This window comes from Bubalus kerabau, chromosome 5 (genome assembly GCF_029407905.1).
Source record: "Bubalus kerabau isolate K-KA32 ecotype Philippines breed swamp buffalo chromosome 5, PCC_UOA_SB_1v2, whole genome shotgun sequence".
Lineage (NCBI taxonomy): Eukaryota > Metazoa > Chordata > Mammalia > Artiodactyla > Bovidae > Bubalus > Bubalus kerabau.
The window spans coordinates 47,149,509-47,221,597 of record NC_073628.1 but is presented as its reverse complement, the minus strand read 5'-3'; the positions used below and the strand labels follow the sequence as shown (position 1 = coordinate 47,221,597).

The window sequence follows — 72,089 nt, the reverse complement described above, 5'->3', positions numbered from 1 at the left end:
CCTACTCTTGCCTTCCAGTCCCCTATGTTGAAAAGGACATCTTTTTTGGGTGTTATTTCTAGAAGGTCTTGTATGTCTTCATAGAACCGTTCAACTTCAGCTTCTTCAGCATTACTGGTCGGGGCATAGACTTGGATTATTATGATTATGAGTGGTTTGCTTTGGAAATGAACAGAAATCATTCTGTCATTTTTGACATTGTACCCAAGTACTGCATTTTGGACTCTTGTTGACTATGAGGGCTACTCCATTTCTTCTAAGGGATTCTTGCCCACAGCAGTAGATATAATGGTCATCTGAGTTAAGTTCACCCATTCCAGTCCATTTTAGTTCACTGATTCCTAAAATGTCACTGTTCACTCTTGCCATCTCCTGTTGACCACTTCCAATTTGCCTTGATTCATGGACCTAACATTACAGGTTCCTATGCAGTATTTCTCTTTCCAGCATCAGACTTTACTTCCATCACCAGTCACATACACAGCTGGGTGTTGTTTTTGCTTTGGCTCCATCTTCATTCTTTCTGGAGTTATTTCTCCACTGATCTCCAGTACCATATTGGGCACCTACTGACCTGGGGAGTTCATCTTTCAGTGTCCTGTCTTTTTGCCTTTTCACACTGTTCATGGGGTTCTCAAGGCAAGAATACTGAAGTGGTTTGCCATTCCTTCTCCAGTGGACCACGTTTTGTCAGAACTCTCCACCATGACCCATCTGTCTTGGGTTGCCTACACAGCATGGCTCATAATTTTATTGAGTTAGACAAGGCTCTGACCATGTGATCAGATTGGTTAGTTTTCTGTGATAATGGTTTTCATTCTGCTTGCCCTCTGATGGAGAAGGATAAGAGGCTTATGGAAGCTTCCTGATGGGAGAGACTGACTGAGGGGGAAACTGGGTCTTGTTCTCATGGGCAGGGCCGTGCTCAATAAATCTTAATCCAATTTTCTGTTAATGGACAGGGCTGTGTTCCCTCTCTGTTATTTGACCTGAGGCCAAACTATGGTGGAGGTAATGAAGATAATGGCAATCTCCTTCCAAAGATCCCATGCATGTACTGCTACACTCAGTGCCCCCAACTCTGCAGCAGGCCACCTCTGACCCACATCTCTGCCAGGGACTCCTGGACACTCAGAGGCAAGTTCGAGAGAGTCTTGTGGGGTCACTGCTCCTTTCTCTTGGGTCCTGGTGCACACAGGGTTCTGTTATGCCCTCTAAGAGTCTATTTCCCAGTCCAGTGTATGTTCTGAAGCTCTATGATGGGGTTAATGGTGACCTCCTCCTGAGGGCTTATGTCATACCCAGGTCTGCTGCACCCAGAGCTCCTGCCCCGCGGCAGTCCACTACTGACCCGTACCTCCACAGGAGATGCTCACACACAGTTCTGGCTCTGGCTTCATGGGGTTCCTGGGTCCTGGTCTGCACAAGGTTTGTTTGAGCCCTCTGAGCGTCTCTGGCAGGAATGGGGTTTGATTCTAAACATGAATTAGCCCCTCCTACCGCCTTGCTGGGGCTTCTCCTTTGCCCTTGAACATTGGGTATCTCCTCACAGCCGCTCTAGCACCACGCAGCCGCCGCTCCAGAGCCTACCGTCTCGCTGGGGCTTCTCTGCCCTTGGACGGTGGTAGTGGTAGATGGCAACTGCCAATTTGTAGTTGACAAAATCTAAAATTGGCACTGCCATTTCTCTATTACTGTTTAGTGTTTTCTTTCTTTGTATCGTGTATTCATTATTGTGAAAAGATAAATGTAGTTAATTGAGCTATGAACTTTCTTGATAAGGACCTCTGTAGAGCTGATGGGCTATTAATAAGAATCTGCAGAGCTAAATGAAAGTAAAAGCCCCTTGGCAATTAATTTGTACTTTGTTGGCCTTATTTGGAATCTAGAATCTGGCCCTATCATTTGGGAGTTTTCTAAATCTGTATTTTTAGGTATAAATCGTTGGAAAACAATGTTCATCAGCAAATAACATTACTGTAATGGGGTGTCCAGGAGCTTCCGGTGGAGGCGTGGGTCAGCGGTGGCCTGCTCCAGCATTGGGGGCGCTGAATGGAGCAGTGCATGCATGGGACCTTTGGAAGGAGACTGCCATTATCTTCATTACCTCCACCATAGTTTGTTGTCAGGTCAAACAACAGGGAGGGAACACAGCCCTGCCCATCAACAGAAAATTGGATTAAAGATTTACTGAGCATGGCCCCGCCCATGAGAACAAGACCGATTTTCCCCCTCACTCAGTCTCTTCCATCAGGAAGATTCTATAAGCCTCTTATCCTTCTCCATCAGACAGTAGACAGAATGAAAACCATTATCACAGAAAACTAACCAATCGATCACATGGACCACAACGTTGTCTAACTCAATGAAACTATGAGCCATCCCACGCAGGGCCACCCAAGATGGGACAGGTCATGGTGGAGAGTTCTGACAAAATGTGGTCCACTGGAGAAGGGAATGGCGAAAGTCAAGTGATACATGGAGTAGCAAGCAAATTTGTCCTCAGAGTACAGAATGAAGCAGGGCAAAGGCTAACAATTTTTCCCAAAAAATGCACTGGTCATAGCAAACAGCCTCTTCCTACAACACAAGAGAAGACTCTACCCATGGACATCACCAGATGGTCAAGACTAAAATCAGACTGATTATATTCTTTGCAGCCAAAGATGGAGAAGTTCTATACAATCAGCAAAAAGAAGACCAGGAGCTGACTGTGGCTCAGATCATGAACTCCTTATTGCCAAATTCAGGCTTAAGTTGAAGAAAGCAGGAAAAACCACTAGAGCATCTGGGTAATGACCTAAATCAAATCCCTTATGATTATACAGTGGAAGTAACAAATAGATACAAGGGATTAGATCTGACACAGTGCCTGAAGAACTATGGATGGAGGTTCATGACATTGTGTAGGAGGCAAGGATCAAGACCATCCTCAAGGAAAAAAAATGTAAAAAGGCCAAATGGTTGTCTGAGGAGGCTTTACAAATAGCTGAGAAAAGAAGAGAAGCTAAAGGCAAAGGAGAAGAGGAAAGATATACCTATTTGAATGCAGAGTTCCAAAGAAGAGCAAAGAGAGATAAGAAAGCCTTCCTCAGAGATCAGTGCAAAGAAACAGAGGAAAACAATAGAATGGGAAAGATTAGCGATCTCTTCAAGAAAATTAGGGATACCAACTGAACATTTCATGCAAAGATGGGCTCATTAAAGGACAAATGGTATGGACCTAACAAACAGAAGATATTAAGAAGAGGTGGCAAGAATACACAGAAGAACTATATGAAAAAGATCTTAATGACCCAAATCACACCCATGGTGTGATCACTCACCTAGAGCCAGACATCCTGGAATGTGAAGTCAAGTGGGCCTTAGGAAGCATCATGATGAACAAAGCTAGTGGAGGTGATAGAATTCCAGTTGAGCTAGTTCAAATCCTAAAGGATGATGCTGTGAAAGTGCTGCACTCAATATGCCAGCAAATTTGGAAAACTCAGCAGTGGCCAAAGGACTGGAAAAGGTCAGTTTTCATTCCAACCCCAAGGAAAGGCAATGCCAAAGAACACTCAAACTACTGCACAATTGCACTCATCTCACATGCTACCAAGGTAATGCTCAAAATCCTCCAAGCTAGGCGTCAACAGTACATGAACCATAAACTTCCAGGTGTTCAAGCTGGATTTAGAAAAGGCAGAGGAAGCAGAGATCAAATTGCCAACATCTGTTGGATCATGGAAAAAGCAAGCGAGTTCCAGAAAATCATCTGTTTCTGCTTCATTGACTATGCCAAAGCCTTTGACTGTGTGGATCACAATAAACTGTGGAAAATTCTTCAAGAGGTAGAATACCAGACTACCTTACCTCTCTCTTGAGAAAAGTGTATGCAGGTCAAGAAGCAACAGTTAGAACTGGACATGGGAGAACAGACTGGTTCCAAATTGGGAAAGTACTACGTCAAGGCTGTATATTGTCATCCTGCTTATTTAACTTAAATGCAGAATGTATCATGCGAGATGCCAGGCTGGATGAAACACAAGCTGGAATCAAGATTGCCAGTAGCAATATCAATAACCTCATATATGCAGATAATACCACCATTATGGCAGAAAGTGAAGAACTAAAGAGACTCTTAACGAAAGTGAAAAAGGAGAGTGAAAAAGTTGGCTTAAAACTCAACATTTAGAAAACTAAGATCATGGCATCTTGTCCCATCACTTCATGGCTAGTGGATGGGGAAACAGTGGAAACAGTTAGAGACATTATTTTGGGGGGCTCCAAAATCACTGCAGATGGTGACTGTAGCCATGAAATTTTTAAAAGACGCTTGCTCCTTGGAAGAAAAGTTATGACCAAACTAGAGAGCACACTAAAAAGCAGAGACATTATTTTGCCAAGAAAGGTCCGTCTAGTCAAAACTATGGTTTTTCCAGTAGTCACATATGGATGTCAGAGTTGGACTATAAAGAAAGCTGAAGAATTTATTCTTTTGAACTGTGGTGTTGGAGAAGACTCCTGAGAGTCCCTTGGACTGCAAGGAGATCTAACCAGTCCATCCTAAAGGAAATTAGTCCTTTTTGTTCATTGGAAGGACTGATTCTGAAGCTGAAACTTCTTTGGAAAATACTTTGAAACTTCTTTGAAAATACTTTGTCCACCTGATGCAAAGAAGTGACTCATTGGAAAAGACCCTGATGCTGGGAAAGATTGAAGGTGGGAGGAGAAGAGGGCGACAGAGGATAAGATGGTTGCATGGCATCACCAACTCGATGGACATGAGTTTGAGAAAGCTCCAGGAGTTAGTGATGGACAGAGAGGCCTGGCGTGCTGCAGTCCATGGGGTCACAAAGAGTCAGACCTGACTGAGTGACTAAACTGTAACGGGATGAAAGAAACCATAAGTTAAAAATAATTATTAGTGCATTAGGCAAATAAATTCACTCATTTCAGTCATGTAAAGCTAAGATTCTTTGTGAAAAGAGCGCCTGTCTCATCAAATTACAGGGAGAAACACTTAAACCTGAGCTTTAGTGTTTTAATGAATCAAGGACCACATGTAAAATTATTGTGTTATAAATTATAGGTCGCTTCTTCCAAACAGAGATCTGTAGCCATGCATGCGTGGCCTTTTGTATATTACTATGCTTTGTCAGGTCATCTTAAGGCTAGGTGTCTTAATATTTCTTTCTCCCAAGGAATTGTTCTGTGTTGGTAGTTAATGAAATTTGTAGATTTTATTAAAATTTTTGATAAGATACAAAAGTTTGTGACCACCTTTAAGTATTTTAGCCATTCCTTTGCTTATTTTATTTCATTTAAGGAGACTTTTTTTAGCCACTTCTTATGTGCTGGGGATAATTGACCAAACACATGGGCCTCTGCTTCCAGAGAAATTTCCATCAAGGAAAGCAAAAGGTCATCAAATAAAAACTATGCTAAAGATAATACTGTAAAGAGTGGCTGTGAGAGCGTATTTGGTAGATTTTATACATAGATTTTTGGTGGGGCAGACACCAACGTCCCGAAAAAATGGGCAGGATTTAACCAAATAGAAGAGGGAGGAGAGAGATGAAAAGACCTGGAATTGAGGGATAACGATGGTCTCAAGAAAACTCTTGTTAGTCTGCTGAGCCCTCAAGTTTTCTGTCTTGTCCTCGCCCCTGAGCAAACATCCCAGCCTTTGGTTTTAGGTTACTCTAGATTCTAGTACATTGTGGTGGTACTAGAATACGACCATTAGAAGCTCTGCTGATGTTCCCTTGTAGAGTGCTTTAATCTAGGCCAAATCTGATCATTAGCTCATAACTAGAATTGGCAAATGCCCCCAGGGAAGTAATCAACAGTTGTCAGCAGTACTTGGAGAGTTTTAGTATTGAATACATTTAGTCTTCACTGCTTCCACAGCTTTTTGATATTTCTAAAAACGTGCATTCAATGAATTTTTTTCTAGTTGTTCGAACTGCAGTGATTGCCTACCAATACCTACTATATCATTCCTGGGAGTGTGGAAGTCCGTATTGAAAGGTTTGCAGAGTGCAGCATCATCACATTTAGGAAGTTCATTCGGGCTGAAGTTACTATAATTGTAGTACAATAGGGGAAAGGAAGTGGGTGATTTGAAAGGAAGTTGTTACATCATTTAAGTGAAAGATATTGTTGGCCTGAATTTAGAATAACTGCCCTTGGTATTGACAGAAGTGGGTGAATATAGGAGTTACTGAAATGAGAGGAAACAGAGCAGATGACGCACTCACATTAAAAAGCAACGACAGCACAAAGATTAAAATCTATTAAGTACTGTAATTATTTCTGACGTTATTGTTTTACCAAACCCATTTCTATACTTTGAAAGTCGACTAAAGGGGAAATAATTGTTTTCTTGTATCTCATTTCCATGTATAAACTTGAAAGTTTGAAAGTCAATTGATAGTTTTAAAATTCATAAACACCAAAATAGCCCATGTATGCTTTTGTAAATGAGTGTTATTTATGTCCTCAGAATAGAAAAAGTAGTAAATTCCAAAGATACAAAAAAAGTTTCTATCTTTGAACTTCATTGCATCCTGAACGTTACGGACTTTTCTTCAAAATGAGAACAGCATTACTGTAGTTATTATTATAAGAAATTCTTAAAGCAATACAGAAAGGTGCAAAGAGTAAAAGCCCAGAACCCCAGTGTGAGCTCTGTGGATATTCAGTGTGGTGTCTTAACCTTTAGTTTTCTCAAGATTTTATTTCCTAACTCAAAAATAACTCATGGACAACTTACAGTAAAAAGGAAAACTGTTTCAGTCTTATGGTTATTATACTGGAAGTTAACCAGTTTCCCATTGATGAATATTTAGTTTACATTTTTACTATGATGAAATGTTGCAGTACGTATCCTGGTCACATATATTGGCATTCTTTCCAATTTTCCCTAGAATACATTTTTAGAATTTCTAAATTAAACTATATCCCTAACTTTTACATGCTTTTTATTGGTTTACTTCTATGTCATTCAACATAAAAACATGTTTAAATGATGAAATTATTGTAATAGAAATTCATGGCTTTTCTAAATTTGAATTTAAAAGTCAATAATAGGGTTTGCAAATGATGTGACTCATATGGGATTAGTCTGCACAATTTATGAGCAGCTATGTCACTTATTAGCATCAAAACAAACAACACTCTCAAAAAATGGGCAGAAGACCTGAATAGACATTTCTCTAAAGAAGAGACATGAAAAGGCACATAAAAAAAATGATCAAAATTGCTAGTTATTAGAGAAATGGAAATCAAATGAGACAGTGACCTCATACCACTCAGAATGGCTATCACCAAAAAATCCACAAACGACAAATGCTGAAGAGGGTGTGGAGACAAGGGAACCCTCCTTCACTGTTCGTGGGAATATAGATTGGTGCAGCCACTGTGGGAGAGCAGCATGGAGGTTCCTTAAAATACTAAAAATAGAGCTACCCTATGGCCCTGTAATCCCACTCCTGGGCATGTATCCAGAGAAAAACATGGCCCCGAAAGATACTACACCCCAATGTTCATTGCAGCACTGTTTACAATAGCCAACACATGGAAACAACCTAAATGTTCATCAACAGAGGAATGATTTAAGAAGATGTGGTGTATACACACATAGGCACACACACTGAAATATCACACAGCCGTTAAAAAGAATGAAATAAGGCCATTTGCAACAACATGGATGGACCTAGAGGGGGTCAAACTGAGTGAAGTCAGACAGAAGAGAAATAGCCTATGACATCCCTTAACTGTGGAATCTAAGAAGAAATACAAATGAACTTACAAAACAGAAAGAGACTCACAGACTTAGAAAACGAATTTGGTGGATGCTGGGGGGGGAGGGACAGTTAAGGGCTCTGGGAAGGTCATGTACACACTGCTATATTTAAAATGGATAACCAAGAAAAACATATTGGATAGCACAGGGAACTCTGCTCAGGGTCACGTGCCAGCCTGGATGGGAGGGGGTTTGGGGGAGAATGGATACATGTGTACGTGTGGCTGAGTCACTTCACTGTGCACCTGAAACTATCACAGTATTGCTAATTGGCTACATCCCAATGCAAGATGTTTTTGGTGTTGAAAAAATAATAAAAACCAAAAATTTTTAAGTCAGTAATAGGAGATTCCCTGGCAGTTCAATGGTTTGAATTCAGCACTTTCACTGTCAGGGCTCAGTCTTGATCCCTGGTCCTGGTTGGGGGAACTTAGATCCCACTACCCCCACAGCAAGGCCTTAAAAATATATATAATAATAAAACAGGCAAAATCCCTGCAGATGGTGACGGCAGCCATGAAAGTAAAAGACGCTTACTCCTTGGAAGAAAATTTATGACCAACCTAGATAGACAGAATATTAAAAAGCAGAGACATTACTTTGCCAACATAGGTCCATCTAGTCAAACCTATGGTTTTTCCAGGAGTCAGGTATGGATGTGAGAGTTGGACTACAAAGAAAGTTGAGCGCCGAAAAATTGATGCTTTTGAACTGTGGTGTTGGAGAAGACTCTTGAGAGTCCCTTGGACTGCAAGCAGATCCAACCAGTCCATTCTAAAGGAGATCAGTCCTTTTTGTTCATTGGAAGGACTGATGCTGAAGCTGAAACTCCAATACTTCAGCCACCTGATATGAAGAGCTGACTCATTGGAAAAGACTTTGATGCTGGGAAAGATTGAAGGCAGGAGGAGAAGGGGACGACAGAGGATGAGATGGTTGGATGGCATCACCGAGTCAATAGACATGAGTTTGAGTAAACTCCAGGAGTTGGTGATGGACAGGGAGGCCTGGTGTGCTGCAGTCCATGGGGTCACAAAGAGTCGGACACAACTGAGTGACTGAACTGAACTGAATAAAACAGACAAAACATTTGTAACTAGCAAAATATTTCCTTGCTATTTCAAAAGTATCCTTATGAGAATCTCTTACTCAGCATGTGGACCATTGAATAGGATATGCTTAGGGAAAAAACTTTTTTTTTTCTTTTTGCAGGGGGATGATTCTTTGAGCTGGGAGATAGATAAATGGGAGTTTATTGTATGTTCTTTATGATGGTGTAAGTCTGACTTAAGGAAGAGCTGTTCTGGGTGTAAAGTACTCAAATCAGGCACCATCCTCTTCTAGAGTGTTTTGTTGTTGTTGTTTTGCTTTTGTTTTTTTAAAACATATCTGAAATGTAACATGTAAATTTAAAGTGTAAAATGTCAATTTGATACATATTGACATTCTAACATGATTGCCATTGTAGTGATAGTTAACACCTCTATCACCTTAGTATCCTTTTTTTTGGAAGTTGGAATAAATTCTCTAACAATTTTGATGATTGTATTATACTGTCAGTTCAGCTGAATCGCTCAGTCATGTCTGACTCTTTATGACCCATGGACTGCACCATGCCAGGCTTCCTTGTCCACCACTAACTTGCAGAGTTTACTCAAAGTCATGACCATGGAGTCGATGATACCATCCAACCTCTCATCCTCTGTCATCCCCTTCTCCTCCCGCCTTCAATCTTTCCCAGCATCAGGGTCTTTTCAAATGAGTCAGCTCTTCGCATCAGGTGGCCAAAGTATTGGAGTTTCCACTTCAGCATCAGTCCTTCCAATGAATATTCAGGACTGATTTCCTTTAGGATGGACTGGTTGGATCTCCTTGCAGCCTAACAGACTCTCAAGAGTCTTCTCCAACACCACAGTTCAAAACCATCAATTCTTTGACGCTCAGCTTTCCTTATAGTCCAACTCTCACATCCATTCATGACTACTGGAAAAACCATAGCCTTGACTAGATAGAGCTTTGTTGGCAAAGTAATGTCTCTGCTTTTGAATATGCTATCTAAGTTGGCCATAACTTTCCTTCGAAAGAGTAAGCGTCTTTTAATTTCATGGCTGAAATCACCATCTGCAGTGATTTTGGAGCCCAAAAAATAAAGGCTGTCACTGTTGCTCCATCTATTTGCCATGAAGTGATGGGACCAGATGCCATGATCTTAGTTTTCTGAATGTTGAGCTTTAAGCCAACTTTTTCACTCTCCTCTTTCACTTTCATCAAGAGGCTCTTTAGTTCTTCCTCACTTTCTGCCATAAAAGTCGTGTCATCTACATATCTGAGGTTATTGATATCTCTCCCGGCAATCTTTATTCCAGCTTGTGTTTCCTCCAGCCCAGCATTTCTCATGATGTACTCTGCATATAAGTTAAATAAGCAGAGTGACAATATACAGCCTTGATGTACTCCTTTTTCTATTTGGAACCGGTCTGTTGTTCCATGTCCAGTTCTAACTGTTGCTTCCTGACCTGCATATAGGTTTCTCAAGAGGCAGGTGAAGTGGTCTGGTATTCCCATCTCTTTCAGAATGTTTCACAATTTATTGTAATCATCACAATTTTGATGACGTATTGTAATATACTGTAGCATGCATTATATCTCGAGATTTTTGACTATTTATTGTAAATTTGTACCCTAAGCAACAGTTTTGTCCATTGCTTTAACTTCTTGAGTTAATCACCATTTTATTGTGTTTCTGCAAGTTTGACTTTTAAACTTACAAACATGAGTGATAACATATAGTACTCATCTTTTTCTGTCTGACGTCTCAGCATAATGTACCTAGGCCATCCATGTTTTCACAAATAGCAGTATGCCCTCCTCTTTTGCGGCTGAATAATATTCCATTATATGTGTATTAAGTAGCATGTTTTCTTTATTCATCCATTGATGGACACTAAGTTTTTTCCATATCTTGGCTGTTATAATCCGGCCATAACCTTTGGAGTACACATATCTTTTCAAGTTATTGGTTTCACTTTCTTCCCAGAAGTTGAACTGCTGAGTCATGTTAGTCCTTCCTTTAATTTTGGGGGGGAACCTCTATACTGTATAGGGGCTTCCTTGGTGGCTCAGAGACCCAGGTTCAATCCCTGGGTTGGGAAGATCCCCTGGAGAAGGAAATGGCAACCCACTCCAATAATCTTGCCTGGAGAATCCCATGGACGGAGGAGCCTGCTAGGCAACAGTCCACAGGGTCGCAAAGAGTCAGACACGACTGAGCGACTTCACTTTCACTTTTCCATACTGTATACCAAGGATTCCCTTTTCTCCACATTCTCACCAGCACTTGTTATCTCTTGTTTTTTTAATAATAGCCATTTTAACAGATATGAGATGATACCTCACTGTCGTTTAATTTGCATTTCCCTGATGATTATTGATATTGAGCGTCTTTTCATGTATGTGTTGGCCATCTGTATGTCTTTGGGAAAATGTCTATGTAGGTCTTCAGCCCACTTTTATTTATTTTTTTTAGTTTATTAATTTTTTAATTGGTGGATAGTTGCTTTACAAATTTGTGTTGGTTTCTTCTCTACAATAACACAAATCAGTCATAATTATATAAATAAATATATATATATATATACACACACACACATAAATACACACATATATCCCTTCCTTCCTGAACCTCCCTTCCCTCCCCCCATCCCACCCCTGTAGGTCATCACAGAGTACTAGGCTGGGCTCCCGTGTTATTTAGCAACTTCCCACTAGTTGTTTATACATGATAGTGTATATATGTGCTTTTTCATGGGATCCTGCCCATTTTTAAGTCATATTATTAGCATTTTTGTTCCTTAGTTATGTGAGGTCTCTCTATATTTTGGATATTAATCCCTTATCATAAATTGATTTGCAAAAAGTTTCCCTCATTCTGTAGGTTGCCTTTTCATTTGGTTGTTTTTATTATTCTTTTCTGTGTAAAATCTTTTAAATTTGATGGAATCCTATTTATTGATTGTTGTTTTTGTTGTCACATCCAAAAAAATCATTGTTAACACCAGTGTTGAGGAGTTTCCTCCCTATGTTTTCTTCTAAGAATTTTAAATTATCAGAACTTATGTTTAGATCTTTGACATATTTCAAGTTACAAGTGGTATAAGATAATGGCTCATTCTCATCATCTTTTCATTTTATGGTTTCCATTGCTGTGCAGTAGCTTTTAAGTTTAATCCATGTCTTTATTTTAGTTTTTATTTTCATCACTCTAGGTCGTGGACTGATAAAGATCTTGCTGTGATTTATGTCAGTGTTCTGCCTGTATTTTCCTAAGAATCTTATGTATCTAGCCTTACATTTGGGTCTTTAATGCAAAGAGTTTGAGTTTATTCTTGAGTAAATTTGAGTTTATTTTTATGTATGACATTGCTGCTGCTGCTAAGTCGCTTCAGTTGTGTCCAACTCTGTGCAACCCCATAGACGGCAGCCCATCAGGCTCCCCCATCCCTGGGATTCTCCAGGCAAGAATACTGGAGTGGGTTGCCATTTCCTTCTCCAATGCATGAAAGGGAAAAGTGAAAGTCAAGTCGCTCAGTCGTGTCCAACTCTTAGCGACCTCAAGGACTGTAGCCTACTAGGCTCTTCTGTCCATGGGATTTTCCAGGCAAGAGTACTGGAGTGGGGAGCCATTGCCTTCTCTGATGTATGACATTAGAGTGTTCTAATTGCATTCTTTTACATGTAGCTGTCCAATTTTTCCAGCACCATTTATTGAAGAGACTATCTTTTCTCCATTGTATATGCTTGCCTCCCTTGTCATAGATTAATTGACCATAAGAACATGGGTTTATTTCTGGGGTTTCTATGCTGTTCCACTGACCTATGTGTTTTGTCTGTTTTTCTGATACTACCATACTATTTTGGTTACTGTAGCTTTGTAATATAGCCTGAAGTCAGGGGATGTGATTGTTCCTGCTCTGTTCTTCTTTCTCAGATTGTTTTGACTATTCAGGTTCTTATGTGTCCATACAAACTTTCAAATGATCTGTTCTAGCCAGAGCAGGAAACCCCGGGTTATAGAAACAGGATGGTGAAAGTGGGCCTCCTTGCCTTGTTTCCCTGTTCTTAGAGGAATGGCTTTCAGCTTTTCTTCACTGAGTATCTGTTAACTGTGGGTTTGTTGTCTGTTGCCTTTATTATGTTGAGGTATGTACCTCTATACCCAGTCTGCCTAGGGAGTTTTAATCATTAAAGGATATTGTATTTTATCACATGCTTTTCTGCATCTACTGAAATAATAATGCAGTTTTTATCTTTTATTAATGTTATGTATTACATTTATTGATTTGCATGTTGAACCATCCTTGGATACAAGGAATAAATCCCATCTGATCATGATGTGTAACCCCTTTGTGTCTTCTTGAAATTTGCTAAGATTTTGTTGAATGTTTTTGTAGCTAAACTCCTTAGGGATATTGCTCTATTGTTTTCTTTAAGTGTTCTTATCTAGCTTTAGAATCAGGGTAATTAGAGGCCTCAAAACATGAATTTGGAAGTGTTTCCTCCTCTTCACTTTTTGAAAGACTTTGAGAAGGACTGGTATTAATTTTCTTTTGAATGTTTGGTAGAATCTGCTAATGGAGCCATCCAGTCCCAGGGTTGTGTTGGGAGGCTTTTGATCACTGATTTAACCTCTTTGCTTGTTACTGGTCTGTTCACATTTTCTACTTCATCCTGATGCAGTCTTGGTAGTTTGTGTTTATGGTTTATCCATTTCTTCTAGGCTATCTTGTGGGCATATAATTGTTCATAATAGTCTCATATGGTCTTTAATATTTCTGTAGTGTCTTCCTTTTCATTTCTGAGTTTTTTTTTTTTCTAGTCTGGTTAAAGGTTTTGTTGGTTTTGTTTATCTATCAAAGAGTCAGCTCTAATTTTGTTAATTCTAATTTTCCCCCCTCTGGTCTCTATTTCCTGTATTTCCACTTTGATCTTGACTATTTCCTTCCTTCCTCCTGATAACTTTTTCTCGATCTTTGAGGTATAAAGCTAGGGTTGTTTTTTTGGGGGTTTTTTGAGATTTAATTAATATATGAACTTATTTGCTATAGTCTGTGTCCTCTTAGAACTGCTTTTCCTGCATCCCATAAGATTTGATAGGTTATATTTCCATTTTCATTTGTTGTGAGATAATTTTTTTCCCCCTCTGACTCACTGGTTGTTTAGTAGGAGTGTCTTGTTTGTTTTCCATGTATGTGTAGATTTTCCAGCTTTCCTCTTGTTGATTTCTAGTTTCACACCATTGCTATCCAAAAAGACAGCTGTCATGATTTCAGTATTTGTTGAGATGTGTTTTTGCTTTCATTTCTTTTCATATCATATGATCTATCCTAGATAATGTTCTGTGTGCACTTGAGATGTATAGTCTGCTGCTCGTTTTAAATCTTATATGTCTATTAAGGTCATTTGTTACAGGTATGGTTAAATTTCAGTATTTGTTGTTGATTTTATGTGGATTATCAGTGGGATATTGAAAGCCTCTAGTACTATTGCATTATCTATCTCTCCCTTTTGCTCTGTTAGAATTTGCTTAACAAGTTTCATTGTACCAATGTGGGGTTTATATTTATGACTGCTGTATCTTCTGGATGTTTTGACGTTTTTATCATTATACAGTGACCTTTTGTCTTTTATCATTTTTGGCATCCAGTCTGTTTTGTCTGGCTGTACCTGCTTTCTTTTGCTTTCCAATTGCATGGAATATCCTCCTACACTCAAATCTTTACCCTGAGCCTATGTGTATCTTTAGAGCTGAAAAAGCTAGGTCTTTGTAATACATCCAGCCACTCCGTGCCTTGACTATAAGAACTGAATTTATTATAAGTAGAGTGATTATTGCTATGTAAGTACTCCTTCGGAGAAGGCAATGGCACCCCACTCCAGTACTCTTGCCTGGAAAATTCCATGGATGGAGGAGCCCTGTAGGCTGCAGTCCATGGGGTCGCTAAGAGTCGGACACGACTGGGTGACTTCACTTTCACTTTTCACTTTCATGCATCGGAGGAGGAAATGGCAACCCACTCCAGTATTCTTGCCTGGAGAATTCCAGGGACGAGGGAGCCTGCTGGGCTGCCGTCTGTGGGGTCGCACAGAGTCCGACACGACTGAAGCGACTTAGCAGCAGCAGCAGCAAGTACTCCTTACTGCCATCTTTTTTCACTCTGTCTCTACCTTTGTAGGATGGTGATTTTTCCATGGCAAGTTGATCAGTCTGCCCCCATTTTTATGTTTTGTGACTACTCTAAAGTTTTTCTATATATTTTTGCAAGTATGAACATCTCATAGATAAAATCATCCTACAGAAAAAAAAGACTTAAAAAGTAGTTCAAACGAACATTTTGTGTGTTGAACATGTGGTTGTACACATTCACTATCTAATGTCCTTAGTTTATTACATTGCATGCAAATAATTATTGTTCTGTTAGAATAATCAATTGTTGATTAAAAATGATAGAAATAAAATAACATCACTTTAGTAAACATTAAGTTGCAAAGGTTACTATTTTCCTCTAAACTCAGAGTTCTAACCACACGTGATGCTTCAGCAATACATGTCTTCCTTCTAGAAAGCTGCCAGTAGGAAGAACATAAAAGATTTATAAACTTTTATATTCTGTCCCCTTTAGAAATGATGTAATAGAAGTTGGATGGAACCTTAACAATCCTCACTCTTGAAGAAACTGATGCCCCAAAATACATAGAGATTTACTCACCTGGGACAGTAGAAAAGAGTGACTTCTAGGTCATAACCAAATATTGTCCCTACAATCCAGTGCTTTAAGTCAAAAATTAAAATACAATTACTCCTGTGTCCTAAAATAAGTTGTGTGCTAAGGTAACATAGTACGACTGAAGTGACTTAGCATAGCATAGCATAGCATAACATAGTACAGTAGAAAATTAAATCCCTAGATTTGCTAAAACAATTTTTACAAAGGTCTAATATGATTTATAAATTTGTATTTCATAAGTACTGCCTTTTATTGCCCTTTAAAGCTTCTGATTGTAGTCAGTGTGCCTGCCTGCCTATGAGGGTTCATCTGATTTTGATTCTCTTTTTGGCAAAATAATTGAACAACTAAGCTCTAGGAAGCTTTCATCTTAGATTACCCACAATTCTGAATCATCAGGCCCTTCATGAAAGTCTGTACAAGCTGGTATGACTCTGTTCAACAGGACCGAGTATGAAGATTTGTGGCAACTACAGCAGACCTGTGGACAACACAGGTTTCAACTGCACAGGTCTGTTTACCTGATTTCACTAAATACACACAACAGTCCTTCACGAATGCATGCAGTTGGTTGAATGCATGCATGCAGAAACAAGGATATGGAGTGACCAAACTGGCAAATTACACGTGGATTTCCAATTGCACAGAGTCAGCACCCCTAACCCTCATGTTCTTCAAGGGTCAACTATTTTCACCTGTCAGACATATTATTCAGTAGGGTTGAAGCTATCAAAAGCATGGCTATTACATTTTTCTTTACCATTTGTACTCCATAATGATTTCACAGAAGGTGAGGCAGCAGGAGAAAGGCAGGGAGGGTGTAAATTTAGCCACAAACTCTCCATTCACAGAAGGATTTTTAAAGCTTAAAAATGTATATATTTATATATGTGTATATACATATATATCAGTATTACATGCATATTTATATAATTTTATTTTTAAATGTTAAGATAAAGAGAAAGCAAGCTACAAGACAATTCAATCACTTTGCTTTTAGGGAAAAAATTGATGTATTCTGCTAAATTTTAAGATATTTATTAGATCTGGTAATGCAGAGAGAAAGGTAGAATCCCAAGAAAATGAAGCTATTCCAATTTGCTTGCCAGATTTTGTTTATTGGTAATAACATTTATCATTGTTATACATTTTAAGTGTACAATTTGGTGAGGTTTGACAAATGTGTATACCTGTGTAAACATCACCCAGATCATGATAGAGAAAACTCCCATAATGCCAGAAACTTCCCTCTGTGCCACAAACCTCCCTGACCCTTACTTGACCCATGCAATCAATGATCTAATTTCTAATACCATAGATTAGTTTTGCTTCTTCGCGTATTAAGAAGAATCTCATACTAAGCATTCTTTTGCATCTGGCTTCTTGCCCTCGACAACGTCTGCCAATAATGTTACGCGGACTGACAATTCTTTCATTTTATTGCTGAGTCAGTGATACCATCCATCCGTCTCATCCTCTGTCGTCCCCTTCTCCTCCTGCATTCAATCCTTCCTTACAGTTATTTGCACGTTAAGCTGCAACGAACATGCCAAGAGTCTTGGTGATCATGTTTTTACTTTTTCTTAGTAAATATCTAGAAGTAGAATTTGAGCTATAAGTATATATTTAACTTTATAAAAAAGTGCCAGACTGTTTTCTGAAGTGGCTGAACTGTTTTACATTCTAGCCAACAATGTCTTAAACAAGAGTTTAAGTTCCTTGCCATATTTTACTTTGGGGAATTTTCATTTACTTTATCTCTTTCTCCATATGCATGCATGTCCGTGCTCAGTCATGTCCTTGGATTGTAGTCAGCCAGGCTTCCCTGTCCATGGTACTTTCCAGGCAGGGATACTGGAGTGGGTTGCCATTTCTTACTCCATTCTACTACAAATGATGAAGTTCTTTGGTTTGTTTTATTGGATTAGCACTTTGATGATGAAGTTTTAAATTTTCAGAGCCAAAAATCTCCTTATAGATGAACAAGCTGGAAGTCTAAAGTCAAAACATGACATGAAAAGCAAAATTTTAGCATACTCTGGCTTCATGTGTTATCAGAAAGATGGATTTTATCCTCAGACTTTTAACAGCAGCCAGTTACCTGAGACTTTACTATAAGAATTCTTTCAGAGTCCCTGCTGCTGCTTGGATTGTAAAGGCTGCAATAGAAATGTGTTTCTTCACTTCTTTCCAGGCTGAATGAGGATCTGCTTTATTTTCAATATCAAACATAGCATCAAAGATGCCAGGAAATGATTCACCAGCATATTTGTTGCGGCTGCTTGGAGCAAAGATGATGTGCCTAGCAGAAAAAAACAGAGAACAGGCTGAGCTAAAGAGTACTCATACATTACATTTCACATGCTTTTCCTTTCTCTTTTTGTGGTGTCTTTGTTAGATCGCATTCATAATGAAATATTGTGTCTCCTCCTGATATCTACTTTTGTTACTCCAAAGTAAAACCTTATGTTGTTGGTTTGAGACACTTAGGCAATGGGACAATTTTAAGCAAAGAAAGGAGTTGATAAGATCCATCTAGTGGATCATATCACGTTATCAATCCAAGCAGCTGGAAATAAGCAGATATTTTCCTGTAAGTTACAGGCATTAGTTGTCTAACTGCCTATACATCCACAAAGCATGGATAATTTATGGATTTTTTTTTAATAAGAGATTAAAAAATAATTACATTTGTGTTACCTTTTTTAAAGATTCCACAAGAAGGACAGTTATTCCCAATACTCTTCAGAATTAAAAAGAAACAAGCAAAGTAGTGTGTATTTCAAAAATATCATAATTAGTAAGGATAACGAAGCCCATTCCACAAAGGCAAAGCAGCTATATATGGGTTGCCAACAAAGACACACTTATTTCTGATCTAGAAGGAAAGTCTGCACCTGATTTCCTGCTTCATCTCATAAGTAACTCAGGAGATCAAGCCACTTCTCTCCCCACTGCATGTAATTCTACCTTGCAGAAAGGGACATATTGGATTAATCACTCTTATCAGGAATTAGGCCTGGACTTCCCTGGTGGTCCGGTAATTAAGGAAATCCACCTGTCAACACAGGGGACATGGGTTCAAGCCCTGGTCCAGGAAGACACCACATGCTGCGGGACAACCCAGCCCGTGTGCCACACCTACTGAGCCCACACTCACTCCTGAGCTTGCACAGCCGAGAGGCCATGCTCCACAATGAGAGAGGCCACCGCAATAAGCCGAGGCACGCAACCAGAGTGGCCCCCCTCACCACAAGCAGAGAAAGACTGCTCGCAGCAAGGATGACCCAGCGCAGACAAAGTAAATTAAAGGCAGCTGCGGGCGGCCGGGGGCAGTGCTTCAGATCCCTTCTTTTTTTTAAAAAAAAAAAAGGAATTAGGCCTAACAGTCAAACCCTAGAGCTACTTCAGAATGTAAAGCTACTATATGACAAAATATAGAAGTCTCTGTAAGTATTAATGATCGAAGACATTTATAATGTCATCATTTAGATTTCCCAGAGTATATCAGGATTTATTGCTTTGGCTCTTGAATTTTAGTATGGCCTTAAGTGGATCGTCCTTAATGAAACAAGTATACATGCTGAACTGTTTATAAATATTAATAGTCTGACCTATATGTAAGCTGAGATACTAGAGATACAGGTCACAGATATTACTTAGCACATATGCCATCTTCTGGAGAACTGTAGAGGGAGAGTATTGTACAATATTATTGATTCAGGAATCAAGAAAACCTGATAAAATTGTAAATGAGGTGTTTCCTTAATTTTTCTTCTTATCATCAGTATATAGAAACACCATAGGTTCCTGTACATGGATTTTTGTGTCCTATAACTTTACAGATTTCATTTATTCTAACATTGGGTTGGCCAAAAGGTACATTTGAGTTTTTCCTAGACCTTTCAGAAAAACCTCAATGAACTTTTTGGCCAACCCAACAGTTTATTTGTGGAATCATTAGGCTTTTCTTCTGCAGTAGTGACAGTTACTTCTTCCTGATTTGGATGTCTTTGTTTATTTTCCCAAACTGCTACAGCCAGGACTTCCAAGACCGCGCTGAATAAAAATGGTGCGAGTGGGCATACTTGCCTTGTTCCTGACCTTAAAGGAAATGCTTTGGGTCCTCACCATCGAGCATGAAGGCAGCTGTGGTTTTGCCATGTACGGGCTATGTTGTATTGGCACATATTGCCTCTGTATCCAGTTTGTTGAGACTTTTTTTTTTTAATCAGCCTTGCCATGGCATGCAGAATCTAAGTTCCCTGATGAGAGATCGAACACATGCCCCCTGTAGAGGGAGCATGAAGTTTTAACCGCTGGACCGCCAGGGGAGTTCCACTGTTCCTGTTAACACCTTTCCTGACATGTTAATGATAGCTTGTCTTAGGGTGGGTATCTTGAGTTCATCTTATTCGCACTCTCTGGGTTTCCTGATCTGGACGTCTGTTTCCTTCCCCAGGTTAGGGATGTTTTCAGTTCCTTCTGGAACCTCTATAAGACACACATTGCTTCACCTGATGTTGTCCCAGACGTCCCTTCAACTGTCATCACTTTTAAAAAGCCCTTCTTACTTTCTGTTGCTCTGTGAGTTCCACTGCCTGTGTTCCAAGTCACTGATTCTTCTGCTTCATCTAGTCTGCTAGTGAACCCGTCCAGTGCATTTCTCAATTGCATTAAGGTATTCTTTCTTTTAACTCCGTGCCTCCTATTTGGTGCCTGTGTGCCAAGTTACTTCAGTCGTGTCAAGCTCTTCGCGACACTATGGACTGTAGCCTGCCAGGCACCTCTGTCCATGGAATTCTCCAGGCAAGAATCCTGGACTGAGTTACTGTGCCCTCCTCCAACGGATCTTCCTGACCCAGAGACTGAACCCACATCTCTTGCATCTCCTGCACTGGCAGGCAGGTTCTTTACCACTAGCGCCACTGGGAAGCCTAAAACCCCGTGCCTTGGGATGAAGCTCTAAGACAAGCCAAGAGGCCTCTTTTACAGAAAGATGGGCTGTGTTTTAGTCTGCCATCTGTGCAGTGACTGCAGGCGGTAGCCTCCCACGCACTGACCCTGAGATCATCGTAACCCTGTGGGACCAAGGAAAGCAATCCTGTCTGGCCACCAGAGCCAGGGGATCAGGGCACCCCTCGGGCAGCAGCCACAGAAGCTGAGGCACCAGACATCTCTAAGAGCTCCCCCAAAAGATGCTGGCTTCCTGGACCATGGCAGAGAGAGAGAGTGAAGAGAGCACTGCCCTCCTGGGTCTCTCTCTGCTTTACAGCCAGCACTTACATGGGTGGAATCAGAGCCTGACCCTCAACCTGGAGCTGTGCTTACAGGATTATGGGCCTCCTTCCCCAGAAGACAGCCCCTGGGTCTGTTGCCTCTCTTTTCCTATCTATCCCCTTGAGAGCTGCAAGCATACTTCCCTCTGGTCACCAGAGTCAGAAAATGTAGAGACATCCCCAGTAGCAGCTTCAAAAATCGGAGGACCAGAAAAGGGTATAAGTTCCCTTCTGAGAGAGGGTTGAGCTGGAGTGAGGCAGAGGAGGAGCAGAGAGCGCTTCCACCAGCCTTCACTACCCGAGGGCAGCCTGCAGACTTCTAGAAGCATGTCGGAGTGAAACCCTGCCCTTCAGGCCGAAGCTCTTGGCCAGGCAAAGGAGCCTCTTCCTCAGAAAGACCTGGGGTGTGTTTCAGTCTGCTCTCTGGCAAGAACTGGCTCTCCAATTGTTACAGCCCCATGGGATTCAGGAATGCAAGCCCCCCTCACCCTCCCAACCTCGAGCCAAGCAATCAAGGAGTGTCTGCCAGCGACAGCTGGAAAAACCAGGACACCAGGTGCAGAAGCCAGAGTACCACCACATGCAGATAAAAGCTTCCCTCTGGAGATACTGGTGCTCTGGAGCTCAGCAGAGGGACTGCATGAAGACCATCGCCTTCAGGGAAGAAGAGGGGAAAGATGGTGCCCACAGCCTCAGCAAGGCAGAGGAAAGCAGAGTACCCACCAGCCTCCACCCCAGAGAGGGTTCTAACCGGTCCCTGTCCCTCGAGCCAGTGCTTGAAGATCAACAAATGAACCTCTTTCACATAGAATCTGGGGGATACTCAAGGGCTGCTTCTGTGCTGGGGCCAGTGGCAGGTGATCTAGCAGAGTTCTTTTGGCCCGAGCCATTTCTAGCTTCTGTGTATCCCTTCGGTCTCATGGATGCAGCCTCGTTGGTTCTCAAAGCCAGATATCAGGGAGGCTCACCCTCAGGCACAGGTGAGGTGGCTTATTTGGGGACAAACCCTTTGCTCCCCAGAGGGAAGCTCCGGGTCTGTGAGCTCCCTCCTGACAGCTGGTTGCCTCAACCACACGATGGAGTGGGATTTGTGGTGAGACTGGGCAGTAGCCTCCTCTACCCCTTTCACACCCACATGGCCTTCTTCTCCTTTGCCTGACGTGGAGGACTTGCTCACTTAGTTTTCAGGGTTTTTGTTTTTTTTTTCCCCCAGAGGAAACCATTCCCTCTGTGGCTGTCGATTCTGTGTCTGGGAGCGGTGAGGTCTGCATCTCCTTACCCTGCCGTCTTGAACTGCTTCTCCCTCACTTTAGAAGACAGCCTTTGTGTTCAATGAACAGTTCCCAATATATATTTTAAATTGGAGCACAGTTTGTCAGCTACTTAATCAAATTTAAAATGTGTTTAACCTTTTGACCCTGAAATCCCAGGTACTGATTATAGAGATATTAAATGTTCAAGTAGGTCTTGGGGACATTTTATAGCAGTACTTTTCTAATAGTAAGTAATTGGGGGAAAAAACTAATTAAAAACTCAATAAGGACTAAAAATTTACACATGCAAGCCATATAATGGAAAACAATGAAACAGATGAGAATAGCTAAAAGTATATATACTGACACAGAAAAACCTCTAAGATAAATTGTTACCCAAAAAGGCAGTTGCAAGGTGATATATGGTCCCATTTATGTAAATATAAATGAATAAATAAACAACCAAATGTGTACATAACTGCATTCAAAATTTAACACCAAACTCTCATCTCTGATTTTCTCTGAAGGAAATAACAGACATATCTAGGTGTTAGAACTGCCCCTTTTTATTCTATGGAACTCCATAGAGCCTGAATTTGAAAATGAGATATTCTGCTTATAAATCATATAAATTGAAAATATATATATATAAAGATGGACTCATAGGCAAAAAAAAGATTAATCTATAAATTGGCTTTCAATCTTTGTTTTATGTAAATACTTAACTGATGGCTGGTATTTTATTTGTATCAATAAACATTTATCGTTACAATATGTAAGATTTTATAAAAACAGCAACTATTGTGCTCACTTCCACAACACACATACTAAAAACAGCAAGTATGTACCCAGTGTATCCCTCTCTGAGCTAAATCCTCTGCAAGCCTTAAATCTATAAACCCATGGTGTATAAGCACAGTAATCTCCATCTACCACTGAGGAATCTGAGTCTTGGAGAAGTAATTTGCCCAGCTGACACTTGGGATTTGGCAGAGATGGGTTCTAAATGCCTAGGATTATAATCAGTTAAATGTTAACACTAATTACTAATATGCAATATGTATAGCTATCTTTCATTTGTGCCGCTTTCCTATAAACAGCCTTGTAAAATAGCTTGTTATCACCCTCTTAATTCAGATGTGCAAGCCCTAGATATGACTTGCTGTAAATCACACATGTGCCAAGCGAACTAGAACATAGATTTCTGACTCTAGGGCCTTTCTAATATTTACCAAGAAACCACAGCTTAAAAGGCACTTTGAAAAACTGGAGACTATCCAAAAGCAGCCAAGACACTGAGAAAAAAACACAATTCTTTACGAGAAACTTATGGCACCCATCTTCTGAAACCCTAAACGCTATATGAAAATAGATTGAGACTATTCTACTTGACTTGGAGAGCAGTACAAGGTCAGAGGGAGAAAATTATGGGGAAATATATCTTTATGATGAAAACTTTCTATTAAGTAGATCTTTCTTATAATTGAATGAACTTTCTCATGTGGTAGCAAGTCTCCCATCATTGGAAGATTCAAACAGCGGCTGGATAACCACTTTCCTGAAATCCTACAGAAAAGATTCATGTAGAAAGTTGAACCACATGAGCTATAAGATCCCCTTTAAGATTCTGTCTTTTAGATTTTGTCACAAAGAGTCTTTTTCAACTATCATTTGCCATTTATATCTGTAGCAAAGCAATACAGGATATGAAATTAATTTTTCTGATATTACAGATTACTCTGTTATGGGACTTCCGTGGTGGCCCAGTGGTTAAGAATTAGCCTTGCAATGAAGGGGACAGGAGTTCAATCCTTGGTGGGGGAACTAAGATCCCACGTGTTGTGGAGCAATGAAGCCTACGCACCCCAACTACAGCGCCCACGTGCTTCTGAGCCTGTGTGGCACAACTGGAAAGCCTGTGTGCACAGACAAAGGGCCCGCAAGACGGAACTGAGACCCGGCCCAGCCGAATAAATTAAGAAAAAGTATACTGTCTTGCATGCACACTAAGTCACTTCTGATGTGTCCAACTCTTTGCAATGCTATTATAGACTGTAGCCCGCCAGGCTCCTCTGCCAATGGGATTCTCCAGGCAAGAACACTGGAGTGGGCTGCCGTGCCCTCCTCCAGGGGATCTTCCCGACCCAGGGATCAAACCCCCGTCTCCCACGTCTACCTGCACCGGCAGGCGAGTTCCTCACCACTAACGCCACCTGCATAATCTCACCCGTGTTTCCTTCAGTATACATATCCACTTTCCACTCATCTCACAGTAGTTTAAAGCAGACCTCGGGTATGCTGGTTTGGGTCAGAGTGACATGCTTGGTGTCCTTTAATGCAATACCTGTTGCCTCCTTACCTATAGAACGGCCTTCCTGGTAAACCAAGAGGATCAATGAATGCTCTTTCAAGAAACATCAGCTGGTCATTCATGATTCTCACTGCCATGGGGCTTTGAGAATAAAAAAATAGATAATTAAAATCCTTACCATGAAGCTACATTTTAAACTATTAAATAAGGATAAGGCATGGGGAAAATAAATCTAAATCATAGACTTTTAAGAAAATGAATATTAAATACCCAGGCTCATATGGTAAGCTGCATATAACAGCAGGCACATCCTTCTATTATTTATAATAGGCAAACAGACTGATTGGTAAATGGTTTGATTTCTTTTTCAAGACCACAGACTTTCCCGAAAGAAGTGAAAGACATTTTTAACTCTTTGTAGGAGAGCCAGGACCCCTGCAAAGATAGACAGCGTGGACTGCCAAGCTGTTCTTGATAAGTCATTCAGTTCCACCATGGAGGAAAGTAGCAGAGTAAAGGCTGAACAACACAGAATGAAGGGAGTTTGCAGGAGTCTCCAAGCGAGGAGAGAGACAGCTGTACCTCGTGGGCAGGGAGCCCCTTCCACACTTGGAATCTGCCAACTTAATCTTTTGGGGTGCTGTACAAGTTCCCTAGGTTGTCCTACAACCCCAGGGAGAGAGAAAGGCCCCTCACAATGACTGACACAGCTTTCTGCCTGGATGGGAGGTGGGAAACCTTGTTTGAATGAATTTTAAAAATATTAATAAAAGTGATATGAAGTGTGAGGTGGTGTTGTTTATGCTTGTTAAATAATGCTTTGAGTATAATTCAAATTATTTTTCAACTTTCAAGTGGTAAGAGGTTAAAGGATATGCAAAAAAAAGTATAAGAAAGAATTTCTACACTGTTCACAGGACTATTTGGGACTGTAGTAAAATGGGTTACAAATGCACTTAAACCCGCAGAATTATGAATTACCAGCAGCAGTCAGAATTCTTACCATGCAAACTTCAAAAGACATGTCTCCTTAGCCCCCGCCATGGGATGAGTTTTTTATCTTTCAACAGCAACGTGCCTCAAACTTTAATGTGAATACAAACTACCTGGAGAGTCTACTGCAGAATTCCAACTCAGCGGGTCTGGCACGAGCTCTGATATTCTGCCTTTCTAACAAGCTCCTGGGTGAGGCTGATGCTGCTGGTTGGAAGACCATAATCTGAGTAGCAGTGATTCTGAATTGAATGCTTCTATGAGGGCACACAGTTCATTCCACCAACCACATTGCTTTTAAAAACAGTAGATAGCTTTACATTTGCAACTTACTTATTCAGATCAACTTGTGAAAGTCTTCTGTGGAAATCTGAAGCAGCTTCTGAGAAGTTTTTCACAGCAGAAAATAATGACTCTTTTTAAAAAATAGAAGAATAGAGGCGAAATTATTAAGCACAAGTGCTTCACATTTCAGTTTCACTTTCCCGCCGTCCCCATGCTAGCTTGCTATGACTCAATAGGTATTGAAACTATTTTTCTACTGAGTCTTCTTGCAGATCCTTGGAATTTATTAGGATATCTTGTAACAAAGAAGTAATGCATAAAATTGAAAATGGCAAAATTGGTTCTGAAGGAAATAACAAATTTCAAGAGTCTAGGACATAAAAACTCAATTTATCAGAAACTCAGCATTCATTTATTTATTCTTTCAATACTTATTTATTGGGACAACTGTATGCCAGACACTATTAATGAGCTTTATTCCTATAATTATTACAGAATAAAATAATGTCATTTTTAGTTTTTAAGTAGTACACTTAAGATCTTATTTAAGGCAACCTGTGACAGACAAGCTGATACATTTAAACTCTGAGAACTGGGATCCAGTTTGGTCTGATCAATCTTTAGTTCACAAAATTTCTAAGAAAAGGGATTAGGAAAGTGTATCATATTTTTAATGACAACCTGTTCATCATTTTCCATCTTTTCTAAACTGGACACTACCATACATTATTGATTTGCTTCTTGCGTTAATCCTATAATGCAGGGGATTCAATATTCATTTTATAGATAAAGTATTACAGCTCCAAACACGGGATCTCTGTGAGACTACAAAGCTAGTAAGTAATGTATTCAGTATAAATACATTCAATAGAAGAAATAAGGTCCTTTTTTGGCCTTCAATTATTGTTGCCACTTTTAATATTATGTACAAATCAAACAATCTAATAGTAGATATTATGAAAGCTGAGGGAAAAGAGTGTTGAAGAAACTTTAAATTTCAAATGACTTTTTGACAAAGTCAAAATATTAATAGAGAAAACTCAAAACGTGTCCCTAGGATTTAGTGGCACAAGTAATGAAACCTTTAGAAAGAGCAGTTTTAGTAGAGTCTTAGGAATGTAAGACAATACAATGAGTTGATAAGCAGGATGTAGAGAACTGTATATCCATCTATCCATCAACTTTGTACACAGTCCTGCTGCTGCAACTGTTTAATCTGTCTCTCAGTTGGACCCTACATAATAAAAATTAGTAAAGGCTAATTCACCAGAAAGAAATTGGGGCATTTATGAAGAGAAATAGATGCTGGACAGCCATAGCACTCGGCACACCCGTCCTGCTTCAGGCTCTGCTTGCTTCTTCATTTCATCTCTCATTTTCCCATCACTACAGTGACTGTATGGTCATAATGATGTAAGCAGCATTTTCTAAATTTTTCTTTGCTTCAATTTCTAGATCTTAGTATTGCTGCTAATCCTCTTTCTGAAGATTACTAATTGCTATGTAACTATATTCAGAAGCCATTACTGACCATACACTACTCATTTTCAGGCCCTTATAGTACTGTACATGTATCCCTCTAATAACTATCTCCTGTGTCTGGTCTTCTTCTCCATAAGAATATAAGCTCTGTGAGGACAATGGCTATTTCTTAAACTTCTTTCTATCTTCCAGGAAATAACAGAGCCCTTGGTACACGGTAGACAGTAAGTGTTTGTTAACTTTGATATATACAAAGAATATGTACTCCCAGAATAGTAAAAGAGAATGATTACAATAAAACAGTAATAATAGCTAGCATTATGAGCACTGTCAGTCACCATTATTTCTATGTACCAACCAACTGAATCTCCACAACAATCTTGGAAACATATTTTCCTATTTTATTCACAATAAAACAGACAGTAGAGGTGTTAAGTAACTTTCCCAAGGTCTGACAGTGACTAAATATTAGAGCCAGGATCTGAGCCAGGAAACTACTTCAAGACATAATGCTTAATGCTGCTACACTACACTGTGCTATAATAAATTTCATCACTGCTTTGTAGGAGAGACTTGGTGTGAAACAGCAACCACAAAAAGGCAAGATAGAAAAGGAAGGAATGCTGAAAACTATGTAAAAAAGTTCTCCATGTAGGAAAACACTAATAGGTAAATGCTGTAATAATAATGGTAGTAATTATAATACATACTTGTAGCAGAATTTGTGGCTTTCTCTACTTCCCCATCTTTCTGTAATATTGTTACACTATAATAGTATTGTACTTATAACAATAAAAGCATTTTTAAAGGCAGCAATATAGGGAAGTTTGCAGCACAAACTTCGCACAATGGATTCATCTGACACATATCAAACTAAATGGCACTGTTTAATAGGTGTTTTAAATTCTTTGTCTAGAAGTCAGGATGGTGAAATGAAGCAGGGATAAATTCTAGGATAAAACTGTATGCACTGATGACAGGAGATGATATTTTAAAGCTCTAACTTGACGACTGTAAAATACCTGCCCAAACATTTCTTACCGAATGATACTCCATGGCCTCTACATGCTTGCTCATGTTTCCTGGATGAATTATAGATACTCCTTGCATAGTTTTCCAAAGTTTTTGCATAGTCTTGAATATTGAAAGGAATGATTTTAGCGTCTGCAAGCTCATAAACCAATGCTCCTCGTAGCTGAGCCACAGCAAGCTGCTTTTTAAACGTGGGGTCATAAAACTTCTCTACCAACTCAAATGTCTCATAAATTGTATGGTATATTGGATAGCTGCTGTAAGTATCCGTTTTCTGGAAAAAAAAAAGGTGGGAGGGATCAACTATATAAAAATATTAAATATTCAAATTATAATATTTTATGGAATTATAAAATGCTTCCATTAAAAAACATAACCATATGGTACCCTGAGTTTCATCACAATGAAGGAAAAGCTTAAGGCTACTTCACTAAGACTTCACCATGAAATGTTCACCAACTTAAAATTTTACCATTGTTCACTTAGTAATTCATATAATCTTCATTCAAAATACTGCTTCTTGAAAATTTTCCTCATTGCTTTGCTGACAATTAAGGAGTACATACTCAAATTGAATATCAGCACAGTTAGAAATTATCTATCAACTGATTGAGAATGAAAGGTTCTGTGCAGCTCAGTTATTCATAATAACTGGAGGGTTATTCAGTTGATGCTTTAACAACATGGATTTGAACTGCAGGGGTTCACTTATACACAGATTTTTTTTCAATAAATACGTACTACAGTACGACAGGATCCCAAATGTAAAGTTACACATGATTTTCAACTTCTCCAGGGGTTAACGCCCCTGTCTCCTGAGTTGTTTAAAGGTCAGTTGTACATTTAAGCCCTTCGCCTGCATTCCCCAGCAACATATATCCACATGCCACCTAATCTTTGTTACAAAATTAAGGATTATCATTATAAACAAATTGTTACAGGGTGGTACTCCATGTAAATATTTTTGACTACTTAGATCTGCTTTTCTTAATGTTAGTTTACCTATCTGCTTCTTTGATATAAACCTATCATTCTTATTGCTTTTAATATCACTGAAAGGAATCCCTGTATCTATCTCCTTCCATTTACTTAACATTCTGCTTTTAATCTGCATTGTCTTAGAAACTAGATCACTTTGTTCAGAATGATGACAGAGTATAAAAGTGAACAGGTTTTGAAAGAGGGTAAAGTGCCTCTCTTTTCTTTTTTTAAAGGCAGCTTTAATGAAGTGTAATTTAATACATTCATCAGCCTTAAGTGTACAGTGTGGTGAGTTTTTGTTTTTGTCTTTTGATTTTTAAAAGAAAAATTTTGGCTGTGCCACATGGCACGTGGGATCTTTATTCCCCAACCAAGGATCTAACCTGTGCCCCCTGCAGGGGAAGCATGGAGTCTGATTGATGGGAATTCCCAAAAGTACATCTCTTATGAATGAAATGTAATGAGTAGCAGTATACCGATTTATGCACTTATTTTGGGTTATTCTGCAGCTGTTTTTGCTTACTTCCCTGTTCTTAGTTGTATTCTGGATAGTCAAATTTGCAAGGGTTATGTATTCTAGACAAGCATGATGTTGGTGTATTGCACTTATCAGAAAATTAGTAAAATCTTTGACAAACCTAAGTGTACTGATGTAATCTTCAATATGACTTATGACATAACTTATAACATAGACAAAAATGGTATAGGTTTGCCTAACCCATATACTTGCATACCATCAATGTGCTTGAGATGCAATGGGGCAGATCAGAAAAGAAATAAATTTTCCAACAACACCTGCATCAGAAGAAGGATGCAAACCTCTTGGTAGTGATAACCAGCTAAGCACCTGGCATTACTCTGTCAATTACCACTTCACTGAATAACCCTGGCAGTGAACATTCACAAAATAACACAAATTATTTCTCAGTCTATCTACAGTGGGACCTACAGTCTTAGCTCTCTCCCTGGCTTTCTTCCCAGGGCACAGTGCCCAGTGCCCAACCACTAAATGACAGAATTCCTAACAAAAAGAATGTGGATTAAGTGCTATGTATCCAAAATAAAGAAGATGGCTTACCCTATTCTTAGTGTAACGGACTCTTCCTGAAGCAATCCCAAGTCTCTGAAAATAAGCTTCAAAATCACTTCCAGATCCCAGCTTGTTGATTCTAAATGTAAAATATAACACACACACATGAAGAAATAAATGCAAAAATAGATAATATAAATAGATGGGACAATGAATCCTATCCCAACAACTGCAAGGAACTGTATGGTACCTTTATAAAAATTAAAAAAGGTATACCACCCTCAAGAAAACCTTCCTATGAAGATCCCCTGCAGTAGGAAATGGCAACCCACAACCAGTACTCTTGCCTAGAAAATCTCATGGGCAGAGGCGCCTGGAGGGCTACAGTTCATGGGGTTGCAAAGAGTCGAACCAGACTTAGCAACTAAACAACAGCAACAACAACACCCTGACGATATCCTGATTTTAAACAATGAAAACTTTATTTTATTATTTAAAATAATAATGAATAAACTTTAATTTATTTTAAAATTTATTTTTAAACTTTAGAAAATAAAGTTGATTAAAATGTGGGAAAAAAGGAACTTTCCTATTACATCTGTTTATACCTATGATAAACTATAAATCTGCACTGACTACAACCAGAGTTGGGCAGTGACACCAAATTTGGCAACCTGGTAACTATGGCCTCAGCATTTATGGTATTTTTTGAGGGAAAAACAAATAATAAGATATGATCTCTCCCCTCAGAGAACTGTGGTCTAGTATGAAAACTGCCATGGTAAAGTCTACATTTAAGATCATAAAGACTCTAAATGTGCCCTAGTATATTTCAGAAATAAATCTAATTATATTTCTTTGCATATAATTAAAAAGCCACAATATACATACATATATATTTATACATAATGTAATGACATAGAAGATTTTCACTCAAAATGATGTCAGTAAAACAGAATACAAAATTATGTAGACATTAAGAACCTAACTATTAGAAGTGTTTTTGAGATTGAGACCTTGGGGTGTTTTTTAATCTTTTACACTAGTGTTTTTCTTATTTCTGAATAAGCAAATAAAACATAATGAAGATACATTTAAACTCTCACAAGCCTTATTTGCTATAAATTGTTACCAACAGCTGGTTTTAGAAATAGCATAGCAGTTGAAAACAAATATAAATACAAAATAAGTGCAAGACAGCTGTTGTATACATGAGAAGTAAAAATTAATTCTTACATAAATTCTAAAGTAACTACAGGTAGACATAACTTGGTGGTTGCTGATAATGCACCTTAATAAATTTAGAAGGAAATAATCTATCATTTTTTTTACTTCATCATTACCAGTTGAAGTCATATTTATTAATATATTTAGTACATATAATTAATGTGCTCAGCCATATACCTGACTCTTTGTGACCCTATGGACTATAGCTCGCCAGATTCCTCTGTCCATGGAATTTTCCAAGCAAGAATACTGGAGTGGGCTGCTGTTTCCTCCTCTAGGGGATCTTCCCAACTCACAGATCAAACTTGCATCTCTTGTGTCTCCTGCATTGGCAGGGTGTCTACCTGGGAAGCCCTTACTTAATACATATCTGAATGTAACTTTATACAAGCATGCAAAGTAATACCTAATAATCTTTTACTAAATATTTGCAAAAATATTCTCAAATTGTTGAGACATCTGAGAATTGCATCTGGAGAAACAAGGAGCAAAGGGGAACTCAACTGATTCTGTGGTAGAAAACGTGCAATACAAATGATTTACCTAGGCGAAGTTTTCCTTTCTGACGAAGGGTCCTTTTCTAACCAGCTTTCATAAAGAGATTTACTCTCAAAACCATCATCAGGGCTGGAGATCTGAAAAGATAAGTCAAATATTAAGAAAAGAGACAGAACAATTACATTTTTGCCAATATTAAACCACAGGTTATTTCACATCAACTTCTACTTTTATCTACATGAACATTTGTGTATTATACTCTTTATAGAAAAATATGCTTTTGCAAATGGCAGGGGAAAAAAATCCCAGCCCAAACTCCTATTCATTTATAATTTGTACTTGTTAGTAACCTGGCCATGTACTTAGGAGATTGTCCAAGACGATCTACAATGAGGCCTTAGAACAGCAGACAGACATTAAAGAGCTGAGCTTGAAACTGTCAATGAGTCCTGGTTTTGCAGGGCAGGTGGGGTGAAAAGGAGCAGTTAATTTCAGAAAGTCTGTGTTTAAACAATGTTGGAATTTAATGGGTTTTAATAAGCTACATGACCTCAGGTTTCTAGTTGGGAACTGTTAAGAACTTATGTAGGGATACACACGCAAACATTTTTTATTACCCTCATTAAACATATACTTACAAACATATACTCTCCGTTCCTTTCTCCACTCTAAGTATCACCAACTTAGAAAACAATAGTTATTTACTGTCCATCAGAAAAAATTAAGACACATCTACTACATACCTCTTTTGTTAGTTTATACACCAATTGATGAAGAAGGGGTGTACAGTCAACTCTGAGAGTGTAATTGCCTGAAAAATACACAAGACACATAAGGTATTTTAATACTTCCAAATGAAACTCCAATCTATATTTAATTCTAACTTTATTTTCCAAGTACAAACAAGATTCTATAAACTTCAAATTGAACGCATCATTCCCAGAGAATTAAAAATAGGGTGGAAACATGGAGGAGGAAATGGCAACCCACTCCAGTGTTCTTGCCTGGAGAATTCCATGGAGAGGAGACTGGTGGGCTACAGTCTATGGGGTTGCAAAGAGTTGGACACAACTGAGAGACTAACACTTTCACACTCAGGATGGAATTTCTAGCTCCAAGTCACCCTTGGGGAACTGCCTCGTTTTGCAGCGCTTTGTGTAAAAATAAAGACTATTATTTAAGACAACAACAACAACAAAAATAGGATGGAAATAATTCTTCAGTGGCGAGAGAGGCTGCAGGACACACGTAGGACACTGGAGTTTGCTAAGGCGGCAGCTCCCACAGTACCAGTGAGAGTCATTGTTCACCAAGGCAGTATCACTCAGGGGGACTTCGGCAAAGGAAGGCGTAAGGCCACAATATTCACTCTCTTCATTCATAGTTTCCCAACCAGGGAGCAAACCCAGGCCCACAGCAGTGTAAGTGTGGCATCCTAACCACTGGACCACCCCAGGGAACTCCCTCACTCATTTAATACAATAGTATACAGCAGACATTAGACCAGAGCATGTCAGTGGCTAGTAAGCATGCTCTGCCATGTATCTAGAAATAATAATACAAAGCCTAGAGATACAAATGTCACATATTAGAGTCAAAGGAAGTGTGTAGATTTTGCTCCCTTCAAATCTGTTTCATTACATTCAGGAGGTATTTCTGTATAAAATATTCTGTAAAATATTTCTTCTGAAATATTTTAGTCCAATCCTTTTACTATCTCCACATGAAGAATGTAATGACATACTAGAGATTTTCTTTTCCTTTTTTTGGCCCCTCAGGTAGTTCAATGTTATTCAATACAAAGTTTAGCCACCCTCTAAAATATCTCATATCTTCAAAACACATAGTGTTTTTAATAAAAAATATTCTTTTAAAAAAAAAAAACTTATTTTAAGGCCAAGTAACAACGTTGTGACAGTTTCAGATGGACAGCAAACACGGTCAGCCATACATCTACATTTATCCATTCTCCCCCAAACTCCCCTCCCATCAAGGCTGCTAAATACTAGTAATTCAAAATAGGCAAATAGTAAATATAAAGAAGTTAGGATCAATCATTTAGTTATGAATCACATTGATTCATTTGAATTATAATGATTTTCTCTCTAGTAAAATGGAAAATGAAGGTACTGAGGTATCGCATAGGAAGAGGATAACCTTGGTTTACAAACTGAATGTACAAACTTAAATAATGGTATACTATTTAATAACAATCAAAAATAAAATTTACCTTCTATAGAGGAATCTGAGTTGATATAAGCAACGCTTCGCTCCTGGAGTGTTTTTACATTCTCCTATAGTTGAAGCAAAGTTGTTACTTAACTCACAGCATTTTGTGGGAATATAAACAAAATAGATTACTTGAGTATAAGAGTGGTCTACAAATACCTCTATAAAACCCATGCTTTTGACAATAATTTCTGAGAAAATGCTGTTAACTGCTTGGTTGACAACATTGATACATTTAAACAAGAAAAACATTATGATGCTTAGTTACTGTTTATAGCAATAGCAGTGAGCCCTGAGGCAAAAGTATTTTCAGAGTGCAGTTCCCATGCCCTGTGAGTGAATAAAAGAAAGGCAATGCCAAAGAATGCTCAATCTACTTCACAATTGCACTCATCTCACACGCTAGTATAGTAATGCTTAAAATTCTCCAAGCCAGGCTTCAACAATACGTGAACCGTGAACTTCCAGATGTTCAAGCTAGTTTTAGAAAAGGCAGAAGAACCAGAGATCAAATTGCCAACATCTGCTGGATTATCAAAAAAGCAAGAGAGTTCCAGAAAAATATCTATTTCTGCTTTATTGACTATGCCAAAGCCTTTGACTGTGTGGATCACAATAAACTGGAAAATTCTGAAAGAGATGGGAATATCAGACCACCTCACCTGCCTCTTGAGAAACCTGTATGCAGGTCAGGAAGCAACAGTTAGAACTGGACATGGAACAACAGACTGGTTCCAAATAGGAAAAGGGGTACATCAAGGCTATACATTGTTACCCTACTTATTTAACTTGTATGCAGAGTACATCATGAGAAACGCTGGGCTGGAAGAAGCACAAGCTGGAATCAAGATTGCTGGGAGAAATATCAATAACCTCAGATTTGCAGATGACATCACCCTTATGGCAGAAAGTGAAGAAGAACTAAAGAGCCTCTTGATGAAAGTGAAAGAGGAGGGTGAAAAAGTTGGCTTAAAGCTCAACATTCAGAAAACTAAGATCATGGCACATGGTCCTGTCACTTCATGGCAGATAGATAGGGAAACAGAGGAAACAGTAGCTGACTTTATTTTTCTGGACTCCAAAATCACTGCAGATGGTGATTGTAGCCATGAAATTAAAAGACGCTTACTCTGTGGAAGTAAAGCTATCACCAAGCTAGGCAGCATATCACAAAGCAGAGATATAATTTTGCTAACAATGGTCCATCTAGTCAAGGCTATGGTTTTTCCAGTAGTCATGTATGGATGTGAGAGTTGGACTATAAAGAAGGCTGAGTGCTGAAATACTGATGGTTTTGAACTGTGGTGTTGGAGAAGACTCTTGAGAGTCCCTTGGACTGCAAGGAGATCCAACCAGTCCATCCTAAAGGAAATCAGTTTTGAATTATTCACTGGAAGGACTGATGATGAAGTTGAAGCTCCAATACTTTGGTCAAATGATGTGAAGAACTGACTCATTTGAAAAGACCCTGATGCTGGGAAAGATTGAAGGCAGGAGGAGAAAGGGACAACAGAGGATGATATGGTTGGATGGCATCACCGACTCGATGGACATGGCTTTGGGTGGACTCTGGGAGTTGGTGATGGCAGGGAGGTCTGGCGTGCTGCAGTCCATGGGGTCACAATGAGTCAGAATGAACTGAACTGAATCTCTAGCAATCATTACTTACATAGAAGTGTGAGATCCACTGAAACTGGATATACCCATGTAAATTTATCATTTAAAGTGAGTAGTTGAAAATTTCCATTTATCTAAAACTTTTTTAAGGTATGATGAAGAAAAAGAACAAAAAAAAGCAGAGAATAGAGAAAAAAACTAGAGGGAGAGAGGATGGACAACAGGACTAAGAAGACATCCTTTCTCTCTCTCTCTCTGACACACTCACCCTATAAGATAAAGCAGAGGAAGGCTAGTCTCACACATATATGAGAATATGCTGAGACCTCTCTACTCTCTCTAGCTTGCTACCATATAAGAATACATCACAATAAAAACATTTAAAGCTGTGAGTGGTTATTACACAAATGAGAATTCTTGTCTCTGTAGCTGCCCCCATAGGTCAGGTGACAGCTGACTTTGCTATAGATAAATAGAGTCAGAGTCCCCATTATAACAGACTTACAGTAGAAATAAAGAAGACTCCTAAACTATATTTAAGAAGGTAAGGATGCTGTGGAATGTGATCAAGAATCTGGCAGAAAACTAGAAACAGTATCGAAACTGTCTTTTAACCCATATGTATTTAAATTAATGCAAGGCATATTATATCTTGGATTTATTTTATCTTCATTTTAAGCTGCTGAAATTATAGGAACTGAAATATGTATTTATACATGCATGTATTCCTAAGAAATTATTCATCTACAGTTAAGTCTATTCCAAAATGCATATTCACAATATCAGCGTAATAATAAAACTTCGCAATATAAATGGAACGAAGCATAAGTGATACAAGTAACTGTGTGTGTGTGATTTTACTTCCGTATTTATTTAATTCATATTTTTTTAAAGTAAAGTAAGAGGAAAGGAGTCAGAAGGAAACAACAGATGGCAAGAAATACATGACATGCTTTAAAGCAATTCTATAAAATCTGGATTTATAAAATAGAGGATGGGGAGGGAAATTGTTTTTGGCACACTTGCCTTCTGAGCTTACCTTGCACATTTAAGAACTTAGAGATACTGGACAGAGAGGCTAAGGGAAGAGGATGACAGAGGGGAGCCTAGGAGAGACACTTAAAGTATTAAGAGTCAGTGACAGAATTAATCATAGCTGAAGCAAAAAATAAGTCAATTTATAAAATAATCATCTTATACTCCACAATCAGGCACTTTCATGAATGGTAAAATAAACCCATGTTTACAATTATGTATCAAATCTATAAATGTGAAATTATAATATAGTCACCATAATAGAACATCTTATGTTTTCTTAGATAGAAGAAATCCAAAGAAACTTCAAAAACTTGAAAAGTAACTCCAAGGATCTGTATCAGTTTTTAGATAAGTTAAGTCATTTGTCAGAAACAGCCTGCTAGTTTTAACTACTTTCTGAACATACAGATTTTTTACAAAACAAATACAACTAAAATATTTTGACAATAATAAATTTGTTTGCAGTCCAATAATTAAGAGGATATTCTGTTTTGCCAATCTGCTATGAAAGTAAAAACAAACTTTAATTCCTAAATTCTCTTGACCATTTATCAAAATTAAAACCATATTAGGTAATGGAACCTATTTGTGACTATCCTGCTGCTGCTGCTAAGTCGCTTCAGTCGTGTCTGACTCTGTGCGACCCCATAGCCAGCAGCCCACCAGGCTCCCCCATCCCTGGGATTCTCCAGGCAAGAACACTGGAGTGGGTTGCCATTTCCTTCTCTGATGCATGCATGCATTCTAAGTCACTTCAATCATGAGATATAAATATTTGTTGCCTGTTGACCAAGAAAACAAGAACTCTTCTGTCTTATTTACCTCAGCCCATTCTGTAGAACCCAGAAGTCCAAATTCTTCTGCATCCCAGCTGGCAAAAATGATAGTTCTTCTTGGTCTCCAGCCTGTAATCATTGTTAACACACATAACTAGGTATATCCGCCTAAAAGCAAAGGAAATTTCAGTTTGTCACTTTTTGTCACCACCTACCACAGAAACGCTACTTACCACTACTGAGCAGTTTCCCAAAACTCTGGGCAACTTCTTGCAAAGTAGCAGCCCCACTGGTTGGGTCAATGCCTCCAAATACCCAGGAGTCCCGATGACCTCCCAGAATAACATACCTGTCTGGGAAAAAAATGTGTTCAAAAGAACTTCAACTTTGAATACATTTATAAAGAGCACAACTTAAGATTTTAAATTAAACTTCCTCTAATAAATGTACCACCACAGTACAAGATGTTACACGTGGAGTTTGAGGGGAGCAGGGGTTACATATGAGCTCTCTGTACCTAGTACTCAATTTAATTCTGAACCTAAAATTGCACTAAAAATAAAGCATATTAAAAATGTTATGTTCTAATCAGAAAAAAAAAAAACTTCCTCTTGAGTTTCCCCATAGAAATGAACACCATAAGGTAGAGTCTTCTTTTAGAATTATACTTTTTTCTTCCAAAGTTAGTCATTTCACATCAGCCAGGAAAAAATTAGCTGTGGACTAAAATCTTCTTGCAATCTTGTAAAGCCAAACATCTACAATAATCCATCAACTTACCAGGTTCCACAGATCCTCTGATAGTTCCGATTACATTGTAAATCCTTGTGATTTTATTGATATTATAAACATGCATTCTAACCTTCCTAGAATTTCAAAGGGGACAAATTACTTCACATGGAGCATTATGTCTAGCAGCTTTCTTCCACTGTTTTATTATAAGAAATCTCAAAAGTACAGAAAATTGTATAACAGAGCAATAACTTCCCAAATACCCACCACGCAAACTCAAGTAATATTGTTGAGCCATTTGCAAGTAAATTGCAGATATCATGACATCTTACTCCTGTGTACTGAAGCATGCACATTAAATTCAAATTTTAAAAATCAAACATCAATGTATTTTTCCTCCCTCATAGCTCTATTGTTGATATTTAAAGTTCAAAATATTCTATTATTAAACACAGCTTGTATATTCATTCTAAGATTTTTAAATACATGCTACACAATTACAAAAATAAGGGAGAGAGCCTATTATCTATTAAAGGTCAAAGAAGCCTAATTTTTTAAATATATATTTATTCATTTGGCTGCACCAGATCTCAGTGGTGGCATGTGAGATCTGATCAGGACCCGGGCCCCCTGCATTGTAAGCTCAGAGTCTTAGCCACTGACCCCCAGGGAAGTCTCCAGAGAAGCTTATTTTTAATTTGTTTTATAGTAATATTAATTCCTGATATTCAGTTAACATTTTCCAAGATTATCAAAATGGTCCATCAGTATACTGTTAAAGAGCTGATTGAGTGAGGCCTACAAGAAACATGATAAGCTCTATTGTTAAATGGCAGTTTGAGAAACACCTGCTAAAGTGTATAAGACAGCTATATGATGAAACTGTTCCAGGCCATCACTGTTGATTCTGATCTGGGCCTGCCTTTTAAATATTCATTCATCAATTGTAATTAACCAAATCAGAATTCACAGGAAAGTACAATCAAGATCAGAAAATGATAAAAAAAAAAATGCCATTCACATTTTATAAAGCCAAACTGACATGGGAAAATGTTGAGCCTCTTTATCAGAGGGGAACAAAAATTTTTAATCTATGGCAGGCTCATAGGAAGTGCACAGGGAACCCCAGAACTTTCTACTTTTTAGTTCATTTTTGAATGCAAGAACTAATACATCAAATCCTGTATATTGTTAAGTGTAGATTCTGGTGTTTCTCACCCTAAAAGTACATTGTGATTCTGAATGTGTATATAATTCATGAATAGTATTCAACTAAAAAGTGCCTTTAGGGGAAAACTAATCAATGGGTGTTGTTCTGCATTTTAAGACATTTGGTAAAAGATTTTATTTTTGCTTCTGAATGATAGAAATTAATAGCAAAAAGCAAAGGTATTCTTTAGCATGTTTCTAAATATATGAGCCTAAGATCTATTAGTAAGAAACCCAAATTCACTGACATATGTAATTAAATGAAGAAAATGAATGCTTTAACAATGAGGAATGAGAAAAGACAATCTATTTTAATCTAAACAGAAAATAAACTAGCTATCTCCTCAGATTCTCAAAGCTCATCTACATCTTTAATCTTTATATTTTTCTAGTTTTTAGTATCACTGACTCCAGAAGTACCTAAAAGAATTACCTAGAGAAGTACTGCTATGGTTTCCAGTGGATCAGCAAGAACATTGTGGGCTCTGCAAATGAAGTTCCTGAAATTCTGGACAACTTGGGAGATTGACTTTGGGGCATCTCCTGCTTTACCATCAACAGAAATGATTTCCAGAGGAATTTGATCTTCAATTTGGGATTCTTTGCTGAGGGAATTTGACTTGCCAGGAATCTGAATGACAATGACATCAGCCAGGGATGTAGCCATACAGACACAAGGAACCCCTGAGCTGTATCAGAGCCTCCCAAAACCCGAGCCTCCAATCTGGCACCATCACAAGACCTGCCCTGGGGCCAATTTGACTCAGATGGGCCTTTTCCTTCCCCACCTCGCAACAGGGAAGAACATGTTGTATTTTATTACAAGTTAATCACTAAAGGGATGTTGCCTATAAGATTAAATTACACATAATGGCCCATAATGTCCTGCTATCACTTCAAATTCATTACGTTCCAAATAAACTGAATTCAAGAATATAGACTCCAGACGGCAGGGGTTTTTGCCTGTTTTGTACACTGCTGAATCCACAGTGCCCAGAATGGTGCCAGGGTACAGTAAATGCTCAATAAATATTTGTGAAAGGAATGAATATCCTATATAGGGAAATACAGGAGAAACCTGAGAACAAACTCAGCTCACATATCAGAGTTACTTCTGCCTATCAAAGTCTTTGATAAGACTATTTAAAAACTCTACAGAGACAGAATTTAACTTGTGGAAATCTGGTAATACAAATAACTCATGTCCACTGAAACGCACAATTTCTCTCATAAACGTTCCTTTCCTAATGTGGAAGCAATCAGTTTTTCAGCTATTAAGCATACTCATTGCAGCATTCCTAAGGAGCTCATTTTTTGTATCATCTTTGAATTCTCCTTTGAACCAGCTTTTAACTCCTTTCAGGTTCCCTTGTTGCATTAAATAAAATTTTTACACAAACTCATTTTATATTCGTATGAGAATTATGATTTTACTTAAAAAAAATAATCCTTTATCATTTCTGGAAGTCCCACCGAGACGTACAATGTATTCTTCTTGGAGAGCCAAGAATGGGCAGCTTAAACCCAGACACGTCTTCCTGAACTTTAAGATGTACATTCCAAGCAGCAATAAAATTTTAACTTGCCTGAATCTCTGTATCTCCAACTTATTTTTTCCTACTGATTCTGTGTTTTGTTTATGTTTCTAGTTTGCTTACAGCAGATAAGTTACACCCCATTTGCGGTGGCAATGGTAAAGAATTTGGTTTCGGGTCTTCTCATTTGGTAATCTCTGTAAGTTGATCAATGCATTATTATGAAGATCTCTTAGATAAGAAATGACACCGAGTCTTGTTTTTAGCAATTATTTTTTTTTAAATAGTGTATTTGCCCACTTTGAGTTCAAATCAAATAGGGATTTTTGCTCATGGTGAAGACAGACAGCTTTTTGATGTCTTCACCAGGGAGATGGTCTGTTTCTGAGCTTACTCTTGATCTGTGACTGTAGCCATGTGTTTATTGATTTCTTCATGTTTGTATGTTTCTGTTTATAAATCAGAAAGGCATATATCTTTCATTGTGTACCTCGAGAGAGTATTAATAATTAGATAATGAAGTCTCTTATATTAAAAGAAGTCCATTCTAATTGATAGAGATAAACACTTACATAAAAATATTTCTAAAATTCCTATAAAATAAAACAGAACTCCTAATACTTTAAGGGCTTCCTAGGTGGTGCTAATGGTAAAGAATCTGTCTGCCAATGTAGCAGATGCAAGAGACACAGGTTCTATCCTTGTGTTGGGAAGATCCCCTGGAGAAGGAAATGGCAACTCACTCCAGTATTCTTGCCTGGAAAAATCCCATGGACAGAGGAGGTTGGCGGGGTACAGTCCATGGGGTTGCAAAAAGTCGGACTTGGCTGAACACTTGTCAGCAGCAATAATTTAAAAGTTCTGAAATAAAACTTTTAATAGAAATTAAAAGACATTCTCAAAATACAATTTCATATTGTTAAGTAAACTTCTAGCGAACAAGATTGACTTAATAATTTGTCTCAATAAAAACAGCTATATTTTCTGCGATTCATCAGTTTTTAAGTTTCCCTTCCTCTCTACCTTTCAAGCAAATCAAAGTACTTAAAGTTCTGATCATGCCATGATGTTCTACAACTCTGGACAAGCTGTTCTCTGCCACTGATATTTCCTGCCTAACTTGATCCACTGGAAAACTTATTCTTTCTGTAAAATTAAGCTCAATGAAACATATTCTGTGATCATGCCTCCTCAAAAGCGCTATCATGGGTTGATAACAATAATAACTAAAATAAGCGCATTGAGCCTTATAACAGTTATGTGCATACCCATTTTAATTTATTTAACCCCCACACACAGGAAGTGATCAGTAAAAAGGCTGGAACTTGTCTCTCTTCTCTTTTACTCCTTCCCTTAAGTTAAGCTAGTGCTTCACATGCATAGCATTTTGACAGCTATCTGAAGAGCTATTTAAAAACGTTAGGTAAAGAGGGAAGTTAAGGGACCCCCCTGGTGGTCCAGTGGCTGAGACTCTATGCTCCCAGTGGAGGGAACCCCAGCTCAGTCCCTCGTCAGGGACAATACCACGTGCTACAACCAAGACCTGCCACACCCAAATAAATACTTTAGAAAAAAAGAGAGGAGAGTTAAAATGTTAAACCTGTAACTCAGATGTAGCAATTTTTGAGATGTAAAAAACAAATGTTGTGATATCCCTGTTGGAAGAAGAATTTAATACATCATTCCATAAGTAATTCTTTTGCTTAGTCACACAGTCGTGTCCAACTCTTTGCAGACCTCTTGGACTGGAGGCTGCCAGCCTCCTGTGTCCATGGGGTTTTCCAGATCAGAACACTGGAGTGGGTTGCCATTTCCTTCTCCAGGGGATCTTCCCAACCCAGGGATTGAACCCAGGTGTTCTGCATTGCCATCTGAGCCATCAGGGAAGCTCTAAGTATTTCTAAATGATAATTATTCACTATGAAAAATGAGAAAAAAAATATAAGCAAAGCAAAACTGGCAGAACACTTATCTTGACATTTTTCCATTAAATATGTAAACTTTTAGTAGGATACTAAAGTAACATAAAACTACCTGAAAGAATCGTGTCCTACAAAGCCAGGCCCAATGTTGTAACTCACGTTAAGACCTCCCTTCCAGCTCTCATCTGGTGAAGCAATTCCTCCCAAATAGCTGTCAAGAGAAAATGAAAATGACAGAAAAAAAAGGCTGAGCATCACAATTTCTAAAAGACATCACAAAGTAAGTTGATGAGGTTTTATTCATACATTTAACAAATATATATTGAGGATTTACTAAGTGCTGGGAACTGTAAAATTTCCTTCCCTTGTGGAGCTTACATCCTAGCAAGAGAACCATAACTGAGATACATAAGTAAAATGTTGATATGCTAGTGGTAAGAGCTAAGGAGAGGAATTCCGTGGCAGCCCAGAGGTTATGAGTTGGCCTCTCACTGCCTGGGCCTGTGTTCAAGCCCTGGTTGAGGAACTAAGATCCCATGTGCTTCACAGCACAGCCTCCCACCAAAAAAAGAGCTAAGGAAAAAACAACCAAAATAGTGAGGGGACATGGGAAACATCAGTGCATCAGCCTCTCTGCTTCTGACTTTAATGATTTACATAGGAAAGCATTAGGTTCAAGAAATCCTAAACATATGAAATTAAGGAGAAGAAATTAATTTCTAGAAAAGCTGCTGGTTACATAGTAGCCACTCAAAAAACATTACTGAATGGCATTTGCACATACATTAAACAAAAAATAGACATTAGGAAATCTGAAAAGGAACCAACACTTACACAATACAGTAATAGCAAACACTGACTGAATGTTTTTCCTATGATATTTATATAATGATTTCATCTACTCATAATAATTATCAGGCAGAAACTAGTTCTGTCTTCATTTCAGAGAAGGAACCTGAATCGGAGAAAGATGGGGTAACTGGTATAAGTTTACAAATCCAGTGAGTTGTGGGTATCATCACATTTTTGAAATGCAGGTCAAATACAAATACCTAAGATAACCTAACTACTTCAAAAATCTCAAGTCAATATTTTTATCTTTAGACATAGTTTTTCCTTTTGAGACTTTCATTTGTAGCAAATACAGGAATGTTTTCTTATTATTTCTTAGTTAATAAACTGCTCCTTCCTTACAGAAAAAAAGATGTGTTCTAAATTTCCTACTTTAGGAGTCAATTCTGATACAAGACTTCACTTTTAACATAGGTAGGTTTTAGAAGAGAAAATAGATGTTTAGTGTAATAGATCTTATTCTCAAATACAACTAGAAAACTATACCGTAAAAATATTTCTGCATCATTATATCCAATGGGATGTACAGGGATTTGGGGAATTCCCACTCCATCTTCAACATCAAGTCTGAAGGTGTACTCTGCAGAAATCAATTGCATAAGAGGAAAACAACTGAAGAATCGAGCAAAGGGTATAAAAGAATTCCTGTTATTACTAATGCAGATTTGCTATATGTTTGATATTATATCCAAACTTTTAAAGTTCCCCCAAAGCGACTGACTGTTTTATCTAATATGGTCTATTTAAATTTGACAGTAAAAAATTAAATCATTTGCATTTTAATATAAAATCAATTACAGGGATTACAGATTCCTATATTTGCTTTGACAGTTCATGTAATTCTCTTGAATTTTCCAAGAATATTTTATTTCCTTAAGGATATCTTGAATCCTTTTTAGAGAAGCTTCAGTTAACTAAATACCTGGAAAATGTGTCCCAGATTCTGAAACTAGAAAGAACTGTAAAATAAGAACTGAAGGAAATGCAAAATGCTGGGCTGGATGAAGCATAAGCTGGAATCAAGATGGCTAGGAGAAATATCAATAACCTCAGATATGCAGATGACACCACCCTTATGGCAGAAATGAAGAGGAACTAAAGAGCCTCTTGATGAAAGTGAAAGAGGAGAGTCAAAAATTTGGCTTAAAGCTCAACATTCAGAAAACTAAGATCATGGCATTCTGTCCCATCACTTCTTGGCAAATAGATGGGGAAACAGTGGCTGACTTTATTTTTAGGGGCTCCAAAATCACTGCAGATGGTGACTGCAGCCATGAAATTAAAAGACGCTTACTCCTTGGAAGGAAAGTTATGACCAACCTGGACAGCATATTGAAAAGCAGAGACATTTCTTTGCCAACAAAGGTCCATCTAGTCAAGGCTATGGTTTTTCTGGTAGACAAATATGGATGTGAGAGTTGGATTATAAAGAAAGCTGAGCACCGAAGAACTGATGCTCTTGAATTGTGGTTTTGGAGAAGACTCTTGAGAGTCCCTTGATCTGCAAGGAGAGCCAACCAGTCCATCCTAAAGAAAATCAGTCCTGACTATTCATTGGAAGGACTGATGCTCAAGCTGAAACTCCAATACTTTGGCCACCTGATGCAAAGAACTGACTCATTGAGAAAGACCCTGATGCTGGGAAAGACTGAAGGCAGAGGGAGAAGGGGAGGACAGAGGAGGAGATGGTTGGATGGCATCACTGACTTGACAGACATGAATTTGAGTAAACTCCGGATTGATGATGGACAGGGAAACCTGGTGTGCTACAGTCCATGGGGTTGCAAAGAGTCAGACACAACTGAGTGACTGAACTAAGTGGTGTTGGGAATAAGTGAAAATTTCTTACTCAAATAATAACAATATTCTCCTTAAAGGAAGATGAAAAGTATTGTCAGGCTTAAATTCTAATTGAGACTTGTGGTTTCAGCCAAAATAGAGTTACATCAAATTCTACTTTAAGAAACTGAAAAAATAAGAGCAAATGAAGCAAAAATGAGCAAGAGAAAGGATATATCCTACTAAAGACCAGAGCAGAAATGTTAGAAATATAAAACAGACAAAAAAAAAAAAAAAAGAAAACAGACAAATGATAGAAATTATCAATGAAATCCAAAGCTGGTTCTCTGAGTGGATTAACAAAATTGACAAATCCCTTGCAAGACAAATCAAGAAAAGAAAAGAGATATAAACCATCAATATCAGAAATAAAGAAGAGAATAGCACTCCAGTACCTGGAGAAAAGAAAAAAGAGAGAGAAGAAAGGAAGAATATTACAAAGAACTATATGCCCATAAATTTAACAACTTAGATGAAATGGACAAAATCTTAAACTAGCAAATCTCACTCAAGATTAAATACATAACGTAAACAGCCATATACCTACTGAAGAAATTTAATTTGCAATTAAAAACATTCCTACCAATAAAATACCAGGCCCGTATCGATTCACTGAAGGATTCTACATCATGCCATGTCACACTCGGTTGCTCAGTCACATCTGACTCTTTGCAACCCCATGGACTATAGCCCACCAGGCTTCTCTCTCCATGGGATTCTCCAGGCAAGAATACTGGAGTGGGTTTCCATCTCCTCCTCCAGGGGATCTTCCTGACCCAGGAATCAAACCTGCATCTCTGGCATCTTCTGCATTAGTAGGTGGATTCTTTACCACTGAGCCACGTTTACAGATAAAATCAAACCCATTCTACATAAACACTTGCAGAAAAATGAAGATGAAATAATTTTTAATTCATTCCATGAAGTCAATGTTACCAGTACCAAAATGAGACAGAGATATTACAAGAAAGTAAATTGATAGGAGAATATCCGTTATTATTAAAGACAGATTCTTAGCAAAATTTTTAGCACAATTCCAGTAATATACCAGTATTACATAGAAGAATAATACAACGAGGACTTCCCTGGCGGTCCAGTGGTTAAGAATCCACCTGCCAGTGCAGCAGCAAGGGTTCAGTGCCTGGTCCAGGAAGTTCGCAAATGCTGCAGCTACACCCCTGTGTCACAACTACTGAGCCTGAGTGCTGCGACTGCTAAAGCTCGTGCACCTAGAGTCTGTGCTCTGCAATGAGAAGGCGCTGCAGTGTGAAGCTTGTACACTGCAACTTGAGAGAAGTCCCCGCCCACTGCAACTAGAGAAAGCCTCCACACAGCCATGAAGACTGTAGTCATAAATAATTTAAAAAAAAAAAAAAAAAAGAATGCTCCATTAGAGTTTATCCCAGGTTGTTTTGGTTTAACACTCAAAAATCAATCTGGGGAATTTCCTGGTAGCCTAGTGATTAGGATTCTGTCTTTACAAGCATGGCCTGCCTTTAATACCTTATTCGAGAACATCCAGTAAGCTTCACGGGGTGCACCCCCCCAAAAAAATAAATACGTATAATTGAAGAAAAACATAGATAAGAACAATTTAAGATCATTTTATTAGGTACAGTAAAAGAATCTGACAACATTCAGTACACATTGCTAGTCACGTGAGATAAATGTGCTAAGATAAAAATTCATAGCACTTTAAGATAGAAGTGAACTTCCTCAATCTAATAAAAAAGAATCTATAAAATCTGAAAAAAAAAATAAAACAAGAACCCTATAGCTAAGATCCTACTTAACAGAGAAAGACAGGGACAGTCTTTGGGGCAGGAACATGGCAAGAATATCTGCTCTAACAACTTTTTACAGCAATGTTCTAAAAGTACCAGATACTACAATAAGGAAAGAAAAAGAAAAGGCATCCAGAATAGAAACAAAGAAATAAAACTCTCTTTATGTGCATATGACATGATCACCTATACAAAAGCTGATGGAATCCACAAAAACCTAGCAGAACTAATTATTGATAAGTTTACAGAATACAAGATCAATACACAAGATCAGTATGTTTCCTCTAGAAACAACATTTCCATTTACTAACAACGGTCAACTGGAAATCGAAATTTAATATGTAATTTAAAAAAGAATAACACTATGAAATTATTATGGATAAATGTGAAAAAAGATACACATGGTCTGTACAGTGAAACAACAAATGGGCTGAGAGAAAGTTACAGATACGTAAGTAAATCGAGAGCTGTACCATATTTATGGGTCAGAAGATCCTATATTTTAAAATATCAATTTTCCCAAAACTGACTTATAGGTTTAATTCAACCTCAATAAACCTCCCAGGAGACTTTTTGGTAGAAATTGATAAGCCAGTTCTAAAATTCACATGGGAAGGAACCAGAATAAATACAAAAACTTTGAAAAAGAATTGTAACCTGGAGACTTTCATATCGATTAGAATGTAAAGTTAAAAAGATCAGCCATACTAAGCGCTGGCAAGGATGCAGCAAATGGAACACTCACACACTGCTGCTAGAATGCAAAATGGTACAAGCACTTTGGAAACAATTTGAAAGTCATCTATCATGTTATCCAGCCATGCCATTTCTATTCATTTACTCAAGAGACACAAAAGTATATATACACATATAAAGACTTGCATACAACTGTTCGTAGAAGTTTTATGCATAATATCTCCAAAACTTAAAGCAATCTAAATTCCCAAGAAAAAGTAAACAAACAAACTGTAGAGTATCCATTCAATGGAATACCACTCAACAACCATGACAAAAAGAACTGAAATATTGACACAGACATCAACATAGCTGAAGCTCAAAATTATTATACCAGACAGAAGGCAAATCAATGGTTCCTAGGGATTGGCAGGGAGGGAGCGGGGTTGAGAGGAAGGCATCACAAAAAGAGATGAAACTTTTCAGGGTAATGGACACGTTCATTATCTTGATTGTGGATATGGTTACACAAATGTGAAAACCTTTCACATTTTACATATTAAATCACACAAAAAAACTCATTGATATTTTCAAAAATAAAAATATGTGATCTGTAGAAAAATAAAATCATTACACAGTTCAGAAACCCTAAGTTCTAGTTTGGTAAGAATAGTATTACTCTGGACATGTGTTCTTCAACCTCTACTAAAGGCAGAAGGGAACTGAACTGTCTACTACCCCTCCACGTCCACACCTCATGGAAACTTAAAGCTGAAATAATAAAAGGGAAATTCTTTTAAATTCCTAGCAGTAGCAATCCAAAATACAATTGTGCACAATTTTAATGGTATTCTATAGATGCTTACTTTTACACCTTCTGTAAGGACAAGTAATATTTTTGCAAAAATGAGTGGGCCATAACAGGCTCATCTATTACCTTTAGCTGGATAGCCTGGAGTGAGGGGGTCCCCAGCACCATCCAGGTTTAACACATTCCCTCTCTGGGCTACAGTTCCAGGAAGGTTCCACCCTTTGGGATATGGCTGCACCCCAGGAGCAGAGTAGTCAGCTGGATCTGAGTACAAGATGATTCCCTTGGCTCCTGCCAACATGGCATTTTTAACCTGCAGGGGCAATAAGCAATCCATAATGTAGAAATGGCAAAAGACTGACTTATCCTTGTAAGATAAAACCAATTTAATAACATGAGGAAACTTACACACTTTTATTATCACACTGGTAACAATCAGTTCTTTTTGGCTTTAATACGATTTCTGCCCAGGTAGACTTAACAACTCACATTTATTCAACATAACTCCAAACAAGTTATTACCTTTTCTGTGAAGCATTCCTAGTATACCTAAAACTGTAAAATTAATGTCTCTCTTTTCTACACATCTTCCATATTTTGTATATGACTATATTACAAGATGGATCAAAGCATTGTAAAATAACTTTTAAACATCTTTCTTCTCTACTACTATATTTTGAGAACAAGGACCTTGTCTAACTCACTTTAACTATCTACCCCTCAGTGTTTGGGGCTTCCCAGGTGGCTCAATGATAAAGAATCTGCCTGCAATAGAGGCAACACAGATGTGGGTTCTATTTCTGGGTTGGGAAGATCCCCTGGAGGAGAGCATGGCAACCCACTCCTGTATTCTTGCCTGGAAACTCCCATGGACAGAGAAGCTTGCTGGGCTACAGTCCATTGGATCACAAAGAGTTGGACATGACCAAGGCGAATGAGCACGCATACTCTCCAACATTTAGAAAAACAGACTTCAGTTCAGTTCAGTCGCTCAGTCGTGTCCGACTCTTTGCAACCCCATAAACCGCAGCATGCCAGGCCTCCCTGTCCATCACCAACTCCCAGAGTCTGCCCAAACCCATGTCCATCGAGTTAGTGATGCCACCCAACCATCTCATCCTCTGTCGTCCCCTTCTTCTCCTGCCCTCAATCTTTCCCAGCATCAGGGTCTTTTCAAATGAGTCAGCTCTTCACATCAGGTGGCCAATGTATTGGAGTTTCAGCTTCAACATCAGTCCTACCAATGAATATCCAGGATTGATCTCCTTTAAGATGGACTGGTTGGATCTCCTTGCAGTCCAAGGGACTCTGAAGAGTCTTCTCCAACACCACAGTTCAAAAGCATCAATTCTTCAGTGCTCAGCTTTCTTTATAGTCCAACTCTCACATCCATACATGACCACAGGAAAAACCATAGCCTTGACTAGACGGACCTTTGTTGGCAAAGTAATGTCTCTGCTTTTCAATATGCTGTCTAGGTTGGTCATAACTTTCCTTCCAAGGAGTAAGCGTCTTTTAATTTCATGGCTGCAATCACCATCTGCAGTGATTTTGGCGCCCAGAAAAATAAAGTCAGCCACTGTTTCCCCATTTTTTTGCCATGAAGTGATGGGACCTGATGCCATGATCTTAGTTTTCTGAATGTTGAGCTTTAAGCCAACTTTTTCACTCTCCTCTTTCACTTTCATCAAGAGGCTCTTTAGTTCTTTTTCACTTTCTGCCATAAGGGTGGTGTCATCTGCATATCTGAGATTATTGATATTTCTCCTGGAAATCTTGACTCCAGCTTGTGCTTCCTCCAGACCACACACTTAAGATGATGTAAATGTCTGTGGAGCTAAGAAAGCTAATTTAAAATTTTACACAGGTGAAGTCCCTGGTGGTCCAATGGTTAACACTCCATCATCTCACTGCAGAGAGCCAGGGCAGAAGAGGAGAAGAAAAAGAAAAGAAGAAAAGCTACCCAGAACTTAGTGTCTGAAACATCGCCCAGTGTTTTTTAAATATTTTTCTAACAATTCAAACTGATCACAAATAGGAAAATGTATCCTGTAAGATACTGAATTCTTGATCACCAGAAGTAGTATAATGAAAGATAGATAACCATCTATCAGCTAAAACACTTCCCAGTATTCAGACAAAGATTAGAAAAAGTAAGATCTGATACAACTTTTTTGAAGTACAAATCTATGATGCCCATCAAACTTTTGAAATAATGTACAACTGATCCTTGAACAACGCAGGGTTAATCCAAGAATAACTTAGGCTTGGCCCTCTGTATTCTCCATTTGTCTGCTTCTGTGGTTTCAACCAACCTCTGACCTTGTAGAAACTGTGAATGTGTGCATAGATTCCCATTCCTGTCCAACTCTTTGTGACCCTACGGACTGTAGTCTGCCAAGCTCCTTTGTCCATGGGACTTTTTAGGCAACAATACTGGAGTTGGTTGCCCTTTTCTACTCCAGGAGATTTTGACCCAGAGACTGAACCCATACCTCCTGTGTGTCTCCTGCATTAGCAGGCCGCTGTGCCACCTGGGAAGCCCATGTGGTAACTGTATAATACTATTATTAACTATTGAAAATACCCATGTACAAGTGGACTCACAGTTCAAATCTATGTTGTCATAGGTTTGATTCAACTGTACACTATGATTTAGCCATTCAGCTTCTAGGAGTGAATCTATATTACAAAAATTCTCATACAAATGTTCAAGTACATATGGACAATGATGCTCACAATATAAATATTTGTAATAGTAACAAATTTAAGACAAGTGGAATGGTTAAATAAATTGCTTAATAATTCTGTAAAATATTACATAGCCATCTAAAATGATGAGGGAGGAACTTCCCTAATGGTCCAGTGGCCAAGACTCGGAGCTCCCAATGCAGGGAGCCCAGGCATGATCCCTGGTCAGGGAACTATATCCCACATGCTGGTTATGAGAGCTCAAGCGCCACGACTAGAGATCCTGTGTGCTGCAACTAAAACTCGTACAGCCAAACAAAGGTTTTTACAAAATGAGGAATTTACTTAATAAGCAGTTACAAGAAATTACTCAGTACCAGTAACTATCCTAAATGCTTTCAAATGTAAGGTTGATAAATCCTACTGTGGATTCTAGGAGATTAATGTTATTATTAGCATTTCGATTTCACGTAAGAAGAGACATTGGCACAGAGAGGTTAAGTAACTTGCTCACAGGAAAAGATTTAGAGCATAGGGAACCTGCACCAGACAAGAAGCCAGGTTACACATATCTAGCACCCTATACACTTAACCATCTTATTATATAACTCTCAATGTGCTGACCTCTGAGTTATTATTGAGTGAAAAAATAAATTTATACAATATGTAGTATCTGATGCCCTTTGTTAAGTAAAAAGAAGAAATTACGTAAAATGAGTATATGAAGACATACATTCATATTTCACAAAATTAGGCCGAAAAAGACCTATTAAGAATTGATTACATCTGGGCAATGAATGAATTGAGTAATATATGGATTTTCATTTTTTAGTTTATGTAAAATTTCATCATTTTAATAAAAAAACAACATAGCTTTGGTGGTAAACCTAAGAAGAATAATTTCCCTTTCCAGATAGACGAGGTAGCAAAAACAACAATGACAAAAGACAAGCAAACAAATAAAACCCCAGGATTTTTCTGTGCAACCATGAAAATAACAAATTTATAAATATATATATATGGCAATTTTGGAGAAGGAAATGGCAACCCGCTCCAGTATTCCTGCCTGGAGAATCCCATGGACAGAGGAGCCTGGTGGGCTGCAGTCCATAGGGTTGCACAGAGTCGGACACGGCTCAGTGACTAAACCAACCAATGGCAATTTTTGGAAACCATAATGCAAATGATGTAAATCATTTATATTTACTGGTCATATATTATTTTCCCTTTAGAAAAGCAAATAACAAAGTACTTTGTTTCCTCTGAAGATTCTCCCGTATCTGGCAATAACAATCTTTCCAGTGCAGTTGATGTTCATCTCTCTTTCTAGTTTGAAAAAGTCTTCAGTACGAGCGTAGTTCACATATACAAGCTCCCCCTGTTGGAAATAAAAATAAAAACAAACAACAACAGCAGAAATACAAAACACTGCTAAAGAGAAAACCAAAGTAGAAGTTTGCTCCATAATGCTGCATCATAATAAAAAGTTATCTTTCTTGTCTTGGGCTTAATAAACACACCCATGCTAATTCTGGAGAAGTCTTTTAAAATATTTCAGTATCCTGAAAGTTAAAAAAAAAAAAGAGAGAATATGTAAAATATTTCAACAGTGCTTAAATGTTTGAAGAAATTACTAGTGTACACTGAGTATGGGGAATACTGTAAATAAAAGTAGCTACGTTATTTCCAACCATGGTATTTATGGGTGGAGTTATTATTAGAACTTCTGTGGTATGATTTATCAATTCAGATCTACACTTCTATAACAAAGTCAGACAATGGACAAAGGAAAAAAGTTTGAAAACTATCTACTGCCCTTACTGAATTAAGACATGTGCAGCAGTTTCTGAGTTATTTCAAAGAATGGCATGTGCTTATCAGGGTCTGGTTCTCAAGTATTTCTTTTCTAAAAATTGTTTTTAGGGAGGTTATGTAGAGGAGTCTCAAATATGAATTAACATGTATGATCCATCTAGTTTTCTTGGTTTTATTCCTTTACATAGGTATTTTTAAATAAAGGCTTAAAGAACTGAGTGTCTTTTATTTTACCTCTGGCATGCCCGCGGGTGAAAAGGCATTATAGGGTGGTACAATATTCTTAACATTCTCATATCCATCTGGTGGTGGCTCAATGTATGATGTATTGAAAATCTAGCAAGAATTGAAACACATAAAGTTAGAAACATTTCAGATTGCTATTAAAGAATAATACATTTTGTGGGCAAAAGGCCTAAATGGATATTTCTTTAAAGAAGACATACAGATGGTGAACAGGCACATGAAAAGATGCTCAACATCGCTAAGCATCAGAGAAATGTAAAACAAATGCCAGAAGAGGCGTAGAGAAAAAGGAACCCTCCTGCACCGTTCGTGGGAGTGTGAATTGGTACAGCCACTATACCTAACAGCATGCTGCTGCTGCTGCTGCTAAGTCGCTTCAGTCGTGTCCGACTCTGTGCAACCCCATAGACAGAAGCCCACCGGGCTCCCCTGTCCCTGGGATTCTCCAGGCAAGAACACTGGAGTGGGTTGCCATTTCCTTCTCCAATGCATGAAAGTGAAAAGTGAAAGGGAAGTCACTCAGTCGTGTCCGACTCTTAGCAACCCCATGGACTGCAGCCTACCAGGCTCCTCCATCCATGCGATTTTCCAGGCAAGAGTACTGGAGTGGGGTGCCATTGCCTTCTCCGACCTAACAGTATGGAGGTGCCTTAAAAAACTAAAAATAGAGCTACTGTATGATCTAGCAATTCTACTTGTGGGCATATATACAGAAATGACAAAAGCTCTGATTTGAAAAGGTACATGCACCCAAATATTTGAAACAGCACTATTTGCAATAGCTAAGACATGGAAACAAGCCAAGTGCCCATTAACAGACAACTGGTTTAATAAGATTTGGTTTACATATACAATGCAATATTACTCAGCCATAAAAGCATATTAAATATTGCCATTTGCAAGCAAGAGGGGTAGACCTAGAGAATATCATATTAAGTGAAGTAAGTCAGAGACACAAATACATCACTTTTATTTGGAATCTAAAAAAGAACACAGATCCATCTATATACAACAGAGAAAGGTTTACAGACATAGAAAATAACTTATCATTACTAAAGAAGAAAGGGATGTGCTGTGCTCAGTCGTGTCCAACTCTTTGCGACCCCATGGACTGTAGCCCGCCAAGCTCCTCTGTCCATGGGATTCTCCAGATAAGAACACTGGAGTGGGTTGCCACGCCCTCCTCCAGCGAATCTTCCTAACCCAGGGATCGAACCCAGGTCTCCCGCATTGCAAGCAGATTCTTTACCATCTGAGCCACCAGGGAAGTAATGGGGGAAGGAATAAAATAGGAGTATAGGATTAACAATTCCCACATGGCTCAAGTGGTAAAGAATCTACCTGACAACGCAAGAGACTTAGGCAGGAGACACAGGTTCGATCCCTGGGTTGGGAAGATCCCCTTAAAAATGAAATGGAGACCTACTCCAGTATTCTGGGGCTCCCCAGGTCGTGCTAGTGGTGAAGAACCTGCCTGCCAAGGCAGGAGACATAAGAGACTCGGGTTCGATCCCTGGGTCGGGAAGATCTCCTGAAGGAGGAAATGGCAACCACTCCAGTGTTCTTGCCTGGAGAATCCCATGGCCAGAGCATCCTCCCAGGGTATGATCCATGGGGTCAAAAAGAGTCAGACACAGCTGAACCAACTTAGCATGCACTATAGGATTAACAGATACACTAACAGATACATTAACAGATATTAATAGATACATTAAGTAGGGAAGTAATGAAGTTTTACTATGTAACACAGGGAACAATATTCAATAACTTATAATAATCTATAATGGGAAATAATCTGAAAAAAATTTACATAAAACAGAATCACTTTGCTGTACCCCTGAAACTAATACAATATTGTAAATCAGTCACCTCAATTCCATGCTCATCCATGACTGATATGTAGTTGGCATTTGTCTCATTAGGGTAAGACAGGAGAACATCATAGTGCACCAACTCAGCTGAATCCAGTCCAAACTTCTTCCACTGGTTTTGGATTTTCTTGGCAAGCAATAAATTTTGTTCCGTTCCTGCCAGATGAGGTAGCTTTGTAAATGAACTGAAATGAAAATAAAATTAAAGTGGGATTCAAAGACTATATTCAGAAAATGTCCTAAGAACTCTTCTAGACGCATAACTCATATTTTAAACGTTAAGTATCATTTCTATAACCAAGATATAAAAAACACAGCTCGGGGTTTCTAGATATGGCAGTTTTTAAATATTTGTGTGTAACTGCGGTTTTCACATTGTGCTTGTAGGGAATATGCTATGCACAGGCCTGTACTATAATTAACAGGTGTTCTTTGAAAAATAAGAATGACTTTCTCATCACCCCCAGGTGAAGGGCTGGGAGCAGTAAAAAGTACAACATGGAAAGACATCTTGAAACAAGATGCTGAAGTACTGATGTGATCGATGGAAAACCAGTCACCAGAGCCTTGAGGGGGTTGCTGAGAAAGGGTGTCACTAGCCGAAGGGCTAAACAGAAGCATGAAAGGCCTGAAGGTTTGACATCTGAGACTAAAGAACAGATATCTCTAGAGCACAAGCAAGGAAGGAGAAGTTAACAATAAAAGGCCTGCAAGGGTTAGGATCTGGGCTTTTGCCTGCGAATGGCATCAGCCTCCTGATCCCCACTTCATTTCTGAGTCTTCTTTTTCCTTATTCTTCTGTGGCTCTGCTCCCTCGGGTCGGTTCGTTGTTGAGCTGGTCCGGACAGTGCTTCCTCAGAAAAGAACACATCCGGTGCTGAACACAGTCAGCAGGGATTCGGGGATGAGCAAACATGAGGGAAGGCTGGCACATCCCTACGCCACCGGCGCTAGCTTCCTGGTGCTTGTCAGGAAGTGACGATATTCTCAAACTAAGATCATCATGTTTGCCAGACACCAGCCGGGCAGCTGTGCTAGCCTGCGCTTCTGGCGCTGTTTTCACCCTACTGTATACAGTTGTTTATTTATCCCATTGAAGTTCAAGTTCATGCATCTTTATGTTTATATTTCCAAATGCTCAGTACTTGCCTGTTATCCAGGAATTACATAAATCAGATTTGCTGAACTGAGTTTGGGCAATGATCTCTTGGTTCTGAGTCTAAATGATTTGCAACAGTTAACTTCAGAAACATAGTTTCAAATGAAATTCACTTTGCTTGAGGTAAATATTTTAAAAGTTTCCCAAACCTCCCCCCCTCCGTAAGTAGCCCAATTATACTTCTATACACTGGTGTTTTAGTCAATCATAGAACAACCAAAAAAGACAGAGTAAAGCAAAATCAGTACTTACTGAAAACTTACTATATGCCAGTAACCCGATGAGGTATTTCACATGGGCTTTCTGATCTAATCCTAACCACCCTTTTTCCATTGTCTGCATTTTGCAAATACGTTAACAGAGAGCAGTTAAATCAGTTGCTTATAATTTAGTAGGGCTTCCCTCATAGCTCAGCCCGTAAAGAATATGCCTGCAATGCAGGAGACCTGGGTTTGATTTCTGGGTCCGGAAGATCCGTTGAGGAATTAAATCACTCATCTGATCATACTGATCAACTGCTTAAAATCCTTCTATGGCTCCTTATATTCTGCATTATAAAGTTCACATTGGACATAGCATTTGGACCCTTTTTTAAATCTGATCCACTTTCCAGGTTCATTTCTTACCACTCACCTTATAAACTTCTTCACTCTTATCATTTAATATGCTAATTGGTCTCCTAAAATCACCACCCTTTTTAGCCTCTGCACAAGATCTTCTCTTAGACAAAAGTATCATCCTGCTTATGTAAATATCCCTGTACACCACTCTTAGTCATTTACATTCCCCAGCTGCAAGCTATTAACAATTCATTATGATACTTCAATCATTTTCTTTTCTGTGAAGCTTTCCACATCTATTATCATTAAATCAAAGCTGCAAGTTACTGATATTTAATACCATACAATATTTGAGGGGGGGGGGGGAGTATCAGGACTTCCCTTATGGTCCAGTGATTAATAATCCACCTTCCCACACATGCATTTTGACTTAAAGCATTCCTGATAGGAAGCCTCAAAGGGCCAAGCCAGATGCTGACAATCCAAAACAAAGGTCTTGAATAGACAGACCCATGAAGGGAAAGCCAAGAAAAACAAAAAGAACCCGCTTTGCAATGTAGTAATGCCGGTTTGATCCCTGGTCAGGGAACTAAGATCCCACGTGCCACGGGGCAACTAAGCCCACACACCACAACTAGAGAAGCCCCCGTGCCGCAAAAAGAGCCTGTGGGCTGCACCTGAGACCTGATGCAATCAAAATAAACTAACTTTTTTAAAGAAGTATTAATGTGTTTGTAGACAGAAGTTTTTGCGTGCACAAGAAAACCACCGGGGCTTGGGGATATTTAAAATTTTACTTCATGTAATTCATTATTGTTTTATTTCCTTTAGTGAATAAGTAATATTCTTACAATGGTGGGGGAGGGGGTAAGGTAAGTATATTCCCTTCATTTAAGGTGAAGGATTAATCATTAAGGTTTGCCTCCCACCTTTTCATCAACCCACCGAAATGAAAGAAGTGCAAAAAAAAAAAAGCGTCAGGGAACAACTTTACTGAATTTCTCCTTATGGTCCCAAGATGGCATTGCAGCTCCACACATCATATATTCAGGCTACAATGTTCAGGAGAAGTTATTTCCTCTTTTGTGTTTCTTTTAACAGAGGAAAACTTTGTAGTGGATCTCAACTAAATTTTTCTCCTGTTTTATCCATCATAATACGGTCATATGCATGCATATGTGTGCTTGCTCAGTTGTGTCCAACTCTTTGCAAGCCGGTGGACTGCAGCCCACCAGGTTCCTCTGACCATGGAATTTTCCAGGCAAGAATACTGGAATGAGTTGCCATTTCCTCCTCCAGAGGATCTTCCTGACCCAGAGAATGAACCGCTTCCCTTGTGTCTCCTGCATTGGCAGGTGGATCTACTGAGTAAACTGTAGTGCATCCCTAAGGCTTTCCTGTTTGCTCAGATAGTAAAGAATCCACCTGCAAAGCAGGAGACCTGGGTTTGATCCCTGGATTGGGAAGCTCCCCAGGGGAAGGAATTGGCAACCCACTCCAGTATTCTTGCTTGGAGGATTTCATAGACAAAGGAGCCTAGCAGGGACTGGACCACAGTCCATGAGGTCACAAAGAGTTGGACACGACTGAGCGACTAACACACACAGTACATCCCTACAATGAATGAAGAGATTAAAAGACTCTTTCTAATTGGTTCACAAATTCAATGCAATTTTAATCAAAGTTCCAGTAGGCATTTTTTTCTTTGGTAGGAATTGAGAAGTTGATTTTAAAATTTATTTGAAAATGCAAATAAAATAGTCAAAGCAATTTTTAAAAAGCAAAATCTGTAGGATTAACTCTATCTCATTTTACTCAACTTACTATTAAGCTATACCAAACAAGACAACATGGTACTGAGATTAATAGATCAACAGAAGAAAATATTTTGCTGACAAAGGTCCATGTAGTCCAAGCTGTGGTTTTTGCAGTCATGTACCAACATGAGAGTTGGACCATAAAGAAGGCTGACAATGAAGAATTGATGCTTTCAGACTGTGGTGCTGGAGAAGACTCTCAAGAGCCCCTTGGACAACAAGACCAAAAGGAAATCTTAAAGGAAATCAACCCTGAATATCCACTGGAAGGACTGATGCTGAAGCTGAAGCTACAATATTTTGGCCACCTAATGCAAAGAGCCGACTCATTGGAAAAGACCCTGATGCTGGAAAAGATTGAAGGCAGGAGGAGAAGTGGGTGACAGAGGATAAAATGGTTGGATGGCATCATTGACTCAATGGACACAAGTCTGAGCAAACTCCAGCAGATAGTGAAGGACAGGGAGGCATGGTGTGCTGTAGTACATGGGGTTGCAAAGAGTCAGACATGACTGAGCAACACAATGACAGAAGAAAATATAATATCCAAAAACAAGCCATTATGGTCAAGTGATTTTAGTCAAAGATATCAAAGCTATTCAAAAGGGAAAGGAAAGTTTTTTAAACAAATCTTGTAGGAATAATTACATATTTGTATTTAGAAAATCATCCACTCATATCAAACTACACATAAAAATTACCTTGAAGTGGACCACTGACCTAAATACACAAGCTACAATCATAAAACTTCAAAAATAATCTTCACAACTTCTCATAGGTTAAATTAGATAGAACAAAAAAGTATGAAACATAAGACAAAAATTGTTCAACTGGACTTTATCAAAATTTAAAATCCCTGCCCTATATAAACTCCACTACATCGAAAAAGCAAGAGAGTTCCAGAAAAACATCCATTTCTGCTTTATTGACTATGCCAAAGCCTTAGACTGTGTGGATCACAATAAACTGTGGAGAATTCTGAAAGAGATGGGAATACCAGACCACCTGACCTGCCTCTTGAGAAACCTATATGCAAGTCAGGAAGCAACAGTTAGAACTGGACACGGAACAACAGACTGGTTCCAAATAGGAAAAGGAGTACATCAAGGCTGTATATTATCACCCTGCTTATGTAACTTCTATGCAGAGTACATGATGAGAAACGTTGGGCTGGATGAAGCACAAGCTGGAATCAAGATTGCCAGGAGAAATATCAATCACCTCAGATATGCAGATGACACCACCCTTATGGCAGAAAGTGAAGAGGAACTAAAAAGCCTCTTGATGCAAGTGAAAGAGGAGAGTAAAAAAGTTGACTTAAAGCTCAACATTCAGAAAACTAAGATCATGACATCCAGTCCCATCACTTCATGGGAAATAGATGGGGAAACAGTGGAAATAGTGTCAGACTTTATTTTTAGGGGCTCCAAAATCACTGCAGATAGTGATTGCAGCTATGAAATTAAAAGACGCTTACTCCGGAAGAAAAGTTATGACCAACTTAGATAGCATATTCAAAAGAAGAGACATGACTTTGCCAACAAAGGTCCATCTAGTCAAGGCTATGATTTTTCCACTAGTCATGTATGGATGTGAGAGTTGGACTGTGAAGGAAGCTGAGCACCGAATAATTGATGGTTTTGAACTGTGGTGTTGGAGAAGACTCTTGAGAGTCCCTTGGACTGCAAGGAGATCCAACCAGTTCATTCTAAAGGAGATCAGTCCTGGGTGTTCATTGGAAGGACTGATATTGAAGCTGAAACTCCAGTACTTTGGCCACCTCATGTGAAGAGTTGACTCATTGGAAAAGACCCTGATGCTGGGCGGGAGTCGGGGCAGGAGGAGAAGAGGATGACAGAGGATGAGATGGCTGGATGATACCACTGACTCAATGGACATGAGTTTGAGTAGACTCCAGGAGTTGTTGATGGACAGGGAGGCCTGGCATGCAGCAGTCCATAGGGTCGCAAAGTGTTGGACACAACTGAGCAACTGAACTGAACTGATCCATCCATAAAACAGAATGCTGCTGCTGCTGCTGCTGCTGCTAAGTCGCTTCAGTCATGTCCGACTCTGTGCGACCCCATAGACGGCAGCCCACCAGGCTCCCCCATCCCTGGGATTCTCCAGGCAAGAACACTGGAGTGGGTTGCCATTGCCTTCTCCAATGCATGAAAGTGAAGCGTGAGAGTGAAGTTCCTCAGTCGTGTCCGACTCTTCGTGACCCATGGACTACAGCCTATCAGGCTCCTCCACCCCTGGGATTTTCCAGGCAAGAGTACTGGAGTGGGGTGCCATTGCCTTCTCCTATACAACAGAATAATACTCAGCAATAAAAAGCAATGTACTCCACAGATACAATCAACAATCTGGCTGAATTCCAAAATCATTCATTATGCTGAGTGAAAGGCACAAAAGAGCACATACTGTATGATTCTATTTAAATAAAATATTAGACAATTAAAAGGAATCCATAGAGAGTGAAGGAGGAATTAACTGCAAAGCCGTGATATAATTTTTCTGTCTTTTGATTGAGGAGGAGGTTGGCTGAGTGTATTATTCATATGTCAGTACTCTCAAATTGTAAGCTTTATATGGATGCAGTATATTCTATGGAAATTCAGCTCAGTTCAGTTCAGTCGCTCAGTCGTGTCCAACTCCTTGCGACCCCATGGACAACAGCATGCCAGGCCTCCCTGTCCATCACCAACTCCTGGAGTTTACCTAAACTCATGTCCATTGAGTCGGTGATATCATCCAACCATCTCATCCTCTGTTGTCCCCTTCTTCTCCTGCCCTCAACCTTTCCCAGCATGAGTCTTTTCAAATGAGTCAGCTCTTCACATCAGGTGGCCAAAGTATTGGAGTTTCAGCTTCAGCATCAGTCTTTCCAATGAATATTCTGGACTGATTTCCTTTAGAATGGACTGGTTGGATCTCCTTGCAGTCCAAGGGACTCTCAAGAGTCTTCTCCAACACCACAGTTCAAAAGCATCAATTCTTCAGCGCTCAGCTTTCTTTATAGTCCAACTCTCATATCCATATATGACTACTGGAAAAACCATAGCCTTGACTAGATGGATCTTTGTTGGCAAAGTACTGTCTCTGCTTTTTAATATGCTGTCTAGGTTGGTCATAACTTTTCATAACTTTCCTTTCAAGGAGTAAGCGTCTTTTAATTTCATGGCTGCAGTCACCACCTGCAGTGATTTTGGAGCCCCCCCAAAATAAAGTCAGCCACTGTTTCCACTGTTTCCCCATCTATTTGCCATGAAGTGATGGGACTGGATGCCATGATCTTCGTTTTCTGAATGTTGAGCTTTAAGCCAACTTTTTCACTCTCCACTTTCACTTTCATCAAGAGGCTCTTCAGTTCTTCACTTTCTGCCATAAGGGTGGTGTCATCTGCATATCTGAGGTTATTGATATTTCTCCCAGCAATCTTGATTCCAGCTTGTGCTTCATCCAGCCCAGCATTTCTCATCATGTATTCTGCATAGAAGTTAAATAAGCACGGTGATAATATACAGCCCTGACGTACTCCTTTTCCTATTAGGAATCAGTCTATTGTTCCATGTTCAGTTCTAACTGTTACTTCCTGACCTGCATACAGATTTCTCAAGAGGCAGGTCAGGTGGTCTGGTATTCCCATCTCTTTCAGAATTCTCCACAGTTTATTGTGATCCACACAGTCAAAGGCTTGGGCATAGTCAATAAAGCAGAAATGGATGTTTTCTGGAACTCTCTTGCTTTTTCCATGATCCAGCGGATGTTGGCAATTTGATCTCTGGTTCCTCTGCCTTTTCTAAAACCAGCTTGAACATCAGGAAGTTCACGGTTCACATATTGCTGAAGCCTGGCTTGGAGAATTTTGAGCATTACTTTACTAGCATGTGAGATGAGTGCCATTGTGCGGTCGTTTGAGCATTCTTTGGCATTGCCTTTCTTTGGGATTGGAATGAAAACTGACCTTTTCCAGTCCTGTGGCCACTGCTGAGTTTTCTAAGTTTGCTGGCATATTGAGTACAGTACTTTCACAGCATCATCTTTCAGGATTTGAAATAGCTCAACTGGAATTCCATCACCTCCACTAGCTTTGTTCATAGTGATGCTTCCAAAGGCCCACTTGACTTCACATTCCAGGATGTCTGGCTCCAGGTGAGTGATTGCAGCATCGTGATTATCTGGGTCATGAAGATCTTTTTTGTATAGTTCTTCTGTGTATTCTTGCCATCTCTTCTTAATATCTTCTGCTTCTGTTAGGTCCATACCATTTCTGTCCTTTATCAAGCCCATCTTTGCATGAAATGTTACCTTGGTATCTCTAATTTTCTTATACCTCAATAAAACTGTTTTGTTTTGGTTTTTTTCTTTAGTGAAATAAATGTCATAATAGCTGTCTTCAAGAACATAATCACTCCCCTGAATGTCATTCTTTCTCTTGCTAAGACACTGGGGGTTTTGCACTGATTCTTCTGCTTTCTTTCTGTCCTCTTTATGTTCCTTAAATTTGTAGATGGGACAAAGGTTTAATCTTCGGTGAACGGAATCTGAAACTTTAATCTCTTTCTCTCTAAATCAAAGTTTACCACCATCTGAGTCTTCCTGATAGAATGTGACATTTAAATAAATTCCCTGATTAAACCCAGGCCTCGGGAACAGAGAGTAACATTCAGCTGCCCTTCAAAGTGCATGAAGTTGGAACATCTCTTAATAAAGAAACAGAGTGAAGTAAGCCAGAAAGAAAAACACCAATACAGTATACTAACGCATATATATGGAATTTAGAAAGATGGTAACAATAACCCTGTGTACGAGACAGCAAAAGAGACACTGATGTATAGAACAGTCTTATGGACTCTGTGAGAGAGGGAGAGGGTGGGAAGATTTGGGAGAATGGCATTGAAACATGTAAAATATCATGTATGAAACGAGTTGCCAGTCCAGGTTCGATGCACGATACTGGATGCTTGGGGCTGGTGCACTGGGACGACCCAGAGGGATGGAATGGGGAGGGAGGAGGGAGGAGGGTTCAGGATGGGGAACACATGTATACCCGTGGCGGATTCATTTTGATATTTGGCAAAACTAATAAAATTATGTAAAGTTTAAAAATAAAATTAAAAAAAAATGTAGCATTAAGACCAAAAAATAAATAAATAAACCAAAGACTTTTTTTGCACACGAAGTCAGGGAAGAAAGACCTCGGCAACATTCAAATAGATTTTACTCTAATAAGAGTGGTATAAAGGGACATTTAAACTACCAGGAATTTATATGATATTATATCATTTCACACAAAGGTTACCCACATCAATATAATCAGTTTTCAAACAGTTTTCACTCTGCATTGTTTCAAAATTTTTATTTTTAAGATCAATTATTCAAAACAAACTTACCGAAGAAATGATTTTATATTATCAGCTTTCATCTCAGATATCAGTTTCCACCTTAAATTCTGGTGACTGTCTGCTGAAGTGGCCGTATCTTTGAGGGGCTTACTAAGCCAACCTGTGGGGGGTGGGGGTGGGGTTGGGGGGCAGATACAGAGACATATGCATATTACATACACAATAAGTGCTTTTGACTTTTATAAAAACTAAAAGTCCCCCCACCCCAAAAGTCAAAAAACAACAGCAACAACACAAAGAGCCCTCAGCAGAGAAGCAGATCACCGGCGGCATTACGAAGAATTCAAACTAAATGCAGAAAACCTTCAAATTCCGCTGTGTAATTCTGAGTTGGTTAAAGGACTTTTAGATGAGAGAGAATCTTGTCATTTTCCTCGTGTTATGTATTAGAGCACCGGCCTCTATCTTTCTTGTTCTCCCAAGGAGGTCTGCTTCACAGCGCAGCGGCTGACACACGGGGAGGATTCCCCAGAGATTTTTGCAATAAATGATCATAGAAGTGCAGTTACAAGTTTTGACTCTTGGAAACTAAACAATCTCTTTGACTCCTGCGAATAATGGCAACTCCAAATTTTCTTTACAACGGCTCTTAACAGTACCCTGAGTGAGTGAAAGGCGCTCAGTCGTGTCCGACTCTTTGAGACCCCATAGACTGTCCAGTCCATGGAGTTCTCCATGCCAGGATCCTGGAGTAGGTAGCCGTTCCCTTCTAAAGGGGATCTTCCCAACCCAGGGATCGAACCCAGGTCTCCCACATGCAGGTGGATTCCTTACCGTCTGAGCCAACAGAGAAGCCCAAGAATTCTGGAGTGGGTAGCCTATCCCTTCTCCAGTAGATCTTCCCAACCCAGGGATGGAACCGAGGTCTCCTGCATTGCTGGCGGATTCTTTACCAGCTGAGCCACCAGGGAAGCCCAAGAATACTGGATTGGGTAGCTTATCTCTCCTCCAGCGGATTTTCCCGACCCAGGAATCGAATGGGGTCTCCTGAATTGCAGGCAGATTCTTTACCAGCTGAGCCACCAGGGAAGCCCCGAGCTCGGCATGCCGGAACGCATCGCGTTCGGCTTCCAGCCGGGCTGGGACGCGGCGCCGCGGCCGTCCTCGCAGACTGTCGGGCTTCTCTCCACGCAGGCCGCAGGGTGGAGGGGCTCCTGGCGCCCGGGGCAGGGGTCGGCACACTTACCCACCGTAAATCCAGCCAGAAAGGACGCCAGCGCTGCAGCCAGGAATATCCACAGGTACGGTCGGCGCCCGATGGTGGCCATGGCTTCCTCGGACTGCAGCGGGAGGTGCCGAACGCGGGGGCGCGCCGCGGGAGCGCGGGCGAGCCGGGGGCGCGCGGCCGGGCGCGCGCGGGCCCCCCAGGCTGCCGCCCAGCGCGGTCCCCTGGGCGGGCCCTCAGGGCCCCGCCCGCCTCCGCGCGGCTCCGAAGGCGGAGGGACGCCGGCCCCGAGCTGCCGGTCCCTGCGGTCTCCCGGGGGCCTCGACGGGGCAGAGGCGACCCTGCGGAGGGAGGAGACATGTTTCTTGGTGGCAGGCTCCGTCCACTCTGTCCAACCCGGGCAAAGTCTGCGTTAGCGGGCAGGCCGCTGAAAAATGCCCCTAAGAAACTCTACTTACCAACCTCTTTCCAGGAGCTGCCAAATTTCCGCAAATATATTTAACCACAGCTCTGTCTTCCCTGTTGATTACCCCCTGCCGAAATCTAATTCCTAACTTCTCGCGCTTGGCAAGCATCTCTGGTCTGCCTGCTCCGTGATAACGCATCAATTTCTTTTCTTCTTTTTTTTTTTAATGCTTATATTTTATGTTTATTCATTCGAATATTGTATATAGGCACCACTGTACTAACATGAGTGATCACACCATCGTGATTGTCTGGGTCGTGAAGATCTTTTTTGTACAGTTCTTCTGTGTATTCTTGCCATCTCTTCTTAATATCTTCTGCTTCTGTTAGGTCGATACCATTTCTGTCCTTCATCGAGCTCATCTTTGCATGAAATGTCCGCTTGGTATCTCTAATTTTCTTGAAGAGATCTCTAGTCTTTCCCATTCTGTTGTTTTCCTCTATTTCTTTGCATTGATCCCTGAGGAAGGCTTTCTTATCTCTTCTTGCTATTCTTTGGAACTCTGCATTCAGATGCTTATATCTTTCCTTTTCTCCTTTGCTTTTCACTTCTCTTCTTTTCACAGCTATTTGTAAGGCCTCCCCAGACAGCCATTTTGCTTTTTTGCATTTCTTTTCCATGGGGATGGTCTTGATCCCTGTCTCCTGAACAATGTCACGAACCTCATTCCATAGTTCATCAGGCACTCTATCTATCAGATCTAGGCCCTTAAATCTATTTCTCACTTCCACTGTATAATCATAAGGGATTTGATTTAGGTCATACCTGAATGCTGTAGTGGTTTTCCCTACTTTCTTCAATTTAAGTCTGAATTTGGCAATAAGGAGTTCATGATCTGAGCCACAGTCAGCTCCTGGTCTTGTTTTTGTTGACTGTATAGAGCTTCTCCATCTTTGGCTGCAAAGAATATAATCAATCTGATTTTGGTGTTGACCATCTGGTGATGTCCATGTGTAGAGTCTTCTCTTGTGTTGTTGGAAGAGGGTGTTTGCTATGACCAGTGCATTTTCTTGGCAAAACTCTATTAGACTTTCCCTGCTTCATTCCATATTCCAAGGCCAAATTTGCCTGTTACTCCAGGTGTTTCTTGACTTCCTACTTTTGCATTCCAGTCCCCTATAATGAAAAGGACATCTTTTTTGGGTGTTAGTTCTAAAAGGTCTTGTAGATCTTCATAGAACCATACAACTTCAGCTTCTTCAGCGTTACTGGATGGGGCATAGACTTGGATTACTGTGATATTGAATGGTTTGCCTTGGAAACGAACAGAGATCATTCTGTCGTTTTTGAGATTGCATCCAAGTACTGCATTTCAGACTCTTTTGTTGACCATGATGGCTACTCCATTTCTTCTGAGGGATTCCTTCCCGCAGTAGTAGATATAATGGTCATCTGAGTTAAATTCACCCATTCCAGTCCATTTTAGTTGACTGATTCCTAGAATGTCGACATTCACTCTTGCCATCTCTTGTTTGACCACTTCCAATTTGCCTTGATTCATGGACCTGACATTCCAGGTTCCTATGCAATATTGCTCTTCACAGCATCAGACCTTGCTTCTATCACCAGTCACATCCACAGCTGGGTATTCTTTTTGCTTTGGCTCCATCCCTTCATTCTTTCTGGAGTTATTTCTCCACTCATCTCCAGTAGCATATTGGGCCCCTACTGACCTGGGGAGTTCCTCTTTCAGTATCCTATCATTTTGCCTTTTCATACTGTTCATGGGGTTCTCAAGGCAAGAATACTGAAGTGGTTTGCCATTCCCTTCTCCAGTGGGCCACATTCTGTCAGATCTCTCCACCATGACTCGCCCGTCTTGGGTTGCCCCATGGGCATGGCTTAGTTTCATTGAGTTAGACAAGGCTGTGGTCCTAGTGTGATAGATTGACTAGTTTTCTGTGAGTATGGTTTCAGTGTGTCTGCCCTCTGATGCCCTCTTGCAACACCTACCATCTTACTTGCAACACCAATCACATCTTACAAGAATACACAAAAGAACTGTACAAAAAAGATCTTCACGACCCAGACAATCAGGATGTTGTGATCACTCATCTAGAGCCAGACATCCTGGAATGTGAAGTCAAGTGGGCCTTAGAAAGCATCACTACGAACAAAGCTAGTACAGGTGATGGAATTCCAGTTGAGCTATTTCAAATCCTGAAAGATGATGCTGTGAAAGTGCTGCACTCAATATGCCAGCAAATTTGGAAAACTCAGCAGTGGCCACAGGACTGGAAAAGGTCAGTTTTCATCCCAATCCCAAAGAAAGGCAATGCCAAAGAGTGCTCAAACTACCGCACAATTGCACTCATCTCACATGCTAGTAAAGTAATGCTCAAAATTCCGCAAGCCAGGTTTCAGCAATATGTGAACCGTGAACTTCCAGATGTTCCAGATGGTTTTAGAAAAGGCAGAGGAACCAGAGATCAAATTGCCAACATCCGCTGGATCATGGAAAAAGCAAGAGAGTTCCAGAAAAACATCTATTCCTGCTTTATTGACTATGCCCAAGCCTTTGACTGTGTGGATCACAATAAACTGTGGAGAATTCTGAAAGAGATGGGAATACCAGACCACCTGACCTGCCTCTTGAGAAATCTGTATGCAGGTCAGGAAGTAACAGTTAGAACTGAACATGGAACAATAGACTGATTCCTAATAGGAAAAGGAGTACGTCAGGGCTGTATATTATCACCGTGCTTATTTAACTTCTATGCAGAATACATGATGAGAAATGCTGGGCTGGATGAAGCACAAGCTGGAATCAAGATTGCCAGGAGAAATATCAATAACCTCAGATATGCAGATGACACCACCCTTATGGCAGAAAGTGAAGAGGAACTAAAAAGCCTCTTGATGAAAGTGAAAGTGGAGAGTGAAAAAGTTGGCTTAAAGCTCAACATTCAGAAAACAAAGATCATGGCCTCCGGTCCCATCACTTCATGGGAAATGGATGGGGAAACAGTGGAAACAGTGGCTGACTTTATTTTTGGAGGCTCCAAAATCACTGCAGATGGTGACAGCAGCCATGAAATTAAAAGACGCTTACTCCTTGGAAGGAAAGTTATGACCAAACTAGACAGTATATTAAAAAGCAGAGACATCACTTTGCCAACAAAGATCCGTCTAGTCAAGGCTATGGTTTTTCCTGTGGTCATGTATGGAGGTGAGAGTTGGACTGTGAAGAAGGCCGAGCACCAAAGAATTGATGCTTTTGAGCTGTGGTGTTGGAGAAGACTCTTGAGAGTCCCTTGGACTGCAAGGGGATCCAACCAGTCCATTCTGAAGGAGATGAGCCCTGGGATTTCTTTGGAAGGAATGATGCTGAAGCTGAAACTCCAATACTTTGGCCACCCCATGCGAAGAGTTGACTCATTGGAAAAGACTCTGATGCTGGCAGGGATTGGGGGCAGGAGGAGAAGGGGACGACAGAGGATGAGATGGCTGGATGGCATCACTGACTCGATGGACGTGAGTCTGAGTGAACTCCGGGAGTTGGTGATGGACAGGGAGGCCTGGCGTGCTGCGGTTTATGGGGTTGCAAAGAGTCGGACACGACTGAGCGACTGAACTGAACTGTACTAACATGTATATGGTAACACATTCAGAAAAATAAACGTTTTTTTAAATTTTAATTTGGGCTTCCCTGGTGGCTCAGAGGCTAAAGCATCTGCCTCCAATGCAGGAGACCCAGGTTCTATCCCTGGGTTGGGAAGATCCCCTGGAGAAGGAAATGGTAAACCCACTCCAGTGTTCTTGCCTGGAGAATCCCATGGACGGAGAAGCCTGGTAGGCTACAGTCCAAAGATGAGGTAAATTTAAACAAAAATAAAAATCCTACTATTTTTTTCCTTATAGGCTAGTTGACTATGATGTGCTTTGTTTGGGATTCGTATTTTCCATTTTGATAACATCTATCTGTTATCTTCCCGATGGCTCAGTGGATAAAGAATCTGCCTGCAATGTTGGAGGCACAGGATATATAGGTTCAGTCCCTGGGTCAGGAAGCTCCCCTGGAGAAGGGAATTGCAACCCACTCCAGTATACTTGCCTGAAAAATCCCATGGACAGAGGAACCTGGCAGGCTACAGTCCAAAGAGTGACAGAGTCGGACACAAGGAGGCACACTCACTCCTATAAGCTTTCATGCAGAACGCCTTTTTGGGCTTCCTTTGCTGTTCAACTGGTAAAGATCCACCTGTAATGTGGGAGGCCTGGGTTCGATCCCGGGGTTGGGAAGATCCCCTGAAGCAGGAAAAGGCTACCCACTCCAGTATTCTGGCCTGGAGAATTCCATGGACTACAGTCCTTGGGGGCTCAAAGAGTCGGACATGACTGAGCGACTTTCACTTTTACTTTCATCTATATTGAGGCCTTGGTTGATATTCACATTGCACCAACAAGCAATTTTCAAGTAATTTTAACACATCAGTTTCTTAACCACATACAACATGGAAACTGGTGGGATTTTCTTTTCTTTTCCTTTACCAGAACAAGTCTCCAAATGTTTGTAACTGTCAGTTTCTTCTTCTGCAACTGGGGGTGTCCCCCATCTCACTAGAATGTTGCTGTTTAGTTGCTAAATCCTGTCTGGCCCTTTTGGGACCCCATGGACTGTAGCCTGCCAGGCTCCTCCGTCCAAGGGATTTCCCAAGCAAGAATACCGGAGTGGGTTGCCATGAATGTTATAGGTTCAAATTAATAAGATTAACCACCCTAACTGATGCTAGTTTCTTGTCATCCTCCCTAACCTCTCCCTCCAGTCCTGTTTACCCTAGCTTATCTCTTTAAAAGTGATATCAAGGTTTGCAAAATAGCCTTCCTTGTAATCAGGATGCCTGAATCCACCCTTTTTTTATTATGGAGGCAATCTTTAGCATTTCATGTCTGGATTCCTCCTATCCAAAGCAGTTTTGCTGTCAGAGCAAAGGTGTCCACTGAGTAGAACATTAAAAGGATAGTATATCTCCTATCATGAAACAGAGCAGGATGCTGTGGGGCTTCGGGGGTACAAATCCTTTCTGTGGCCCCCATTTCTTATTTGTAGGAAGTTGGCTTCATTCAGCCTCTGTGACCTTCCCTGAGTTCCAAAGGGCAGGTTCAAACTGTTGGCTCCAATACTTTGGCCATCTGATGCGAAGAGCAGACTCATTGGAAAAGACCCTGATGCTGGGAAAGATTGAGGGCAGGCAGAGAAGGGGACAATAGAGGATGAGATGGTTGGATGGCATCACTGACTTGATGGACATGAGTTTGAGCAAGCTCCGGGAGATAGTGGAGAACAGGGAAGCCTGGCGTGCTGCAGTCCAGGGGGTGGCAAAGAGTCTGAAACTCAAGGACTGAACAACAGCAATCTAAGGAAGGGAGGGAATACAGAAACTAGGGAGGACAGTCTAGAAACAACAGTGTTGCCTTGGGGCAGGTTCCTGGTTCCTCTGGAACCTATGTTATATACATAACAATACCTTTACATTCTTCTGCGATCCCCACCCTGGTGGAGGTTGGCAACTTCTGGCCGAGGGCCAGATTTCTGCAGCCCACCCTGTTACCTCACCACCAACCAACCAGCACAAAGCCACACACCTGTAGCCCTCACCGCAAATGTTACCCATACAAACTTCTTCCCCAGATAAATGGGGAATGTTTCTGAGCTGCCTATTCTCCTTGCTTTTGTTGTTGTTCAGTCACAGTCACGTCCAGCTTTTTGCGACTGTATGGACTGAAGCATGTCAGGCTTCCCTGTCCAAATCTTCTCAAGTAGAAACTCTCAGGACTCAGATATTGAGTTTATAATTTGCTCCAATCATTCCCTCACAGTGCAGTCGGTAAAGAATCTGCCTGCAATGCAGGAGACCGGGGTTTGATTCCTGGGTCGGGAAGATACCCTAGAGAAGAAAATGACAACCCACTCCAGTATTT

The 72,089-nt window shown here is 39.7% G+C and overlaps 1 protein-coding gene across 4 annotated transcripts; it reads right to left on the bottom strand.

Annotated features, from left to right (window-relative positions):
* Positions 1–16,673: 16,673 nt before the first annotated feature.
* Positions 16,674–65,852, bottom strand: NAALAD2 (N-acetylated alpha-linked acidic dipeptidase 2). 4 transcript variants are annotated; one of them, XM_055581614.1, is made up of 20 exons: positions 65,723–65,852; positions 64,525–64,636; positions 55,588–55,774; positions 53,707–53,808; positions 52,910–53,035; positions 49,093–49,279; positions 44,344–44,437; positions 43,118–43,216; positions 38,388–38,473; positions 37,841–37,960; positions 37,654–37,736; positions 34,178–34,241; positions 32,691–32,758; positions 31,993–32,084; positions 30,271–30,361; positions 28,221–28,485; positions 25,746–25,827; positions 24,468–24,560; positions 17,678–17,878; positions 16,674–17,571 (listed from the first exon to the last, which is right to left on the bottom strand). In XM_055581614.1, exons 1-19 carry the CDS (start codon positions 65,802–65,804, stop codon positions 17,689–17,691), a joined length of 2,223 nt encoding a protein of 740 aa, XP_055437589.1. In that variant the 5' UTR covers positions 65,805–65,852; the 3' UTR covers positions 16,674–17,571; positions 17,678–17,688. The 4 variants fall into 4 exon arrangements, with proteins under 4 accessions (XP_055437589.1, XP_055437588.1, XP_055437590.1 ...); XM_055581613.1 differs by having other exon boundaries at positions 16,674–17,878; XM_055581615.1 differs by having other exon boundaries at positions 16,674–17,878; positions 65,727–65,832.
* Positions 65,853–72,089: the final 6,237 nt, after the last annotated feature.

Bases quoted from the DNA above. Each gene is read 5' to 3' on its own strand.
- NAALAD2 (XM_055581613.1), bottom strand. From the start codon at position 65,804: ATGGCCACCATCGGGCGCCGACCGTACCTGTGGATATTCCTGGCTGCA. The intron at 53,036-53,706 runs GTAAAATAAAAG...TATTTCCAACAG, and splicing joins CACCCGCGGGCATGCCAGAG to GGGGAGCTTGTATATGTGAA. The intron at 34,242-37,653 runs GTAAATAAGACA...CTTCAACTATAG, and splicing joins GTTCTACAGAATGGGCTGAG to GAGAATGTAAAAACACTCCA.